The 60948-nt window shown below is 41.6% G+C and overlaps 1 protein-coding gene across 1 annotated transcript; it reads right to left on the bottom strand.

Annotated features, from left to right (window-relative positions):
- Positions 1 to 240: 240 nt before the first annotated feature.
- On the bottom strand, positions 241 to 24647 carry LOC132430292 (xaa-Pro aminopeptidase 3-like). The gene is given in 9 exon segments (XM_060019692.1): positions 241 to 254; positions 536 to 634; positions 967 to 1083; positions 2556 to 2688; positions 11082 to 11229; positions 22746 to 23558; positions 23914 to 24015; positions 24017 to 24224; positions 24227 to 24647. Coding segments are annotated over 9 exon segments (2055 nt in total).
- Positions 24648 to 60948: the final 36301 nt, after the last annotated feature.

Raw genomic sequence — 60948 nt, 5'->3', positions numbered from 1 at the left:
CTCCGGACGCGCAGGCTCAGCGGCCATGGCTCACGGGCCCAGCCGCTCCACGGCATGTGGGATCTTCTCAGACCGGGGCACGAACCCTTGTCCCCTGCATCGGCAGGCGGACTCTCAACCACTGCGCCACCAGGGAAGCCCCCCCCCCCCCCACGCCCCCCTGCTGTTTTTAATTGGTGTGCATTTCTCAGGCTAGGGCTAGAGAGAGAGGACTCTTACTCATTTAAAGAGGCTTGACGGTTACACCAGAAAACCTAGGATAATTTGAAGGAGGAGGTACGATAGAGTGAAAGACACTGACTTTGCATGTTAGGGAATCAGAATGTCATGGACTCACTATGTATTTGCGGGACAATTTTTGTCCCCTTTTAGGACCGCAGTTTCTCTCTCTGCTTCTGACCATCCCCCCAGCACCACACATACACACCCATGGCTGGATGGTCTTTCTTCATCAAGAATGGATCATTAGGTGACCAGACTCAGGCCGCAGGTCAGGAAAGGCAAAGTTTTGCAGGAGCACAAAACTGAGACTTACCTGATTTTCCATCCAAATTTCTTCGGAGAAAGGAGTCTTGATATTTCTCTTCCTTGCAGTTCTTTGGGTTGTATTTCAGTTCCACAGCAAAATAGATGCCTGCAGAAAACAGTGAACATTGTATTTTCTTATACATTTTCAGTGGACCCATGTAGAGACTGAACTGCTAACATCCATCAGCAAACCCGGGCAATGAAGCTGTCAAGCACTGGTCTGCCAAGTTCTCTGGACTCTAACATGTGTCCCCACAATGCTGCCTTCCTCAATTTCACATTTTAAAAATGGAGACGTCTGTGACTTATACAGGCACGTCTTGATAATCCCTCCTGAAAAGCTCCTGTTAGGCCTAAGGTGTTTCTGCAATCAGTGGCCTTTTAGAATTGAGGAAGGAGTCTAGGAAATCCTTTCTTGGTTTAGTATATTTCTCTTACCTGGAAGCTCAAAAGCTCCCCTCCGCTGGCACATCTGCGCTCTCCTTGCAACTCTTGGCACCTCAGAAGTAACCCCGCGGGAAGGGGTTGCCTCTCTGATGACAGACAGGCAGGAGACTGCAGGTTATAAAGGGCGAAGCCTTATTATAGGCTCATTCATTGTACTTTATGAGAAACAGCTGCATTTCCTTGTCAAGGCCCTTGTGGAAGGCTTTTCTCTCCTTTCCACTGCAGTCTAATCACTAACCAAGACTAATCAGCTGATTTGGGTCAGAACAAGCCAGTGTCTCTGCCATTCCACTTTAAGCATGACGGTATCCCGTTAGTGATAGGAAATTTGCTGAAACAATGCAAACGGCTTGATCAGTGATTCCATTAGTGATTACAATCGGAGTAATTTTCTCCCCTTTTTGTTTTCCAGAGGCTGTTTTTTCTTCTTCAAGCTTTCAGATGGTGAAGGTCAGAAGGTTGGCAACAGAATCACTGTTCCCTAGTTGAGGGCTTCTCAAATTTTCAGGGCAATACAAATCACCTGGACCGTGTTACAACGCAGATTCTGATTCAGCAGATCTGGAGGTTGGGGTGAGGGGAGGAGAAGCTGACGATACCAAAGCTGCTGGTCTGTGGACCACGCTGAGTAACAAGGCCCTAGTTAATTTTTATCTCTAGCTCCTGTTTCACGCTGATGAAGGATGCTTTTTCTACTCCTCAGACACTGTCAGAAATAAAGAATGAATAAGTAATGATTTCAAAGCCCAAGGGAAATTGTGAGGTCACAGATTCCATCTCCTGAATTAACAATTGTTTGGAAAGCCATGACTTTGAATTCTAATTTCTTGCAAAGCAAAATATTGAGAATAGACCCGTAGCGTGCACAAACACAGAAAACAGAATCGAAGCGATCTGATTTTTCCCATGAGATGGCAAAGCAACTGTTTATTTGAGGTTATTGTTTTTTTATTGGCAAGCATTATGCTCTGTACTTCATTTACATAGGAATCTGGTGGGCACTGCCTAAGAGTTTGTGAACTAATTTCTCTGGCTCTAAATCATATGTGTACTTCATCTTTATCCTCACTACCAGGAGCCCAGTCTAATTATTGCTTATGCAAAGGGATGACTTTTCTTCAGGTGTGAAGGAATTTCAGGTGTGTCTTAAATGTTCTCAGGAGAGCTGCTTTTAGGAATTGCTGTCCTGAGTTTTTAGACCTTCAGTTTGGCTTATTGCGTATTGCTTTGGCTCTGTTATAATTTCCACAGTTTCTGTCTTCTTGGTTAAACTGTAAGTTTGTTATAATTGGAGGCCATACCTTCTATTTTATAGGGCTGGGAAATTGGAAGGGAACTTTAAATTCATTGAGTCCCTGAATTTCTACAAGCCAGCCTCTGCTTGAAACACATTTGATGATGGGGATCTTGCTACTTTATGTCTATCCTTAGAACATTGCTGACCGTTAGGATGCCTTTCCTGATATTGGGTCAAGTCATCTCACAGTGGCTTTTGCCCACTAGCCCAGTTTTACTCATTGTGGATAATTTCTTTGTCTTGAATAGAATATGAACACAATACATATTGCTGGGCAACTGACTTGTTAAGGCCTGGGACTTGGGGGCTCTCTGTGCCTTCAGCAGTTCTTCCTGCATAAGAGTAGCCTCCAACTCCTGACTTGAGGAGTAAACTTGGGGCGAGGTCCAGAGCTGCACCGCCAGAGATCGGATGGGCTGTGGTAAAGCAGGGCAGTCACTGCTTATAAGGACTTTAGCCCACTTCATTACAGGGGCTTAAGGTTTCCTGCATTTCTTTCTTAAATGCAGCCTGACTTAAGCCTGAAATGAAACGCAGGATGAGGCTTCATGATTACTCATGAATTTTTACACAATCAGATCATTCAACAGGAATCTTAGAAATGGCTCTGATTTCCAAAATATTTATCTTTTCTGTAGTTCTCACCTAAAACAAAGTTTTTAAACTGGCCAAGATGGACTCCAGTCTTCTCTCCCATTCCCCCCTTTCAGCACCATTCTACCCTTTTAATTTTATGCTCCATGGGTGACCTGACCCCCAAGTTTCCCCTTTGCAGTATTGTTCTAGGCCTTGGGCCATTGATTACTTTTTTCTGGCCCTTTTCCCTCATGGAACCTTACCTGTCCTCTGTCTGGGTCTCTCAGCAGCTGGTTTTCTCCAGTGCAACCCTGGCCGTTTAACAGGTTTTGGTCCCCTTAACAAATCCTTGATAATGTGTAAGATAGCTCTTGCTTTCTCTGCCTGCCTTGGTATCATAATTTCTTAATTCAGTCAAAGACATGTCTCCAAAAGGCCCTTAGGTGGTGGCTTTTTAGTGGGGAGGGTCAGGAATCATGATAAGATCACGGATGAGAAATTGGTTTGGTCTGTGGACTCCCTAACACAACTTCACATCATCCATCACCTCACTATGTGGGACTAGCTCTGTTTTCTATAAACAATAATAACAATAGCTCTTATTGCATGGGATGACTAATTATAGTTACTTACTATGTTCCAGGCACTGTGCCTACAGTTTAACAGATTTCTCATTTAATGTTCATAACAACCTTGTGATGTAGGAAGAATTATTTTCATTCTATTGATGAGCAAACTGAAGTTCAGAGGGGTTAGGCAATTTGCCTAGCATCACACAGCTACTGCATGGCAGAGATAGGGTTCAAACCGAGGTCTGTCTGACTGAGGCCCATGCTCTTAACCAAGCAGCTTCCTTTTTTCTGATCAACCAATGGAGAAGAAGCCTAAGATCAGTGAGTTTCCTCAGACAAGCCCTGCTGTGCTCACCTCTACTGTAGCCTTTCTACTTCACCTAAGTGCGAAAAAACTACCACTTTGCTCATCTCTATCTTCTCGGCTCTCACCCCTCACTTTCCTATGCTGAGAAAAGCTTCTTCTGGCTCCTGCGTGCACAAGAGTAATAAGTATTTGATATTTAATTACAAGGATTTATTATGGAACGAAAGGAGGGATACTAACACATCCCATCTGGGGCCAATTAAAAAGAACTGTGTTCCTGAGTATATGTGGTTTTTCTTTTTTCAGACGAGGAACAGTTCCAGTCAAGCTTTGGCACATGAAGCTTGGCATGGTTTAATAAGAGTCGGGTGACTGAGACATCTAATGCTATTTCTGAGAAAGCAAGATGGTGCATCCCCTTTAATGAGTGGGAAATGAAGTTGCCTACAGGGTCAGCCGTGGGCAGTTGAATTTATACCTGTGCCTGGGTTTGTTACATTTGTTAAAGAAGGGCATCCACGTGAAAGTCGCATTTTGGAACAAAGAGAATAAAAAGATGCCAAAATGCTGCTTTCAGGATAAGTGCATCAGTTTGCAAAAACTCCCAGGGTTTCCGAGAGTGGCCACCCACAGAGGAAGCACCATCTGTTGTCATGCTGTCACAACAGGGGAGAGCAATGCTTGGGCACAGGGCAAAACAGAACGTTCCTCAGAACTGGACAGAAGACTCGTAGTTAGACTGAAGCCAGGAGGCAGCAGACCTCCCCAGGCCCAGCACAACACTGCGCTGAGTAAGGTCATAGACCCTAGGTGTATCCATACTTGTTCTGTGACACCTTAGCGATTGTGAAACAGACTTAACATATAAATCAGAAAAATATGCATCTCTAGAGGAATGGTTGCATGTTTTCAGGACATGAGGAGAAGAAATTTTTTAAGAATAATAAAAAGACATCTACATCCTTGGAAATATATTTAGCTGAGGTCCTGATCTCCATGAAAAACACTTTCCAGTCATTCATTCATTCATTCGTTCACTCATCAAATGTTTACCAAGTGTCTCCTACATGCCAGGGCCTGTGCTACGTGCTTCAGATACAGAAAGGAACAGGAGACTGTCTTGACAATCAGGAAGCTCAGAGACCAGTAGGAGAGACTCATAGAATGAAATAACTGTGGTTCAGTGTGCTTACAGGAACCCTGGGAGGGTCACTGAACTACCCTACAGGCGACCACAGACACCTCCTGGGGGAGGCATCACCTGAGCTGCACAGTCAGGAGTTATCCTCCAGAAATCTATATTTGAATAATATTCCTTTGCCATTCTAACATGAGAAGGGATGAAAAGGCTAAGTAGATGTTGTGTTGGGGGAAGAAGATGAAGGGGTGTTAAGTAAAGGATAGCAATTTCAACATTCAAATTGGAATGTTGGAGGGAGAGTGCAGGCCTTTGCAGGCTCTAGCTTCGGATGACTAAGGTTGGGATCTCAACCACTTCCTAGGTGTGGGGACCTGAGCAAATTGCTTAGCATCCTAGGGTCCAGTTGCTCATAGGGTTTCCAGGTTTCAATGAGAGAACATGTGTAAAGCATTTGCTCAGGTCTGGCTTATTTAAATGTTAATAAATGTCAATTCATTATTAATTCTGTTATTACCATCAGCGGTGTTCTTTCACTGATTACCCTTCTAAGATCCCGGAATCTCCTATTCCTGATATTGCCTCCAGGGAAAAATACAGGGACAGGAAAACATAAAACAAAGAGAAAAAAGTTAGGGTGTGAGGGTGATTATCATCCTCTTGTTCAGAGTTCGTAAAATAAAAAATCCTCCAAAGAACAGGAACATTATGCTCTTTTCTCCATCCTATCACAAATCTTGCTTTCAGCCCACTGACCTTAGATAGGCAAAAGTGTTAGTGACACACAGTTATAAAATATAATTAAGACAACATCTAGTGCTGCTGGTACTAGATAACCTAAAATCCTCCTGATGGAAAACTCCTTTTAAAAGTGCTACTTGCAGTAAATAAAGTCCCCAGGGGCAAAAAAAAAAAAAGGGGGGGGGGCGCTGTGAAAACCAAAGGAGAAAGATTATGGACTGATGCTGTGGCTACCTATAGGGATGGGAGATAGGGCTGTGGTGGGCCTGCCTGAGCTGAAGAGGTAGAACTTATCCCCCTTCCTAAAGATGGAACTGTTGGAGAGTTATACCATCACTAACGGGAGACTAGAAAAAAATCTACCTTCAGTACAGCAAGATGACAAGGAAGAGAGGCCTATCTCACATGGGGTTAGAACTTGAATTTATCAATGTGTGTGATCCTAGAATAGCCTGCCACACCTGCCCAGCTTAGAAATCATTATAAAAAGTGCCCTCAACCCAATGATATCCCAGGCAGGGATAACTTCAGAGCCCTTGGCAGAAGCAGCCATTCTGACAAGTAGATTTTAAGACAAAATGCATTATGAGAGCTAAAGAAGTTCATTTCATAATCAAACAAAAACAGTTCACCCCTTGCCCCTTGTAGGTACTTAATAATACGGCCTCAAATATATTTAATGCACAAATCAATTGACTTATAAAGAAACATTTGAAAATCTGTATGTAGTAGGTTTTTAAAAACATCTTTTAGTGATTGATAGATGAAAGAGTCAAAAATTAGTGAAGAGATTGAAGGTTTGAATAACCCAATTAATTAGCTTAATCTAGTCTACACATGTATGACTCAATAACTGCTTGCTAGCCCACAAAGGAAATCTCATCAAATACTAAAGACTTAGTAATATATAGGATATATTCTCTGACCATTCTCCAATAAAATATAAACTTGAAAACAATACCTGGAACTACTCTATACAGTTGAAGATTAGAAATAGAGAAGGAAAAGCATTTCTACAGACTATGGTAGATGCAACAGTCAGATTAGTGTAAATTATGCTGCAATAGTGCACAGACCTAGAATATCTCAAGATCTTAAAGCAATGGAGGTTTATTTCCCATATATGGTGCACTTCTAGTGTAAGCCAGTTGGGAGCTCCATTCCCGGTTTTCCTCCCTCTGAGACCCAAGCTGATGCAGCTTCTGCAACTTGGCAACTAGTTGCAGTGGTGGAGGGAAGAGTATGTGCCTTTAAAGTTTTCTGCCCCCAAATTACACACATCACTTCCACTCATCTTATGTTGACCAAAGCATATCTATTGCTATGGCTGACTTTGGGATGGGGACCTGACCAAAAGAGGAGAACTGGATGTGTCAGTGACCAGCACTAATGATTATCACAAAGAGGAAATAAGCATGAAAATGAGGAAACATTTACACCTAAAAAATAATGAAAATGCAACGTATGAAAACTTGTGGGAGGTAGCTAAAGCAGTACTTAGCGTAAAATTTATAGCCTTAAATGATAATATTAGAAAAAGAAGACTAACAATGAAGGAGTTAACCATCCATTCAAGAAAATAAGTTATACCAAAAATAACAGAAAAAAGAAAATAATAAAGATGAAATGCGTTAATGAAAGTCACAGAAAACAAAACACAATATAGAGAATTGAAAAAAATAAAACTGCTGTCTTATTGTGTGCCTCCAAAGCAAACTTGGAGATGAAGATGAGTGTGTCCTTGATCTACTACAGAAATGCAATTAGAGAAGCATATGAGGGGGTAGTGAAGGCCAGCTGGGGAAAAGAAGCTAAGCAAGGTACCATCTTAGGCCAGCTCCCACAGAAAAGAGCTTCAGCCTGATCCCACAGTGTGCTTCTGAAGTATGTATTATACTTCAGAGCTGTTCCTCTTGGTTGTAGGAGGAGGGGTTCCTTATCCCCACAGCTGTCAGTTATTGACTAAGGGTTAATCGAAGTGGATGTGAATTCCCAGCCATTTTTGTCGTTCTGCATAGGTGGGCAAAGTGGCTCCAGTAGCCTGAGGACAGTCCTCTGAAAAAGAGTTTTAAGCTAGCCATCGGAAGTAAAACCACTCTGAATCTGGAAGAGAAGTGACAGGACCCTAGCGAATCTGGGTGGAGCACAGTGTCCACTCCAACTGATGCTTTGAAATAAAACTAATTTATCAAAACTTTAAAAAAAGAAAGACAGGGCTTCCCTGGTGGCGCAGCGGTTGAGAGTCCGCCTGCCAATGCAGGAGACATGGGTTTGTGCCCCGGTCAGGGAAGATCCCACATGCTGCGGAGCGGCCGGGCCCGTGAGCCATGGCCGCTGAGCCTGCGCGTCCAGAGCCTCTACTCCACAAGAGGAGAGGCCACAACAGTGAGAGGTCCGCATAAGGCAAAAAAAAAAAAAAAAAGACAGCATTCACAAACAATATTAGAAACGAAAAAGGAGTCATAACTACAGACATCATAAAGATAAAAAGAAGATATTAGGCCCATAAATTTGAAAAGACAGAAATGATCACTGTCTTAAAAAAATATGACATCAACACTCTCTCAAGAAGAAACGGAAACAAGAGTATGAACTTCACCACTAGAGAAACGGAATCAGTTGTTAAAAGTTAACCCCCTAACCCTCCATAGGACCAGATGAGTTTGGTTAATCACTCAAGGAACAGCTAACTGCATGCTGATGACAATTTTATCAAAGAATAGAAGGGAAGGGAACATTTTTCAACTCAGATTAAGAGAGTATAAGAAAGGAAGATTATAAACCAGCCATATTTATAAATACATGTGCCTAAGTAAGCAAAATACTAGAATATTAATGGACATATTAAAATAAAGTTGGATTTATCATAGGAATGGAAAGATGAGTTGACATTAAAAAGATGAAAGGAGAAAAACATGTGATTGTCTCAACAGAGTTTGATAAAATTCAATACCTATTCATGATTAAAAATGGTCAGCCAACTATTAGCAAAATAGGAATAGAAGGAAACTTGCTCAATTAATGAGGGCATCTACTAAAAACCTACAGCAAATATTTTTAAGGATGACATGTTAAAATCTTTTTCTTTAAAATCAGGGATAAGACAAAGACTCTTTCTGTCAATAGAAAAAAGAAAAGGCAACAGAATGGAGAAACATACCATGTTCATTGATGGAAGGACAGTATCAAGAAGATACCAATTCTCCCAAATTAACTTGCAAATTACAGCAAAAACCTCAACAGAGTTTTTCCTGAAACTTAATCAAGTGTTCCTAAAATTGAAAGAAAAGGGCAAAGTTCAGTATCAAAAAAGAATAGACAAATGTGTGGGGAGGGTGTTGGAATTCTTCTGCCAGATATAAACTTACTATAAAGCTGTAGTAATTAAGATTGTGTGGTGTCATGACAGGAATAGTCAGAACGAAGCCCAGAAGCCAACCGACACAAGATATGTAAACTTGACATATGAGGAATGTGACATTACTGATGTGGAAAGGATGGTGGTACTGGGAATAAGTGATACTAGGAAAATTGGTTATCCATTTGGAAGAAAATATATTTGATTCCTACCACACATCTTCATCCAAAATAAATTCCTGATAGGGGACTTCCATGGTGGCATGGTGGTTAAGAATCCACCTGCCAATGCAGGGGACATGGGTTTGAGCCCTGGTCTGGGAAGATCCCACATGCCACGGAGCAACTAAGCCCGTGCGCCACAACTACTGAGTCAGTGTGCCACAACTACTGAAGCCTGTGCACCTAGAGGCCGTGCTCTGCAACAAGAGAAGCCACCACAATGAGGAGCCCACACACCGCAACCAAGAGTAGCCTCCACTCACCGCAACTAGCGAAAACCTGCCGCAGCAACGAAGACCCAATGCAGCCAAAAATAAATAAAATTTAAAAATCCCAATAAATTATAAACCTAAATATGACAATTGAATATTGGAACTTTGCAGAAGAAAATACAGGATAAATATTTTTATGATTTGGGGGATTTTTTAATTCTTAAACAATGTTTTGACTTTTTGATCCCTAAAACAAGAGAAAGAATAGATGATAAGATTGATAAATATAACTCCATTAAAATAAAAATAGAACTTCTGGCAATCACTGTTTGTGAGGATTAAATATATTAATAAGAAAAGTAGTTAAGTTTTACCGTGTACCTGAACACGTAGTAAGCACTGCAAATTATTTGTAGTATTACTTGTTTTATAGGGTATTTCCCCTCACAATAATTAGAATAAAGCTAGTTTTACCATGTATTTTTCTTTCTCTTTAAGACACACATCTTCTGGATATGCAGCAAATGATGTAACTAAAGGAAGAGAATATTACCCGAAAAACTATATGAGAACGTGTATTTCATTCTTAGGCAAGCTTGGCGATTGTTACTATTTTTTGTTTGTTTTTTTGTTTGTTTTCTGCGGTACGCGGGCCTCTCACCGTCGCGGCCCCTCCCGCTGCGGAACACAGGCTCCAGACGCGCAGGCTCAGCGGCCATGGCTCACGGGACCAGCCGCTCCGCGGCATGAACCCGTGTCCCCTGCATCGGCAGGCGGACTCGCAACCACTGCGCCACCAGGGAAGCCCTTGCCGATTGTTTTAATCTCTTCCATGGGAACCAGTCTTTATTTGCGTGAACTCTGTAACTTGTGGTCTTTTCTTGGTAATGTTAATGTCCAGCGAATTCCTCCCAGTAACTTGTTTTGTGTGCCCAGATTACAGCTACTGGGAATGTAAGTATTGGCAGCCCCCTAGCCGGCCTTACTACTGGGGCCCAAACTGGTTAGTGTGGAATCCAGGAGCCTTCTGTGTATTCACTTTTGACCCTGAGTCATCATTTTACTTTTCCATCTGGGCGCTTCCACATTTATCTCTTGCAGGCTGCTGAAATCAACAAGTGAACTTGCATTCCTGCTTCTACGTTAGCCTGCACCAAAATATTGCTATAATCAGAAGAGAAACATTTGTAGAAGCTCTAGGAGTCTTAGATATTAATCATTTGACAGATAAAAATCAGGAGATCCTGGGCTTATGTTGATTACAGAGGTGAAGTGGTCTTCTTTTAAAAAAAAAGTCATTCCTCAAAATGATATTATTTCTGGCCCCTTGGCCGAGTCCAAGTTTCAAAAGGCAATCTTTCTAAATCCAAGTTCTTTCGCACTACAAATAAACTAGTATTACCACGCACCCCGTAAGCAGCAGCAAGAGCTGTTTTTGCTTCAACCCATAGCACAGTTCAGAAGGTCAGACGTGACCACAGTATCTCCTGTTATTTCAGGGCTCACATGTGTTTGCCTTGGCACCATTTCCCTGGCATTTGGTTTCTGTTATTTTTCCATGGGTTTGGCTTGCAGGAATCAAAGAAGCATATTTTTGACAATAAGCGAAGTCCGGACAGATGAAGTATTCTGAACTGGTGGTGACTGGACCCAGTGGGAGGCAATACATGCCTCCACCACTTACATCCAGTAGCGTGGCCCTGACCCTGCATATGGTGAATGCAAGTGATGGAGAAGGTGGAGGGCTGCCCCGCTCTGCAGGGCTGGCCAGAGCCTCATCCTTGCTCCCCAGCCAGACTCCAGTGATGCTCAGCTGTCTCCATTCAGGGTACCTATTGAGGCCAAAGCTAAACACTCAGCAGAGTGGAGGGCCTCCCTCGATGAACCGTTGTCCATTTTAGCCTCAGTGACAGCTGACTGTTGTCAGCGGGAAGATACTCAGATTGGCCCATTGCTGTGGCTTGGTTTAGCTGCTGCTGGGAGCTCTCTGCAGAATGTGTGTCTGGGAAATAGGCAATCGCGCTGTATAAAACACAGTTAAGATCACCGCCGTGGGGTTAAACTAACAGCGGAACCCTCCGGGCCAGATTTTATCCGCCTGTAGGTGCCATGGAGTAGAAGAGGAAGTAGGCGGGGTGGGAAGGGTTGGAGCGTAGTACAGTGGTTCCCAAGCTTGTCTGCACAGGGGGGTCACCTGGGGAGTTTCAAAAACTATCCATACCTGTGTTCCACCTCAAGAGGTTGTGATTCAATTGGTCTGCAGAGGCATCTGGACTCTGGCAATTTTAAAAGGGCCTCAGGTGGCGAAGATCTCAAATTTTGAAGTTGCACAGCCCTGGTTTGTGTCCCAACGCCAACATTTAAGGGCGATGTGACTTTGACCAAGCCATAAAACCTTCTGAATCTCAGCTTTCTCATTTTCAGTATGGGGGGTGATCTTTTCTCCCTTATGTGGTTGTCATGGAGAGTGAGTATAAACATGTTATGTTTTTAATCCTAAAAATGTTGCATCAGTAGAGTCATCGAGCTGTGCCGTTTCCTAGGCCATATGGTGGAGTTGTCAATAGTTTGGGCTTTGAGTCATACTGGCCTGGGTTTGAATCCTGGCTCCACTGTTTGACCTTGGGCAAATGTCTTTTTTTGTTTTTTAATTTATCTTTTGGCTGCACCGCAGGGTATGTGGGATCTTAGTTCCCAGACCAGGGATTGAACCCGTGCCCTGTGGGTTGACAGTGTGGAGTCTTAACCACTGGACTGCCGGGGAATTCCTGGGTGAATGTTTTTATCCCTAAATCTTCACTCCCCTTGTTGATAAAATGGGGATTTGTTCTTACCTTATAGAGTTGATATGAGGATTAATGACAGATACACTTAGCATTTACGTAGGACAATATGAAATTACTATTTTGTAGCTTTAAAGAGGTAGAATACCAGCATTTTCATGTGTTTAACCTAATATTGAGTTTTCAGAAACGTTAGTATTAGTAACTAGTAGTATTACTATTAATCAATATGACCTGGAGGGAATTACTTTACTTCAGAGTGTCTCAGTTTCCCCATCCGTAAAATGGACACATTAAGATTTTGCCTTCTTCATAGAATTGCTATAAGTTTTCAGTGAGATGACGTTTGTGAAATCACTTTGAAGGTTATAAAATATGAGGAAATCATGATAACAAAAACATTCTTAGAAACTGGGCATCTCATGTATATAATGACAAATATTTATTCTGGGAAAGTTACAGGGGTATGTCTGCACAATAAGAAACTTGGGAAGGGAATTGAGTCACATAGAGAAACTTGTCCTTTGGGATTCAGACAGAAAATTACTTTTTAAATCCTACTCCAAGGTCACTACCACTCCAGCATCATGGAGAACAGAGAACAGTGAATCCCATGGCTCCCACCACAGGCAAACTTGTGTTATTGTTGAGGAGATGTGTCGCACTATCTGGGTAGGAATAACTAATACTTACATGATACCTACCACAAGCCAGTCTCTGCTAAAGTTCCTTACACGTGTGCTCTCATTTCATTCTTGGCGAGATCCCAATTTTTCACAGGGGAGGAAATGGAGGCACAGAGAGATTAAATAACATGTCCAAAGTCACACAGACATAATAATAAAAGACATTCGAGAAATGGTGATTGTGAGAAACATTTGTGGCGATGAATACGTTCAAAATCATAACAGATTATAACAAATAGCAAAATATTTTATCTACAGCTCTTTTGTGCTTTTCTACCCCTCACTTTTAATATAGACCTTTTAACGAGGGCCTAAACATTCCTTGCAGAAAATGTCTCATGGCTTATGCTGAGGACAGTTTGCCCATGGTTTTTGGTTCTTGACCTCATTTTCATCCCTGACACTTTGGGTGGCCTTGGGTGGGAAAAATAACTTCCCCATGTCTGTAGTTTCTCCACCTATAACATGGGTCTAATAATGCCTCCCTTGAAAGCATGTTGTGGAGACTAATTATCATAATGTCGTTTTTTTGTGTGCAGACTGGAAACCCAAAGGGCCACCCAGACTTCAGCCCTGTGGTAAAATCTTGGCTTCTCTTGGACAGAGACAAGAGTATTGCTTCTTGGTGGGCTCCCAAACCCTCCTGCTGTCTTCTCTTTGTGAAGGGCAGTGCCCAGTCTTCTTAACACACGGCATTACTTGCAGTAAGTTGCCATCCGTACCCTGTGGTCAACGGGTAAGTGTTACCGCTTATTACAAAGTTATGTGAGAGACACTTCCCACTAGTGTGGGTCACAAAGGCCGTGACAATGTCACTTGATGTGATCGGGACCCAGTGGGGAGAATCCTGTTCCACAGAGCGAACACGCAGGACTGACTTTCTTTCAGGGCAGAAACACTGGCTCCTGTGGTGCACAGTCTAGGAGCATAGGTGTCACTTGTGAGCTTGTCAGAAACGCAGAATCTCAGGCCTGACTCCAAGACTACTGCCTCGGATTCTGCATTCTAACAAAATTCACAGGTGTTTGGAAGGCTCATTAAAGCTTGAGAAGCATATCTCCTCTTGGAACTGTAACAGCGATGACGCGCTTTGTGGTGGAGCTGGGAATCCATGCAGTCAAGGTTTATCGGGCTCCAAAGCCTGTGTTCTATCCTCTCCTCTGCTCTGCTTCCTCTCAAGGGATGCAGATAGGGTTTGATTTCTTGCTGAAATGCCTTTGGACCTTCCAGGAAAACATCTGACCATGGCTACTACAGTGCAGTACATACTCCTCAGTTCGGGAAACTCCTGGATGAAAGCAGCTTTTACCACAGTGTTTATAATTTTGTTACATTTGTGATTGGCTGTCTTTTTTTTTTTTTTAAAAAAGAAAAAAGCTCAAGATATTTCCTTGCCTGAGAAAAAAAGTGAGAAATCAAGGTGGGGTGGAGGAGAGAGGTGGGAAGTAGAGAAAGAAAAGAGAGAAGAAAAAAAGAGGAGAAAGGAAAGAAAAAGTATGCATTTGAGGAAACCCAATGTTTCAGGCTACAGTTATCCATCCTGGCTGTGGGAGTGAATACATTGTTTGTTAAACTTTAAGGGCTGATGTTTTAATTAGAAAATTAAAAAAAAAATGAGGATCTTTATTTAAATAACTGATCAGTATCAGTGAAAGAGTATGCCAAAACAATTTATTCCTTTTTTTTCCACTCCCCTTTGAACTTATTTTTAGACTATTAAAATGATCAAACCAGCATGAAGTACCTAATAAATCTTCATATAATTATGACTTGATTTTGATTGCCATTCTCATGAAGCTGTACATAACTGTGACATTTATTCCTTTTTTAAGATAACTTATGCTATAGCCAGAATGATCTTTGAAAAGTGCAGATTTGAACTGATGAATTACTTTATCTAGATATTTGATCATCAATGACTGTTATTATAAAAAGACAAACAACCAGGAATTATATCCTTTCCACTGGAAGTACACAGCACCACCCAAGAAATATTCTTACCAAAAGACAGGAGCTGAATTTCATCAAGATTCTGTATCTAATTACCAAGGTACAGGTAATACAGAGGTCATATAACTGTCACCTGGTCCTTTTGGAATGCTTACTCTTGGGTCAGTCTGTCTTGGAATCCAGCTGCCATGCATCGAGAAGCTCCAGTCACATGGAAAATCTACTCATAGTCACTTTGGTTGACAGCCCCAGCTGAGCTCCCAGCTGGTAGCTGTCATTAGCTGTCAACATGTGAACATCCAGACATCTTGGACATCCAGTTGACACATGACTACAACTGCATGAGAGACCCCCAATGTGGACTACTCAACTGATCCCTGTTAACCCAGAGAACCAAGAGAATTCACAATAACTGCTTTGAGGCACTAAGTTTTGGAATGATTTGTTAAGTAGTATTAGGGACTGAATGTCCCCCCCTGCCCAAATTCATATGTTGAAGCCCTAACCTCCAATGTGATGGTATTAGGAGGTGGGGCCTTTGAGCTATAATTAGGTTGAGATGAGGTCATGAAGGTGTGGTCCCCATGAAGGAACTGGTGTTCTCATAAGAAGGAGAAGAGAAACAACAAGGTCCTACTGTACAGCACAAGGAACTATATTCAATATCCTGTGATAAGCCATAATGGAAAAAAATATTAAAAAAATATATATATATATAATCTGAATCACTTTGCTGTATAGCAGAAATTAACACAACATTGTAAATCAACTATGTTTCAATTAATAAAAAAAAAGAAGAGGAAGAGAGAGTAGAGCTCCTTCTCTCTCTCTGCCATGTGAAGACACAACAAGAAGGTGGCTGCACAAGCCAGAAGGTAGGTTCTCACCAGGAACCGAATTTGCTGATACCTTGATCTTGGCCTTCCCAGCCTCCAGAATTTTGAGAAATAAATGTCTGCTTTAACATCTAGCCTATGGTACTTTGTTATAGCAGCCCAAGCTGATTAAGGCAAATACCAATAAGATCAGTAAGCAGTGCTCCATTGGCTGTGGAAGATGAGACAAAGTGAAGAAACTAAGATCATCCAAGGTTTTGGTCTTAAGAGAGTGTGTGCTAGTTCTGTGAAAATGCCAGTGGTAGTTTGATGGGGATTGCATTGAATCTGTAGATAGCTTTGGGTAGTAGAGTCATTTTCACAATGTTGATTCCTCCAATCCAAGAACATGGCATATCTCTCCATCTATTTGTATCATCTTTAATTTCTTTCATCAGTGTTTTATAATTTTCTGCATACAGGTTTTTTGTCTCCTTAGGTAGGTTTATTCCTAGGTATTTTATTCTTTTTGTTGCAACGGTAAATAGGAGTGTTTTCTTAATTTCACTTTCAGATTTTTCATCATTAGTGTATAGGAATGCAAGAGATTTCTGTGCATTAATTTTGTATCCTGCTACATTACCAAATTCATTGATTAGCTCTAGTAGTTTCTGGTAGCATCTTTAGGATTCTCTATGTATAGTATCATGTCATCTACAAACAGTGACAGCTTTACTTCTTTTCTGATTTGGATTCTGTTTATTTCTTTTTCTTCTCTGATTGCTGTGGCTAAAACTTCCAAAACTATGTTGAATAAGAGTGGTGAGAGTGGGCAACCTTGTCTTGTTCCTGATCTTAGTGGAAATGGTTTCCGTTTTTCACCACTGAGGACGATGTTTGTTGTAGGTTTGTCATATATGGCCTTTATTATGTTGAGGTAAGTTCCCTGTATGCCTACTTTCTGGAGGGTTTTTATCATAAAAGGGTGTTGAATTTTGTCAAAAGCTTTCTCTGCATCTATTGAGATGATCATATTGTTTTTCTCCTTCAATTTGTTAATATGGTGTATCACATTGATTGATTTGCATTTATTGAAGAATCCTTGCAAAAAATTTCACAATTTGTATGGAAACACAAAAGACCCCGAATAGCTGAAGCAATCTTGAGAAAGAAAAATGGAGCTGGAGGAATCAGGCTCCTGGACTTCAGACTATACTACAAAGCTACAGTAATCAAGACAGTATGGTACTGGCACAAAAACAGAAATACAGATCAATGGAATAGGATAGAAAGCCCAGAGATAAACCCACGCACATACAGTCACCTTATCTTTGATAAAGGAGGCAAAAATATACAATGGAGAAAAGACAGCCTGTTCAAAAAGTGGTGCTGGAAAAATTGGACAGCTACATGTAAAAGAACAAAATTAGAACTCTCCCTAACACCATACACAAAAATAAACTCAAAATGGATTAAAGAGCTAAATGTAAGGCCAGACACTATCAAACTCTTAGAGGAAAACATAGGCAGAACTCTCTATGACATAAATCACAGCAAGATCCTTTTTGACCCACCTCCTAGAGAAACGGAAATAAAACCAAAAATAAACAAATGGGACCTAATGAAACTTAAAAGCTTTTGCACAGCAAAGGAAACCATAAACAAGACGAAAAGACAACCCTCAGAATGGGAGAAAATATTTGCAAACGAAGCAACTGACAAAGGATTAATCTCCAAAATTTACAAGCAGCCCATGCAGCTCAATATCAAAAAAACAAATAACCCATTCCAAAAATGGGCAGAAGACCTAAATAGACATTTCTGCAAAGAAGATATACAGATTGCCAACAAACACATAAAAGAATGCTCAACATCATTAATCATTAGAGAAATGCAAATCAAAACTACAATGCAATATCACCTCACACCAGTCAGAATGGCCATCATCAAAAAGTCTAGAAACAATAAATGCTGGAGAGGGTGTGGAGAAAAGGGAACCCTCATACACTGTTAGTGGAAATGTAAATTGATACAGCCACTGTGGAGAACAGCATGGAGGTTCCTTAAAAAATGAAAAATAGAACTACCATACGACCCAGCAATCCCACTACTGGGCATATACCCTGAGAAAACCATAATTAAAAAAGAGTCATGTACCAAAATGTTCATTGCAGCTCTATTTACAATGGCCAGGACATGGAAGCAATCTAAGTGTCCATTGACAGATGAATGGATAAAGAAGACGTGGCACATATATATGATGGAATATTACTCAGACATGAAAAGAAACGAAATTGAGTTATTTGTAGTGAGGTGGATGGACCTAGAGTCTGTCATACAGAGTGAAGTAAGTCTGAAAGAGAAAAACAAATACCGTATGCTAACACATATATATGGAATCTAAAAAAAAAAAAATGATCATGAAGGACCTAGAGGCAAGACGGGAATAAAGACACAGACCTACTAGAGAATGGACTTGAGGACACGGGGAGGGGGAAGGGTAAGCTGGGATGAAGTGAGAGAGTGGCATGGACATATATATACTACCAAATGTAAAATAGCTAGTGGGAAGCAGCCGCATAGCACAGGGAGATCAGCTCGGTGCTTTGTGACCGCCTGGAGGGGTGGGATAGGTAAGGTGGGAGGGAGGGAGACGCAAGCGGGAAGATATATGGGAACATATGTATATATATAACGGATTCATTTTGTTATACAGCAGAAACTAACACACCATTGTAAAGCAATTATACTCCAATAAAAATGTTAAAAAAAGATTTAAAAAAAAAAGAGTGTGTGGCCCATGGTTCTGCCCACAAAACTGGGAAGACTAGGAGGAGGGGCAGGAGGAAATAAATGTTTTTCATGATTATCCTAATATTATATATTAATTTTATAATTAATAGATAATAAAAATCACTTGAATACTACCACATAGACATAACCACTCCCTTTATTTATTGTAGTCCCCTTTAGCATTGTTTGTTCTTTGTTTCTTACAGAATTGCCAGAACAATTTTCCCCCAACTATCCTAAAACATACCAATCTGGCAACCTTTTTGGAGAGGATTTATTCAACTCAAGATCTTGGACAGAAAAAATCTAACATGATCCTCTACCGGTAACTCTGGCTTCCTTCTGTAAAATTTCAAATAAAAATAAATGAAATAAATGTTGCTGTTGGGAATTATTTGTTTTGGAAAAACAGCTTACTGTTTCCACCAGGGCTAAGTCTTCAGGGAAATCCTGGACATTCATCCCTGTGACAGAATTCCTGGCCTGTGACTCAAGGGGCAGATGAGGTTATGTTTTCAGTGCTTACAAGAAACTAAATTCACTGGGTAATTACTTGTCTACACAGTCCAAATGGAAAGAGTTAAATGCACTTGGAGACACTCAGGGAAGTGGTATGAATCTCTGGTGTGTTATGGTCTATTTATTCCTTCATTTATTATTTTATTCTTCAGGAAGTATTTATTTTATTTATTTTTTTACATTGTTTTATAGTTTACTTTTAAAATGACAGTAACAAATGGCGTTCCCTTGTTAGGGAATGACATATCTACTTTCAGTCAATAGGGACTTAAAAAGTAACAGCATTTTGTCCAAATTGAACTTACATAATTGCACAAAAGTCATACAAAGCATTAAGAAATGCTCACAAAGACTGCAGTTCTCTCAGCTTCTCATGAAGCACACCCCAAGAGACCTTGGTTTCAGTGGGGACCCCTGATCTGCATAATACTGATGCTAACCCCAAGTTCCCCAGTGACACAAAGGCAGAGGTGAGAGGAGCCAGGAAGACACATGTGCTTTGGGACAGTGGAATTCTGCCCTACAATTAGGGTTTAATGATGTATTCACCTTCTCATATTAGGATTAGTAAACAATTCAGCTGGAAGTATATTTGTCCAGGCTTAAAACTTAACCCTATCAGCTTAAGTTTTGGGATACAGATCCCACTTCAGGAAACTAAAATAAAAAAAAACAAACAAAACTAAACAAAAAACACACCATAAAAACCTCTTCCAAGCAAGAGGTTGCTTGGAAACCTCTTGGGCCACCATCCTGGGCCCTCACTTAGTTTCTAACATACACACACAAAGAAGTTACCTTATCATTGATCATATGCCAGTTGAGGGATGGTAGACAGAGTCTCACTCAAATCCCAACTCCTGTTTTATGGACAGCGGTTACTGGAAACCTGTGTTACAAAGGACTCTGAGGTCACAGCTGGAACTGGTGGGACAGCCACTATGCTGTACTTATGTGACATGGACACAGGACAGGGAGAGGCACTCATACATCGTATTTGCAATCTTTCTATTATTAAGAAAGCTAAGGAGGATGTTGGTTATGAATGTTTTGAAAAACATAACAAAGCCCAATTTTTCTATTTTAATGAGTTGCAATGTCTTTATCTGGGGATTTAACTTATTTTATGGATCTTAAACCCAATTAAGATATAATGTCTATAGTAGGAGTTTTCCTTTTCTGACCTTACAAAAATTAATTAAAAAGATAACAATATTTTGAAAGAAGACACACAAAGAGAACTTTAAGTCACCATGAGAAGTACCTTCCTAACTTGGGTATGACTATGAGAAGAGGAGAGTTATTATTCTATTTCTACTGCTGTGTTTCAAATAAAAAGCCCAGTCCCAGTTTAATTATAGAGAAAAATAACAATTCCTGAAGTAAAACCATAAAACTATGTGGCAGAGGCCATCTAGATATACTTCTTTCCTTTAGATTATTGTTAATATTATTGTTAATATTTCAGCTGTATCTCTTCAATTCAGGGAGAAAAATTCCAATGTAACATTTGAAGCATTTTTTTAAAAATTAAAGTTTTCATTAGAAGAGCTTGGTGTATATATGAAGTATTTATTATACTGAAACATGGAGGGAAATGTGCAGCATGTCTGTGGTAAGGCTAAGAATGAACAAGATTCCAGCACTGTGCACAATTATCTGCTCAACCAATCCTGAATAGATCAGACAGTCCCTAAACCACTGCTCTGAGACGCTCTCTGTGTCATTTCTTTTTTTTTTTTTTTTTTTCCGGTACGCGGGCCTCTCATTGTTGCGGCCTCTCCCATTGCGGAGCACAGGCTCCGGACGCGCAGGTTCAGCGGCCGTGGCTCAAGGGCCCAGCCACTCCGAGGCATGTGGGATCTTCCCGGACCGGGGCACGAACCCGTGTCCCCTGCATCGGCAGGCGGACTCTCAACCACTGCGCCACCAGGGAAGCCCGCTGTGTCAGTTCTTGAAGGTCCTGATCGTCTGATGCAAATGTTAGCTGCTGTGGTTAATCGGGGACTCAAAGGACAATATGCCTGGGTCAGGGACTATAAATCACTAGAAAAATTCCACAACGGTCATTCTACGTGTGACTTGCAACACCTGTAGAACTCGCCAGGAATCCAGCCAGAAGTCTGCTTCATGTCCAAGTAGGCTGATATTCATAAGAGCCACCTAAGCTTTTAGCTAGAAAGTTGAAGACTACAGAAAATGATTTATAGGAAGAAAAGGAAATTCCTTATTCCAGGATTGTAAGTGAACAAAGGAAACCCAATTCCAGAAACAGGTTGTTGAGGCCACAGAGGCCGAGGGAGTGAGAAGCCAGAGTTGTGGGTTTCTTTTCAGTCCCCTCTTAGAAAGTAACAAGCACAGGACGGAAAAGTTGGAGGTGGGTGAGGAGAGCAGGCGCAGGGGTGATGACTCCAGCTGCGCAGCCATGCATTCCCACAGCTGCTGAGCAAGCCAAGCATTGGTGCGTGAGCACTGTCAGGACACAATTTGTATCACTTTGGTTGCTAACATTATCTTTGTCTCCCGATGAAGTCACTGCCTGTCTGCTTTGGGCTCTGTACCTTGGGTTTCTCCGACAAGACGGGCAAACCTCTAGCACTGCAAGGAGTGTTAATCTCCTAGCCCGTTCTTCCCTAAAGCAAATATTTTCTTAAACATTTTCGAATTTAGGGCTTCCCCTTATGACAGAAGCTCCCAAATAACCTATTTGCAGCAGTCTCGCCCTGTTCACTTTGCAAAGTGAGTTTTATATAATTGCATCCAGTGCTGTGTTGAGGGAAACATGAGTCTTTACCATTGTCCTTCCAGTGCTAACGTCCAAGGAAGGAAAGGATCACAGGGTGTTTACAGGTACTGGGTGGGTTGCATATTTTGTTTTTATCGGCACTAAAGGAAATCACAGAATAATAACCGGGGTGTCTGTCTGAATACGAGCTGCCATTCCTCTGACTTTAATAGGGTAAGTAGAGGACCTGCCCTTGGCCAGGGAAGCAGCTTCAAGGGTGTGCTCTGAGGGTCAATGCATTAAGAATCTATAAAGAAAGCATGGATGTCTGGGAAAGGAATCATTTTTAGATTGAGAACAGATGGATGGAGGTCTGGATCTATAGCAGACACAGATATACTTTTCTTTCTTTCATTTCCTTTCTTATCAAGAATCTAAACACCTTCCAGGTCCCAGGCAACCAAATACTAAGAAAGGCTCAAAAATGTTTTGTTCAATAGCTAGTGTTGCTGGAATCTGGACTGTGGCTGAATGGTGTGACTGTAGGACACCAATGCCCTGAAGGCTCACGTGGCTCCAGTAGGTATGTGGGCTCCTGGATAGGTAGGCAGGTGTCATAGAAGGTACGTACTGGCCACCCACAATCACTGATGCGTGGTTTTCAGTGCAGGCAAAGACCTTGGTGATTGGCTCAAAATATATAAGCATTACCCAAAAATCTTATGATATTAGGTGGATCTCAGGAAAAGTGCAGAAGGAGAAGGACCTGGAGAGAATTTATCCATGTGTTAAGTGGAATGCATGGACATATGTAACCAAGATCTTTCTTTACATCTTAAAACTAAACTTGTCTGAGTCATTAATTCTACAGAATTAATGTTACTAAAGTTGTAGTAATACACAATCCAGAAATTCATTTTCCCAGATTTCTAGCTACATAAAACAAAAAAGACCACATACACAATTTCATACACTCATATAGTGCTGCACTCCCCAGTGGAACAGGTATATAAATGTCCACACAGAGACCCCCAGAAAGCACACGTGCACAGAGGCCAACGTCCACCCCTCCTGAACCGGATATGCATGTGGGTCGCAATGAAGGTCAAGGCCCTACTGCATATCTGTTCAATGTCATTCATCTCTTTGGGACAATCTGCAGAAAGGATGAGAGGTGAGTCCTCAGTTACCACTACATCATCCTCAATCCATACACCAAGACCACGGAACTTCTCAGGGTCATCTTTGTCATCCTCCGGAATATAAATACCTGCCTCCACTGTGATTACCATACCAGGCTGCAGAGGGAGGGAGCAGGGCATGTCTGGGCTGCTGTGGACCTCCATCCCGAGGCAATGGCCAACATGATGCAAGCAGTATTTTCGAGCAGCCTTGAAGGCATTATTTTCCTTAATGTTCTTCATGATCCCCAACTCTTTAAGCTTCTGTCCTATCAGTGTTAGCGTCATGCTGTAGACGTTATCCAAGCTTGTTCCAGGGGAGCAGAGAGTCAGAAAATCTCTCTGGACTTCTGCAACAGCTTCATAGAGTTCTGCCTGAGGTGCCGTGAACCTGCCATTGACAGGCCAGGTACGAGTGATGTCACTCACATAGCAAGAAGACTCACAACCTCCATCCAGCAGCACCATTTCCCCATCCTCGATGCGTTGATTGTTCTTCACATAGTGCAGAGTGTTTGACCCATTACCTCCAGCAACCACAGGTGGGTAGGCTAAGACGTCTGCACCACGGGCCCGGCATTCAAATTCAAACTTAGCATAAAGGAAGCCTTCCTCTACAGGGGCTTTACTGGCAAACATGATCTCTATGAAAGCCTGAGATGTCAGCTTCCCAGTAATCTGCATTTGTTCAATTTCTGCAGGAGATTTTTTTGGGGGGGCATTCATATATATATATATTTGACATCTTTATTGGAGTATAATTGCTTTACAATGGCGTGTTAGTTTCTGCTGTATAACAAAGTGAATCAGCTATACATAAACATATGTCCCCATATCTCCTCCCTCTTGTGTCTCCCTCCCTCCCACCCTCCCTATCCCACCCCTCTAGGTGGTCACAAAGCACCGAGCTGATCTCCCTGTGCTATGTGCCTGCTTCCCACTAGCTATCTATTTTACGTTTGGTAGTGTATATATGTCCATGCCACTCTCTCACTTCGTCCCAGCTTACCTCTCCCCCTCGCCGTGTCCTCAAGTCCATGCTCTACGTCTCTGCAGGAGGTTTGATCAGCCTGAGACGCTGTACCAGCTGCTGCACAGCCTGAACCTTGTTCTTGCTCCTGGCTTTGACCTCTGCCAACTGCTTCATGTAGTCACAGTGGAGCTGTGTGAGCCGGCCTCATCCAGTCATACCACAGTGTACGTGTCTCAGCTTTCAGTTTCGGTCCAACATGTTGAAATTCTTCCAGCGTATAGGCTTCGTCCCCTCCAGTTAGAGCTGTTTCTCCATTGGTACCAGATCGGGGGCCATCCCAAAGTTCTTGGCTGGGATCTCTCTGAGGCACAAACAGCATGGCCTTGTGTGCTGGTAACTGATGGCGGGGAGGCTTTGAAGGACCAGAATGCTATCAGACTCTTGGAATTCACACAGGTACAGGAAATCGTTGTCTTGGTGGAAAGTATAGGGGATATCATTGCTCATATAGTATGTAGGGTTGGACAGCAGTACCACTGTGTGGTCTGTACCACTCTGCCCTTGTGCTTCCTTGTAGATCAGAGCTATTAGTTTGTGTCTACGAAGTGCATATTCCACCTGGAATAGTCCTGGCGTCACCTCCCCTGGTCTGAGGAGGTGTGGGTGTGTAAAGGGCCTGGGCTGGCCTAAGTATCAGTTTGGAATCCTCCTCTCTCGGATGGGCTGCAGGGAGTACCTTCGCTGTGAACATGACATGCATCTGGAGAGGCTGCGGACGCTTGCTACTGCGGGAACAAGCTTAGTTGCTGAGAGTAGTCAAGGCATTACTGCCATGCTTGCGCTTCAGGAAGGAAACACGGAAAACTCAGGAAATATTTATTGAGCACCTACCATATACCAGGTCCTGAGGTAAGTGCCAGGGATCCAATGGTAAGCAAAATGGTCATTAATTCCCCAATTTGTTCAGTGAGGGGGGCAAATCATTAAGCAAATAGTTTCACAAATACATATATAAAAGCCATGATGAAAAGTCCATCAGTGAGTAGCTATTAAATGCTTACTGTATACTCATCCTTGTGCTTGGTGCTGTGGGAACTACCAAGAGGGCTTAGATGACATTCATCCTCAACATTGTTACCATCCAACTGGAGAAGCTTGTGCTCTCTGAAGTGATGAAAGACCACAGGTACCCATCTGTGTAGTGCAGATGTGGTATGATGGGAGATCAGCAAAAGAAGAAGTCAATGTTGGAGCACATTGTTTTTAATTTGGAAAAGTAATAAATAATAGGGATATATGTATAGCTGATTCACTTCGTTATAGAGCAGAAACTAACACACCATTGTAAAGCAATTATACTCTTATAAAGATGTTACAAAATATATATAACATGTAAAACACATTCAAATCGTACATTAATAGTGTCTCTTTCCTACCACCAACCTGTTGGCTCAACAGGTACTAACAGTTTCTCGTGCATTCTTCTAGGAATTTTTCATGCATTCTTGAGACTATATATACTCCATAAATATTATCCTTGTTTTAAATTCCAATTTTAATACATAATTTCTATTGCTTATGTTAACTCCAGAAGAACTTATAAACTACAAAGCTAAGATCTATGCATATTTAGAAAATGCAAATGATATAAAAATTTATTCAGTGAAAGTCAAAGCCTCTTCTCAGAAGTAACTGTTGTTTATTGTGTTTCTTTCTTGAAAAAACTGTATCCACATGCCATCATAGAAATAGAAAAAAAGAAAAGACTTGGTTCATCAACTCATGCATTCAAGAAATAAGACTTTCTTAGTTTCTGCTCACTAATTGAACTTTTTCTGGGCCATCACTTAGCATAGGGAGTAGAAACAAAATCTCAGCCAATGTGGGGACCTGCCACTTTCTTCAACATTGTACTTAAATTCTGAGTGAGCTTACAAAGTACCAAGGCACTGGGACCTACATCATCTGGTGCCTTTTGGCTGGTTTTCCACGCACGTTGACTATCGTTGAGACATTCTTTTTCCTATCTGCCTTGCCCTTTTGGGTCAGTGCTATTTTCCACCTTTTGCACACTTCTCTGGGCCACAGGCAAGGCTGGAAGGGGTCCTCCTGCCTGCACACGTCTTGTTGTCATTCTGTCGTGGGATATTCCTGTCTCCTTCCAAAGTGTCTAGAGTTTGGATGCCTCCTTGAGACCCTACACAGGAAAGATGAGACAGACCCTTCCACTGACACTTCCTATATCATTAACCCTTTCTTGTATCTCATCCCTCTACCTCACCCTCACCTGGGATATCTTTTTCATGACTTGTGGCTGGGGGCTGGGAGATCTCTCTTCAAATACAGTTATCCTTTCTGGCTAAACTCTAAATCTTCTCTTATTGGCTTAAATTTTTAGATACTAAAGCCAAGAAGAGACCTAAAGACGAGTTCTACTTTTCTGCACTATCTCATCCCTTCTAGAAGACAATGATTATGGAGATTACCATTACTTAGGTGGTGAGGCCTGGGGATAATGAAGCATAAAATAAAAAGAGAAACTGTTAATATTAAAAGATCTTATCCTAACACATAGCCTAAATCTCAGCTTGCTAACTTGCCTTGAAATCCATTTCTGGAGTTTGTGTTGTCAAGTGCACCCAGTCAAGGCACAGTGGCTGTGAAATAGATGGAAAGTGAGGTTGGAGCCTGGGTCCTAGTCTCCACCTTGCTCACAACCAACCCTATGACCTTAGGCAAGTGTCTCCCTCTATCAGACTGCAGTTTGATCAATTGAAAGATGAATAGGTTAGAGTATGACATTGAATTGGATAGGAAATATCCTTTTGCTAATATTAATGGTAAGTATTATTCTGTAAGGTATTTGTAGAATGAGTGTGTGTGTGTGTGTGTGTGGTGAGTCACAGCGTAAAGTGTATTTCTCAGGGGAGCTGTGATCAGAAAGTTTGGAAGTCACTGGACTAGAGGACACTATCCTATAGGTGTGTAAGTAATTGGCCAACAATTGTGAAAATAAAAGATGCTGAGATTTTTATAGCTGTGGCCTGCTGGTGCCATAGGCTATGAGGATCGAGCTGCTTCTTCCCACTTATGCCAAAGCAACCCACTTAACCCTCAGTTATTTCTTCTTCTCTAGCCTAATTTAATTTTGTATATTTTAATTCTCTTCTTTTTTCCTCTCTTCTGTTTCCCTCTTCCCTCTCTTCCTTCTTTCTTTCCTCCTCTATTTCTCCTCTGTTCTCCCCCTTTCCTTCCACCGTGTTGCCTTGTGGGTACAGATTTCATTGACATGCTTTCCCTCACGTCAGCACTAAAGACATCTAAGATATAGTTAAGACTTTACAATAAATGCTGCAGACCTTTTCTACTCAGTGTGGGCCATTGGCCAGCTACCTCAGCATCACCTGGGAGCCTGTTAGAAGGCAGTAGCTCAGGTCCTGCCTCAGACTTCCTGCAGTTGAATCTGCATTTTCACAAAACACTGTGAGTCTTATGAACATTCAAGTATGAGAAACACTGCTATAGCACTGACCACCTTCTTAAACTAAACGAACATCAGAAAAATCTGTCATCAAATCCTTAAACCCACTTATCCACAGATGCTTCCCATCATCATGGTCACGGAAGGTGTTCCACTCCTTGGAAAATAGATGGGTTTAGGGGTGGGGCAGGTGTGGAGAAATGGGGGTTTGGATGTCTACATAGGGGAGGTGGTGGCTTTCCCTGGGCCTCTGGACAACGGATGTTTACTTATGGAGGCAAACGTCTGGCTGTCTTGATAAATATCAAGTCTTCTCTTGTTTGTCAAGGCATGATGGGTGATGTGGTTTGTGATTTCACGACCTGTTGTATGTTAGACACCAGCTTGAGCACATGGTAGTTGGTTTCATTTGGCTCGGAAAGGGGTATCATTCTACTTGTTTTCCTTCCCTGGGAAACGTGGAACAACTTGGAGGTCATCCACTGAGGATGCATCTGTTACAAGGAGGGAGGCAAGTCCTTGATTTCTTGGGACAGTCCCAGGTTGACACCCACTTCCCAGAAAAAAATTATTAATAGTGGCCACTTTTATGTTCAAATGTGTCTCCCATAAATTGTGGTCACACCAGTTATAATAGATTCCAGAAGGAAGCAGACCTCTCTAAGGGACAGGGTAAAAATGAATCTAACAAATGGGAGAGAGAAACACCCCTGATTCTATTGGTTGCCAAGGCTCAATGCCAGAAAAAAGAGTTCCCTTCAGTCAATGGCACTGATAGTAGATATTTGAGGGCATTTTGGTTAGCTGGAGTGTTTTGAGCAATTCCCAGATTAATGCTACTTCTAAGATTTTGCTTTATCATCTTGGTCTAACTTCTGGCTTCTCCAGGTTGGGTTGTCTTTCTGGCTCGGTTGCCTCCACCTAGGACGAGACCATGTTTTTGGCTCCCTTGAACTTCTGTTGCCACCACAGGGAAGAACGCATTTCTGTGAATCTTAGATGGCTTCTTTGGTCTTTGCGTCTCCTGATTCACACTTACAATAGATGAGAGAGGGCTCCAAAGAGCTGAAATGCTTTACACTCTAGATTGGGAATCAAAAGCTAATTTATAAGTGCTAGCAAGGAGGCACAACATGTTTAGACCAATTTATGGCACTGAAATTCTGAAACCGAAACTAGATTTGACACCAGATGGTTATGAGCGGTAAGATGGAGAGCCCTCAAGACACAATCTTCCCAGGACTTCCCAGCATATTCATTTTTGATTCTTCCTGATGCATTTGAAGGGCCATAAAGCAGATCGCATGATCCAGTGCTCTAGGCTCTGAAGCTCCTCCTTGCACTTGGCTCCTGCCTAGTTAAGGTGGGGCTCAGAAAATACTTTTTCCCTTCCTGTCCCACCCAGAAGCCACTAGGCGAACATTCTGGTGGTGCTAATGGAACTTCAGAGCTGAGTTTTGTTTCTCAATCCTGGGACAGGCCCTGGCAGATCTGAGATGAGGAAGCACAAACAGGTGGGCTCTGAGGGATGTCTACTCTTGGCTGGAACACATTGTGATGCTGTCTCGGGGAGCTGGTATTTATTTTTCCAGTCATGCTTAGTGCTGGGAGGTGTCAGATTTCATTAAAGCCTTCATGACTCATGACCCCAGGAGAGCTTGGATTTCATTTCCCCCCCTCCTCAACCCCATTTGCCTTGCTCTTCAAAATGAAAATAGCAGAATCTCTTAGAGTGGGCACTTGTTGAAAGGGACGTCTCTTGATCAATTAGAGGGAAGCCCTTTACAAACTCAAAAGCACCACCTTGTTGGGAGGTGGGATTGTCATTCTGAGGAATTTGTTTGTGGAGGTTGATTTTCCACAAATGTTTTTGAATAACCAAACTAAACTTATCTTTCAAAACAGTCCCATTGGAGGCTTGTCTCCTTTCTCAACGTTTGCTGCAAGTGCAAGGGCTCAGAGAGTATTTGGAATTACCTTTAGAGCCAGTTTTGGAGACACACGAGAGATTTGGTTCCCATTAAGTTTTACCTCATTTTTGACCTAAACACCCCTGTCTGGCTTGGTCTCCACGCTCATTCATCAGACTTGGTACAAGACGTCAGTTGGCTTTTCCAGAAATCAAAACTTCCCTCCATAGGTTGGAGTCTTGCCATTATTGAGGAGATTTAATAGAGTATTACTAAGACTTTTCAGGCAAGTTCCAAAGGGGAGTTTTAGAAATCCACTGAATTTTAAGCTATGTCTCTGGGACAAGGGTCCAGCTTTAAGAGATGACCAGTGTGGAAGTCAATACTTATTTGGAAAACACACACACACACACACACACACACACACACACTCACAGACCAATAAATATATTACAGAGATCTTAATCATGTCACCTCTTACCATTACCCTAGTGTATTAACATACAATTTTTTGTTATTTAACTTGTTTGGTTTTGTTTGGGCAAGAGTAGCCAGAAAGTAATCAGTAATTTGTTCATTAACTCATTTATTATTTATTCATTGATTCAGTCAGTCAGTCAAAATCTGCTTGGCATTTGACTTTCAATAGCACAAAAAGACATGGTCACTGACCTGATTGCAATAGGAGAGATAGTTGAACATTAATTAAAGAATCACCCCAATAAATGTAAATAAAATAAGACCCACTGTGATAAGTGCTGTGGAGGAGAGGAACATACATGGCGCTAAAGATAGTCTAAAGGAGAACGTGCCTGGACAGGAAGGATCTGAAGGAGGAGGGGCAGGGATTTGGTGAAGGGGAGGGGAGTGTAGGCGCTTTCCAGGTAGAGGACAGCTTATGTAAACCTCCTACAGCAGGAGAGATGATGGAGCATTGGAAGAACCGAAAGAAGTACAGTGTGGTGTCTGCTCAGAGCATGGCAGGACATGAGGATGGAGACACCAGCAGTGGAGAGACCACATGGGACCTTATAGGTATGGGGACCCCAGGATTTCTTGTCTAGACCAAAACACCTGTGAACGTAAGATGAAGGGCTATTGATAATGACCCGAATAGGCATAAATTCCAACCATTCTGAGCAAACCAGGACATATGCTCCTCTTACTTAAAGACCATGCTAGGGATTTTGGTCTTCATCTCAAAAGCAGTGTTAAACTGAGTATAAGTTTGGGGATGAGAATGAGGGCAGGATCGCATTTCGAAAAGATCTTCCAGGTTACACGGTCAGGACAGCACTGGTGGTCATTTCCTTAATTACCAAGAGCCCTAGTTTGATTTGGATAAATCTTTATGCTCCAACCTCCCTTCTCTGCTCTCATCCCAGTGCCCAGCACACATCTGTGCAGCAGCTGCACAGCTGGGATTCCAGAGGCTCCGCCTAATTTGTAGAATGATGGGGACGGTGCCTGGCAATGGAGTGCTTCCATTAGAGCTGCTCATGTTCACGTTGTAAGCTTGATGCCTTCCACATGCTCCTGTTTTATTCTGACCCTCCTGGGGTCAGGCCAGTAATTAACTCTTTGGAGGAATTTGGTCCAACCTAGTGTCTTTCATGGCTAAAAGTTTCAGAAAAATGGGGCCTGTGCATGTAAATCAATGGGAACAATGTCTTGAACCCACAAGGGGCTTTATTCACATGCCGACGTCTCTTCTTGAATTTCTTCTCTGTTTTTTTTTTTTCCTGCACTAGACTTTATCTTTTCTTTTCTTCTTTTTTTTTTTTTAGAGTATAATTGCTTTACAATGGTGTGTTAGTTTCTGATTTATAACAAAGTGAATCAGTTATACATATACATATGTTCCCATGTCTCTTCCCTCTTGCATCTCCCTCCCTCCCACCCTCCCTATCCCACCCCTCCAGGCGGTCACAAAGCACCGAGCTGATCTCCCTGTGCTATGCGGCTGCTTCTCACTAGCTATCCACTTTACGTTTGGTAGTGTATATATGTCCATGCCTCTCTCTCGCTTTATCACAGCTTACCCTTCCCCCTCCTACTAGAGAATGGTCTTCTCTGTCTTTTGTAGAATGGCAGAATTAAAGGGGGATTTAAGAGATATGAATTCCTTCCTAGGCCCACTAGGGAGTGGTTGTCCCAGCTCTGACTGAGCTCTTCTGGGGACCTGGAGCGTGTCCCCTCCTAGGATGCTGTCCTGGCTTTGCTCACTCCCCTCTCTCTCTCCATTTCCACCCTTCCAGCCTGAGCCACCATCTTCTCTCACCTGGACCACTGCAGTGGCCTCTACTGGTCTCCCTGCTTCTGCTGCAGCCTCTCTCCTATCTATTCTCCACACCGTGGCCAGAGGGCTCTTTTAAAAACAAAAATCAGTCAGGTTGGTCCCTGTTTAAGCCTCTTAACAGCTTCTCATTGCCTTCTGATTTAAATCTACTCTTCTTATTCTCCCCACAAAGCTCTGCTTTCTACCTATGTCTCCAAACTTCTCTCTCATTGTTATCCCCCTCACACACTGTGTTCCAGCCCCAATGCCTTCTTTCGTTTTTTCAGACACACAAACTCGTTTCTTTGCCCCAGAGCTGTTGCCTGGAACACTCTTTCCATGACTATGAAACTGGCGCCTCATTCCTTAGGCCTCCACGAAACAGCACCTACATGGAAAGGTTTGTCCTGACTGTTTGCTTGTGGCGCATTCCTCTTGCTCACCTTTGTCCTTTTATTGTTTATGACATACAAACTTGTAATTTTTTGTTAGTTTCATTGTTTGTTTTGCTTCAGCCTGTCTCTGAGGGCAGGGACCATGACTGTCTTGCTCACAGCTGTATCCTCAGTACCCAGCACAGCGCTAGAATGTAGTAGGTGTGCTCAATAAATATTTGTGGAATAAATGAACAAATGACAGTGGATTACTTTTTGTTTAACAGCTCCATGTGCTATGAAGTAACTCCTTTCTTTTTAAAAAATGAAGTAGGGCTTCCCTGGTGGCGCAGTGGTTGAGAGTCTGCCTGCCAATGCAGGGGATACGGGTTCGAGCCCTGGTCTGGGAAGATCCCACATGCCGTGGAGCAACTGGGCCCGTGAGCCACAACTACTGAGCCTGAGCGTCTGGAGCCTGCGCTCCACAACAAGAGAGGCCACAATAGTGAGAGGCCCACGCACCGCGATGAAGAGTGGCCCCCGGGCTTCCCTGGTGGCGCAGTGGTTGAGAGTCCGCCTACCGATGCAGGGGACACGGGTTCGTGCCCCTGTCCGGGAAGATCCCACATGCCGTGGAGCGGCTGGGTCCGTGAGCCATGGCCGCTGAGCCTGCGCGTCTGGAGCCTGTGCTCCGCAACGGGAGAGGAAAATGAGTGGCCCCCGCTTGCCACAACTAGAGAAAGCCCTCGCACAGAAACGAAGACCCAACACAGCCAAAAATAAATAAATAAATAAATTTATAAAAAACGAAGTAATTTCTTATTAGAACCTTATATTCATGGTTATCTTTGATTACAGTTCTCTTTAGAATTCCCTTTTCATAATGAAGCCCCTTCCTGCCCCCATATTTGAAGACCATTACCTTGTCCATTCTAAGGTTTCTTTTCTCTCTTCAGAAAATCCCAAGATCTGAAGTTACCATACGATCCAGCAATCCCACTCCTGGGCATATATCTGGAAAAAGACAAAAGGTCTAATTCAAAAAGATACAGGCACCCCAATGTTCACAGCACCACTATTCACAATAGCCAAGACATGGAAGTAACCTAAGTGTTCATCAAAAGATGAATGGATAAAGAAGATGTGGTACATATATACAATGCCATATTACTCAGCCATAAAAAAGAATGAAATAATGCCATTTGCAGCAACATGGATGGACCTAGAGATTATCATACTAAGTGAAGTAAGTCATACAAAGACAATTATATGATATCACTTATATGTGGAATCTAAAAAAGAGTACAAATGAACTTATTTACAAAACAGAAATAGACTCACAGACATAGAAAACAAACCTATGGTTACCAAAGGGGAAGGTGGGGAGGGATAAATTGAGGATAAGGGATTAACAGATGCACACTACCATAAAAAAAATAAATCCCTAGTTCTTTCAACTCTTATCCTATAATGTGCTATCTTCTGTGATGCACCTTATTGTTCTTTCAGCCTATCAAATTCTTTTTGGATTCAGAACCTGTCATCTACCATAGTGGCTATGCTTCCCACCTCCTGGGCCATTCACACACTTGATAAATATGCTAGCTCAGAAAGTATGTTGACTGTCCTTAGGGAGAGTCCTTTCTTCAGGCATTAATAACTTAATGAGCCCATGGAAATAATTAGAGACCTTTCCATTAAATAGAAAGCCAAGAGTTAAATGCTTCAACTAAGAAACAAAATCTGTCTATAGCTGTCTAGGTAACATTTCCGATTGGACGCATTGGCTACTTCACACACTGAACATATTTGAAAGGAAAGTTATAAATTATGATACACAATAGTAGGTGGTCATTTAAATGGTGGTTTTGCAGACTATGTCTCAACATAGAATAATGATTCTGCTATGTGATATATGGTAAATGGCAAGAACACAATGCAAAATTATGTTATGAGCAAATTTTCTTCTCTATCTTGAAATATGTGGCCTTCTCATTTATAATGAAAAACATACATTTATACAAAGGCTTTACTTACATTCCTGTCATAAAATTCAGTGCGTTATATTAAAGAACCTGGCTTTCTCACAGAAATAGGGATTAGGAGATGTTCTGTACATACAACTGGGAGAATCAAACCCTTCTATCTTATCACTCAGAGGGCTTAAAAATATGTTTGTGTCTAGTTTTCTAAGTCTGTGGTTTCTTTCTTTTGAATGGTTCTGACACTGTTTTTCTATGCAGCTTATTTTTAGGAAAAAGATGTGAAACAGGTAAAGTTTTTTTTTTTAATTCCCCTTTTCCTTTGACCTTTTCTCTGGCCTCCAGTAATGACGTCACACTGTCCCTACCAGAGCCACTGATTTCATTTGTAGACCTCCTCTTCCTTCTCCTGACCTGTACCAAAGCTTACCTGTCCTGAGTGCCCTTTCCTCATAGCATCTATCTCTGTCTCATTATGCATATTTCCTCAACGCCAAAAGATTATTCATCATTATAAAAACCTATAAGGTTCAGAAAAATATAAAGAAGGAAAACATCACTCGTTTCTCAATCACCCAGAAAGCGTCCCTCTATTAAAAAATACACACACACACACACACACACACACACACACACACACACACATCAGAAATCATTTGGTTTAAGGAGTTTATGGTTGGTAATGACTTAGTCTCTCTTTCCCCTGTGGTAACTCTTTCTCATTCCAAATCAATAGTGGTCTTTAAATTCCTGATATTGGTGGTCACTCTACTCACTGTAATAGGGCGGCCAGAGCATTTTCTTAGGAAGAAAGGCTGTTAGCCTTCTTCAGATGAAACTAGAAAGGCAGCCACTTACTCCATCTTCTTGGAAGTACATCCCTTCTCCTCAAGACCCCATGTGGGGAAGATGCAACTTAATACTCTTCCCCTATTTGTTCATTCAATTACGCATCTCAGTCTTCACTTCCCACTCCGAGGCAGCTCTCCAACTCCCAACGATGTTTATTCGGGACAGGCCACCCAGCTAGTCTAAGTCTTCTCTGGATTCCTACTATACTTTATTGTCTCTTTTGATTGCCTTTTTCCAGGCTTACATTTTCTTTGAGTTGTTTCTTGTAAAGAAGACCGGCTTTTCATCCAGACATGACTCCAAGGGCCAAATCTGTGCCTTACCCAGGAAAATCTCATTTAATCCAAACTCTTGAGGCCATAGGGCTGGTGCCTTTTACTGTAAATGTACACTCAAAACAAACTGAAATTCCCCACCGCCACCCCCAGAATGTACCAAGATAACATTCTTCTTTCATGCCTTCATAATAAAGACTAAAAAATATCACGAAATTTTCCATATTTTTAAAGTACTTGCAGTTTCAGCATTCTGGAAAAGGTTCTTATTGCCTAAGTTTGACAGTTGAAGCAAGAATATAGGATCCAAGTTTGCATCATTTCTCTTATTCTTTATCCCCAAGACTTGACCTTTAGTCATCAACAGCACTTAACATGTCCAAGTCGATGATGAAAATGACGATGAAAGATGATGTCAGTAGAGCAACAGCATCTCAAAGTCATGCAGGACCTACTCCTGTCCAGGAGGGTTAGGAAGGCAGCAGCCCCAGATCAGGGAGGTAGATGCAATGAGCTTCCAAGGAAGAGTGTAAGTCGCATGCAACCTTTCATGCATGTGGGGTGGGGTGCTGCATTGTGGTGCTGCGTCCCAGAGACTCAACTCTTGACTAAGGGCAGAAACTCATTTCACTGTAGCTTTTTTTTCCCCAACATCTATTCATTCATTCTCTTTTGAACTCCTCTGGGCATATGATTGAGAAGCTACTGTTGAACATGGAATGGGTGATAATATAGAATAGAGATTCAGTTTGGCATACAGAAAGCGTTCAGTAAATGGTGGCTGGATAAATTAGTACACACATTTGAACCCTTTCTTTGCCTCTAATTTCTTGAATGACATTGGAAAGCTATTTAACCTCTTTAAGCCCAAGTTTTCTGATCTGTAAAATGGGAATGTTAGTACCGTTATTATAGGATTGCTGTGAGGATTAAATGAACAAATGCATGTAAAAATCACAGAAAACAGTGATTTTTATAAAGTAAAATAGTAACAAAAGTAGAAGTAATCCTTGTAATAATTGTTATTATTGTTTTTGGTATGTAATACCAATAAGATAAGATGCCTTCTAGTTATATTTTGGTATATTGAAGTTTTTATTGTATTTCTCCTCTATTGTCACAATCTAGGTTGCCCAGTGCATGTCTGAGTACACTGAACGGTATCAATCAATATTTGTTGCTGGACCCTTCCAAAGACAAAATTAAAATCTCTTCCTTTCATTCTTTGTCTAGCCCTTCAAACCATACAGCCTCTCTCATTATTCACTGGATTATCGCAGGGAATGTGATTAATGGTGGCAAACTGTTTCATATATGGTGAACAACAGATAACTCCTATAATGCTGAAATTGTCATTTATGTCATGGGTATATTTCTCAGAAGGAAATGCTTAATGATTGCAAGAGGTTGATCTGCCCCAGCTGGAAGCAGTGACCTCCAGTGGTGTGATGAAATCTGGACAACAAAGGAAACAGGTTCTTTGAGGGAAAATGATCAAGCTCTCTAGAAACATCTTAATCTACAAAGTCCTGTATCCATTTTGTACTTATTGGTCTTACAATGGGCTACTCGTCCTGATATTCTTGCTCTTCTGTTGTCGCCATCCCCCCACCTTGATTCTGGGCTTGGCCAAGTGACTTGCTTTGGCCGATGGGACATTAATAAATGTGATGCAAGCAGAGGCTTGATAAACACTTGCACGTGGGAACATGTCCTCTAGAAACACTTCCTCTTAGCATCCAGGCTCCAGGCTGCAAACAAGCTCCGGATCGACCACACTGAGTGATGAGAGGCCAATGGAAAGATGCTGAAGTATGAGAGCCAAATTAGACATTCCTGCCTCAGTTGAGCTCACAGCTGAAGGCAGCACTTGAATGACTGCTACACTCTACCCTCTAAGGAGCAGATAAACCTCCCAGCTGAGCCCAGTCAACCCACAGACTTGTGGAATAAAATCATACATTGTTATTTTAAGCCATCAAATTTGGGGTAGCTTTCTTTGTAACAACAGATAGTGGCTACTCAGTCTCTTCCCTCCCTTCCTCCAGAACCCATGGGCAGACCAAATGGAAGCTTCCCTCATATATGTCCAAAAAATACCTTGGTGTTCACAGTAGTCAGCCCATGTCTAGCCTGGGAAGAGATTAGTCATTTCCTCAGATACCTTCATTTTACAAATGCAAATCCTGAGGCTCAGAGAGAAGAAGTAACTTGTCCAAAATCACTTGTCTAGGTCTCCTGATCTAGCAGCCAATGTTCCTTCCATGAAGAGCCTTCAGAATATCTTTGGTTTCAATGGGAATTTCAAACCAAAATCATGTCATAATGTCCAATTTGTATATAACAGTTTTTATCTACTCACACAACAATCTCTGTTGGCTGGACATGATTCTTTTCGAATTTGAAAAAGAATAATCTAATTACATCATGAGAATCATGTTGTCCGTGGAAACAAATAGCTAATTTAACACAGGGAATAAAGTGCTGGCAAAAATACAAATGCATATCTCAAGAAGAAAGAGAAATGTTAATAATTCACATTGATTCTTGTTAAAATTACACTAGGCCTTTAAGAGTACATGTTATGCCTTACCTACTTCTGCAAACACACTCATTCAGCACCACTCTGTTGGGCATTTCCCTTGTGCCAGGCACTATGGTGGACGCTGAATATACAGTGAATGAGATAGTCTTAGACCTTGAGAGCATTTGAGACGAAAGTGACTTTTTCGAGCTCACAGAGCTAGTTAGTGTTAGACCTGGGGCTGTACCTGAGGGCTGGGTACCATAGTGCCTGCCAACCAAACGCACGATGGCTGTCTGGAGATGTCTCTCTGGAGTTGTCACTCATGCTTAATTTTAGTAAGTATGGCCTTAACAGGGGACATTCTCCTCAGGCCTCTATCTTCTTTTCAGATTATGGTAGTGATTTCTGAGGGCTATGTCATCGTTTACTCTAAGACTTCCTTTTATGTGTCAAGAAATCTTTCTTGGAGATTAGACTCAGCTCTTCTCTCTCTCATTCACTAAGGCAGGGGTATGATCTGTGCTGTAGTGTTACAGTTGCATTCCTAAGAAGCCTTTTTAGTACAAAAAATAATCTTAAAAATCATTTTTTCAAAGAGAAAGTGTGGGATTTGGGGCTGGAGCATTCAGACTCACAACAATAGGGTAATTTTGCCCACAGGCATTTCAATAATACCGGTGTTTTTATAGCTTTAAGTCTATAGTTATAAAGCTAGATATTCCTAGGTAAATCCAGCCTTCCTTACATCTAGCTTTTGATCAAGAGGAATGGCCTTTGCTTTTCAATCCTCATCAAGACCATCATCGGCACAAAGTTTCTTAGCCATTTTTATCACATTTTTCACCCATTGTTGGATAAACATATCCCAAAGTCACTCCAACAAAGCAGCTGACAGCAAGGTTTTTTTTCCTCTTTGTCTGTTATAATGTTAGGTCTAGCGTTACAACCATGTGCATAATGGAAATCATGTGTCCCATTATTTATTTGACAAATATTTTTTGATGCCTACATAGTCAGGCACTGGGCCAGACACAGGGGATATAGTGGTAAGCAAGCTGGACAAGTCCCTGTTGTCATGGAGCTTGCATTCCAATAGAGGAGATGGTCCATAAACAGAAAATACACAATATAATGTCACATGGTGTAAGTGGTAGGGAGAAAAATAAAATAAAGCAGAGAGGGACCAGAGACGGGATCAGGCTGAATCTTGGGAACCATTGAATGGACTTTGGGTTTTCTTCTGAGTGTGATGGAAGCCGTTAGAAGTATTTGAGCAAGGGAATGACCTGGTAGGATTGATATTTTAGAAGACATCTCTGGCTGCTTGAGAACAGATGACAGAAGGTTCAAAGAGATAGCTGGGGAGAGTTAAGAGGCTGTTACAGCCTGGGTTCCTCCACAAAGCTGAGCCCGAAGCAAAGGCCTGTGTGTAGGTAGTTTGTTTTGGGAAGTGATCCAAGGAACAGAAGTGGAGGACTAGGGAGTATTAGACAAGAAAGAAGGCAAAGTCAATCCAGTGGTGTGGAAGAGGCTGATAAACTCTGTAGACACCTGGGCCTATATCCCACTGAGGACCTCTAAGGCCAGGTGGGGATACACTTCTGAACTATTTAGCTCCTGCCTCCATTGGTCCAGGGTCATTCTTGCGGGTGTTAACTCCCTTGCAGTGGCAGGTTTGGGCATAAGGCAGGATGACTGAGTGGTTCCCACGAGCATCCCACATTCCAAGCAGCAGGAACAGAGCAAGAGTCTGTGGAACAGTTGGTACGGTGAGGGCAGGCTGTATTCAAGAGGCATTTGATACAGAAGCTAGTGCAACGAGAGGTGATGGGGTCTCAGGATGGCAGTGATGAGGTTGTGAGGTATGGACAGAGCCATGGGTTTTATCCAAATTACTTAGTGAAAACTTGCATTGGAATAGAAGTATCTGTATTTTCGCAGTGAAACAGACCACCTTGCATCTGTGATGTTATCTCCACGTTCTAGGCATGCTCTCATTCCCACTCACACAACTACCCATTTTGTAGGTGTCAAAGTTTACTATTTAAAGCAAGGAAATTGATGAAGATTTAATAACCTGCAAACAAGTCTCTTTCACCTTATATGTCTTCTGTGTTTAAAATATTTGATAGATTGTAGAGGCGAATGAAGGCAATGTCATGGGAATACACTCAAACTCGCCATATATTTGGACAGGAAAGTGCATTTTGGTTTAGACAAATGTATGAAAGGGTAGAAGACTTACAGACAATTTCAAAAATGTCTGTTAAAAGTTAAAAAACAAACGATTATCCCTCCATTGGTCATGGTTGTTCAAGTTTCTTATATCATACTAACCCAAGGCCAGGAATACAAATTTCATGGCATGAAACTCAACATTTGGAAAAATAATATGCATTAGGGCATTTCTCAGGAAAAGAAAAACATCTGTAACTTGTTAAAAAAAAATCCCCTTTTGGATGAAGGTGCCTAGGAGAGTGATTCTGGAGAAGAGCAGTCCCCGTATTGAAGGGGTGGAGTTGAAACACATTATGGCATCAGAGGTTGCTGTGTGCCCTCTGGGAAGGGTTTCAGGATACTCTCAGGGAAACATTGTCTCCCTTGCCTACAACGTGGCTCTTCTGCATTTTCATCATTGTCTACAGTCACTGTAAGCTTTCTGTGTCACCTTACTTGGGCAAAGTGACAGTACTATTACTACTGCATCTGCTGCTACTACTCATTCTCATGTAATGAGCCCTCTTCTGTGCAAGCACTATGTCAAGCTCTATGCACACATATGCATTGATAAAAAACACATGTGTTCTTAGTAGATGATGTGAGAATTCTTTGTGGAGAGGGACATCTTTTGCAGAAAAGTTTCTTCAACCCACCTAGCTGTGGAAGGAAACCTCTAGGAACTGGGGGAGGATAGTGTCAGGATATTTCCAGGTTTAAAAATAAGGAGGGCTCTTGTGTTTGCAAGTAAGATAAAAGGGACATGATAAAGGATCCAAGAACTGCCGAATGTACAGGGCGAGGGGCAAGGAGGCACCCCGTGGCTAGAGCCAGGAGGAGTGACTTGCGGATAAAACCTGTCTAATGGGAACACTTTCAAGTGAAACATTTGTGCTCCTTGTGCTGTGAGCCCTCCTGATGACATATCTTTATTAAAATTATGAGTCACGATTTTCAGTGAATGTTTGGTTTCAAGGTGGACTTGGAGATGACACACTTGGGCTTCACAGACATGGAGGAGAAAAGCTAACAACTGGTTTACGCTCAAGAATCAATAGAGTGAGCAGGTACAAACAGGGATTTGAATCCTAGCTCTAAAACAATGTTTTAATTTTTCTCCACTTGCCCTTCCTGGTCTATCCTCAGCCAGCTCCATGCCCCGTGAGGCTGATCTCTATGTTCTAAGTCACCTGGGCTCCCCTGACCTCTAACTTGCAGTTGGGTTTGATCAATGAGATGGTAGGTGCTGACAGAGGATTGGAAAATGGGAGAAAAGATCAGGATGTTCATCCCCTCTCTCCTTTCCTGTCATGCTGTGGTTTTGGCAGTGGCTGGGTTTCTGTCTCTGTGGCCATCTCTCTTCTGTGTACATCTCTCACCTGGTTTCAGCTACTCTTCTCTTCTCATATCCCTTCATGCCTAGAGGTGATAATGACCTTTTGTTGGGTAGTCCCTGGATCCATCACTTATACTTGTTCCCTTAATTCTGCCCACACTTTTGTAAACATTCTATTTCCCCTTTGAACATCTGTACCTCTTTGATTACAGAGAGCGACCCTGTGCAAGTTACTTAACTATTTTGTGCCTCTGTTTTCACATTTGCAAAGTGGGGTTGGTATTTGTGTGTATCACATGGGATTGATTGTATATGTTAATTTGTCTAAGTCCCTAACAAAGTACTTTGCATGTAATAATATAGTAATTATATTCTTTATTATGGTAACAATAAGTAAATAACGTTTCTCATTTAATCCTTAAAATAACTCTATAATGTAGGTATTATTTTCCTTAGTTTACATGTAGAGAAACTAAGACCTAGTGAAGTTTAGAGAACATAGCTGTGTCTCAAAAACCAGGTCAGATTCAGAAGCTATTTTTCACCTCATTGCATAAAATGAGGTTTCCTGCCTAGTTAAAGAAGAGAGAATAAATGGTAAGATTAATAGCTTGGAAAAAATATACTGAAATACCCTGGTGATGATGGACTATTCAGCAGATTTGTTTTTAAAGAAAGCAATCTCCTAGAAGTGACTTTGGATAGTAGAAAGAACATTTATCAATGTCATGTCAATCATGTCTTAAAATATGGCTTTCCCACCCCACCCCCCCAAAAGAGCTTGTCACTTATAGTTTTATTTCTTTAAGCCAATTGTTTCTTTTTCCTTTGGTTTATGGACCTTTCCTTTTAAGTATGCTTTTATGTCTTTGAGCCTTGATTCTGGTAAAGGACTATTTCCATCTTCCTTATTGCTCACTGAAAAGATCTGAAGTCCTGTGACTAATGAACACTTCTCACTCTCATTTTCCAAGGTAGGGCTTTTGTACCAATGGAAAAGTGAAACTGGAAGGGCTCAGTTTCACATTAAACCTTCATTGAGAAACCTGACTGTTGTGTGAGGGGAGACAAGGAGACAATGAATGTAATCAAACTGGATTTGTCTAAGCCAGTGATATAGCATCTCCTGAAACTTCTTTTGAAGGAAATAAATTCCTTTTGGCTTCTACAGCTTGGGGGAGGTATTATCTTGCAGACCGAAAACAAAATGATGGGCCCCAGACAAAGATAACCTGGTAAAATGTGTGTGCCAAGTTCTAGTCAACAGTATCCTCTGCAGCCACTGGACCAGAAAGAGGACGTGCAGGGTGGCTGTGTCAGAAAGGAGATTGGCCAGAGGTATCAAGAATGATGGTTCTAGACATCAGCAAGATAGCCAAGCAAGATATCCTTCGTTCATATCCCCCCTCAACAACAACAATTTGGCATCCATCCACAAACAAAAGTGCCTTTATGGGGGCTGTGGGATCCAGCACCATATGCCAAGGGACTCAGGAAAAGTATCACCCACCTGTGCATTAGGTAATAGTCATACAGACCTCAGTCTCAATTGTAGACCCTATAGTGGCCTGTGAACCAGTTCCAGTCCCTCCTGGCCATTGTCTGCGAGACCTGGAGAATCAGGGCTGTCTTAGACAATCCCTCATGGGTGAGACAGTCTTTGTGGACGCTCAGGAGTCCAGCAGAAAATTTCCAGCACACCACTGGAGCAAAACGAGCAAGCAAGCAAGCAAGAAAGCAAACAAACGTGTCTGGATGCTTTGGAGAGGGTAAGAGGGCCAGTTTGACTTTACTTGTCAACCTTCCCCCAAGGCAGCACAGCTCAGTGCCAAGAGAGCCCTTCTCAGCTGTGATTTCTCCCGGGATAGGTGGGGGGGAAAGAATTTGAGTGAGCACCCAGCTCCCCAATTGTGCAAGACTCTGCCAAAGAGGCCCACTTCTTTCCCATCCCACCCAGAAGAATTAATATTGTTAAAATGTCCATACTACCCCAAATCAACTATAGATTCAGTGCAATCCCTGTCTATGGTATTCATCATAGAATCAGAAAAAACAATCTTAAAATTCATATGGGACCACAACAGACCTCGAATGGCCAAAGCAATCTTGAGAAAGAAGAACAAAGCTGGAGGCATCACACTTACTGATTTCAAACTATATTGCAAAGCTATAGGAATCAAAACAGTATGGAACTGACATAAAAACAGACACATAGATCAATGGAACAGAATTGAGAGCCTAGTAATAAACCCCTGAAGATACAGTGAACTAATATTTGACAAGGGAGCAAAGAATACTCAATGGGGAAGGGATAGTCTCTTTAATAAATGGTGTTGGGAAAGTAGAGGAATGAAATTGGATCTCTATTTTACACCACTCAAAAAAATTAACTTGAAATGGACTAAAGACCTAAATGTAAGACCTGAAACTATAAAACTCCTAGAAGGAAACATAGGGAGAAAGCTCCTTGACATTGGTCTTGGCAACAATGTTTTAGATATGACACCAAAAGCACAAGCAACAAAAGCAAAAATAAATGAGACTATATCAAAATAAAAAAAACTTCTACACAGCAAGAGAAATGATAGACAAAATGAAAATGCAATCAATTGAATGGGAGAAAATATTTGCAAACCATCGATCTGATAAGAGGTTAATATTCAAAATACATAAGAAACTCATACAACTCAATAGCAAAAAACCCAAACAATCTGATTAAGAAATTGAAAGAGGAACTAAATAGACTAAATCTTTTCCAAAGAAGACATCCAAATTGCCAACAGTACATAAAGAAGTGCTCAACATCACTAATAATCAGGGAAATGCAAATCAAAACCACAATGAGATATCACCTCACATCTGCTAGAATGGCTCTAATTTAAATAGAGATAATAAGTGCTAGAGAGGATGAAGAGACAAGGGAACACTTGTGCACCGTTGGTGGGAATGTAAATTGGTACAACCACTATGGAAACAAGATGGAGGTTTCTCAAAAAATTATAATAGAAGTACCATATGATCTAGCAATCCCACTTCTGGGTATATATTCAAGAAAATGAAACCAGGATCTTGAACATATATCTATACTCCCATGCTCATTGCAGCATTATTTACAGTAGCCAAGATATGGGAACAATCTAAGTGTCCATTAATGGATGAAAAGATAAAAATGAGGTTATATAATAATATTCCATTGTATGTATGTGTGTGTGCACATATGAGAAAGAAGGAAATCTTGCCATTTGAACAATATGGATGGACCTTGAGGGCATTATGCTAATGCTAATGCCTTGAGGGCATTTTGTGGTGAAATAAATCTGACAGAGAAAGACATACTGTGTGATATCACTATATATGAAATCTAAAAAAGCCAAACTCATAGAAACAGTGGAATGGTGGTTGCCAGGGGCTGAAGGGTTGGGAAAATGGGGAGACATTGGTCAAAGTTCTAACAAACTTGCATTTAGAAGATGAATAATTTCTGGGGATCTAAAGTACATCATGGTGTCTGTAGTGAACAGTGCTATATTACATATCTGAAAGTTGCTAAGAAAGTAGATCTTAAACGTTCTCACCTCAAATAAGAAGTAGTAATTACGTGAGGTGTTAGTTAATCCTACTGTGGTAATAATTTTGCAATACGTGCATGTCAGAATGATGTTGTACACCACAAATTTACACAATGTTAAACATCAATTATATCTCAATAAAGGTTAAAAAAAAAAGATTCTGTCCTAAAAGGGTATTGAGGGTAGAAAATTAGAAATTAATTAAATGTGAATTGGGAAAAGGTATACACACACCCATACACACACACACACACACACACACACACACACACACACACATATATATAAAATCTCCCACGGAGAAAAATTATCCACTTGAATCCTAACAGGTGAAAGATTAGATAGCATGAGAGAAAAGCCAAGCATAGTACATTTGACTTGACAAGGCTTTGGACAGAGGTCATTATTCACTTGTCTCTTTGTATAAATTCATACCTAATTCACCAACCTCCTTCCTTTCAATATCCCCACTAAACTTTGCTGGTATGGGGCGGTGCCTGCATTAGCACATGCCAGGGGCATTTTGATAAGAAACAATCTTCACATCTCAGTGACAAGTACAGTAAAGTTTATTTCATGTTCGCTTCATGGTCCAAGGAAGATCAGTAGAACAGATTTGCAAGATCTATTTCCTTTTGTCTTAAAAACTGTTTAACCGGTCCTTTTCCCCCTCCCCTAAACTATAGGAGCTGTATAACCAGGAAGAGTCATTGCCAGTGTGGTTGTTGGCTCCATCATCACCAACACCACCGCCACCAACAGGGGAACAAGAGCAACTACCGTTCACTGAGTGCTACTGTATATCAGTACCACGGCAAACATCGCACATAGTTTATCTCATTGATCCTTTACAAGGAATGAAGGAATGATCATTAGAAGGAATGTATTATTTACTCCCATTTAATAGGTTAGGAAACCGAGGCTTAGAATCACATAGTAAAGTGGAGCTGGAACTCAGACCCATATCTATTTAAGTCCTAAGTTTTATATTCTTTACCACTTCTTATGTGTACTTTACCATAGCATGTAGTGTCATGCTATGTCTTAAATATAGAGAAGAAAATTGAAAAAGGTAAAAGGAGACCGTCAATTCAATTCACTTTGCCTTTAGAAGTGGAGAAAGCACTGGAAGGTTTAGTTAATTCTTAGGAACTGAATTCATTGTCACCCTGGTCCCTAACTCCTGCAGTCTGAGTTTGCTAGCACATAGGCTATCTCTCTTCCTCAGCTACCCAGCAGTGAAACTCAAGCCTTTCCTGGATTTGCATGGAAGCCTCACTCACACAAAGCCATGTATGTATTTACTAGATTTTACTGAAACTTGAGACATGGTTGAGACATAGAAGAACAGTTTATGTTGTCAAAAAGCAAAGAACTTCAAACTGAACATCAGGTACCCCTGTCCCCTGACACCCCTCCCCCAGGCCCTGGGACCTTGCACTGGGTGCTTCTCCCTAGCTTCAGGCCACCTCCTCTCCTGGCCCCTTTCACCTTCTGTCCTGGATTGCTCCCCAAACTGCACATTTTTCTTATTCTGTTAGGCAGAGCCATTCTGTTTTCTCCAGCTTCAAATTCACCTTCATGTTCACCTTTGTGAATCCAAACCATCAAAGTACTCAATAGAGCAAAAGTGCTTTTTCCATATAACAAGTTCTACCTTGCCTCGAAGACAGATGGTAAAATTTCCTGTCCTACCCTCTCTAGAGCCACCACCCTGGGGAGACTGGGCTCATTCCTGCCAGCACCTGGCAGAGGCTTGGATCAAGGCTAGCAGTAACCCTGGCATCCCACCCCTCTCCTGACAGCCTGAATCAAGCAGATCCCCTGGAGACTAATTTGACTGGGTCTGGATCTCTGCCTCCTGCTACTTCTGGGCTGGGCTGAGGTTTCTGGAACCCAGGGGACTGCTTTGGGTTTCTGGGCTCCTTAAAGGGCATTTATCACCCTATGAAAACTGCTTATTGAAGGAAACGGTAGGACAGCTTCCCCTTTAAGAGTCTAGCCACGGGAAGTTTGATCCACCTGGGGAGTTTGGATGCGGAAGCCTGTAGACTTTGAGATGGTGGGTCCAGCCTGGTTGGCAAGGCAGTAACAAGGCCAGAGGGAAGATGTAGCCCCTCAAACTCTGAGGACAAGTTTCTGGTGCTCAGGAGAGCCCAAGGAGGGCTCTGTAAAAAATAATGACAGCAGTTAAGCCATTCAGAGGTCCAGTTTTGAGTTGAAATTCCAGATTTTGCTTTTTTTTTTTTTCACTCTTGAGGTTTGGCTCACCGCTTTTCCCCCCTCTCCTGGGGTCCTGTTGACACATGAGTGTTGTTAAGGCTTCCTGGGGGTTGGGTGAAGGGTGACCATGTCAAAAAGGAAGGCTAATTGGTTGGAACTCCCCCTCCACGCAATCCAGCTGGCCTGAATCTCCTTGGTTTTTAGTTCTTCATAAAGGGTCTTGGCTTTGGTAGCCAAAGACCAAAGGAATTCAGATTAGGTCTTTTCTTGCTGTCAGTGCTGTTTTGCCCTAGTTTGTGAGGTAGACAGGAGCAGGGTGCCATTGGGACATTTTGCTCCCTACCTGGACCTGGAGCCCAGTTAAGTCCTCCTACAGAGTAATTCTAGGTGGTGACATCCCTAAAGCAGGAATGGCAAAGTCTGGGCGCATGTGAGGCTCTTCCCACTCTCACACTTGTGACAGAAATTACTAATGGACCATGGCATTTTTTTTTTTTTCCCCAGCTGGGCAGAATTTCATGAGACCTCTTAACACAGCTGTCGCAGCAGCTACTATTAGTAATCGAGGTCAGCATAGTTGTCCTAACCCTAAATTGCTCTGAGGCCCAGAGGCATTGCCTTCTTGGTAGGGGATTGGCCAAAGGCAAGGTTAATTGGATAAATTATAGGTTTGCTTCTGAATCTACCCTAGGCCTTCAGGGCTTCTCCTACATTCCTTTTTCTCTCCCTCATTTACCTCCACACCTCGTCTCCTTCGAAATACCCCCTAGCTTCCCAGTGAAGGTTCTCTGATTTCCAAGGTACCAGCTGTCAGTGAGGAAAGGACCCATCTCATCCAACTGAGACTCCCTCAGCCAGAAATTTATACCACTTACGGGGAATCTTTTGGGTTAGGCCCGCAGTTAAAATGAAAAATATGTTATCTAGAAGAAATTGAGCTGTCTAGAGTTTCTGGAATGTTGAGTGGGTGACAGCAGAGTGGTTAAGACTCAGGGTGCTGGGGCAGATAGAGCAGGACTCAAATTGCAGCTGGACCACTTGCTGGGTGACCTTTGAGAAGTTATTTGAACCTCTTAACATCCACTTTCTCTGCAGTAAAATAATAAGTCCTTATCTTCTGTTGTATTGTGAGGATAAAATGAGTTCACGCCTGTAAGGTACTTGGCATAGTTTGGCAAATTCTGGGCACACATGGGAGTCACATCCCAACATGTGGCAGATGTTATTAACAGACCAAGGTACTCAATAAATCTGTGCTGATTTTAGCCTCTACTTGTTATCCACTTGACAAAAAAGGTGACATTAGTTCTCCAAGGTCACACAGCTAATAAGGAACAGAACTGGGCTTTGATGCTTTCTAGTTTACCTTAGAACAGCTATCCTGCTCTTCAGTTTCCTGGAGGGAGAAGTAGCTTCCTCACTTATAAAATGGACATAATATAATTTATCTCGTGTGTTATTGTAAGGATTAAATGAGCCAGTGCTTGTAGCACCTATCGTAACAGATCAAGGCTTGTGCTATCAAATATTTGTTATCATCATTGTTACGTTTTTCTGAATCTGCTCTCTCCTCCCCAGCACCTGGCACTGTAGTTGGCACATCCCAGGTGTTCTGTATGTGTGCATAGCTCTGTTGCGGCAACATATGGTATCGTTGCTCTAGTAAGGGTGGAGGAACAGAGGACTGTTGGGACCGAGAACTCTGGCTGACCTTCTGGTAACCTCATAAACAATTCCAGGAAACCTCTTTCTAGCTACCTTGGGAAAAACTTGGACAAGTAGCTCAGCCAAGCAAGGATCAGAAGCTTTTCCTCATCCCTGCAGGATCTCAGCCATTTGTGGCTATCCTGTAGGGGCTGGTCTTCTAAAGGGTCAGTGAGATAAGACCTGTTCTTCTTACGTACATGAGGGAATAGCTCCTAGGCCTCCTGTGTATGAAAAAGGCAGATGATTGAATCCTGTAGGAAAGATTTCATTAACTATTGTGTCTCTACTATTAACACCCAATGCCTGGAATAGAACTCTTCTGTTGAGATTGTTAGGAGAGGTGTGTTTTCTTACTGAGAGTTCCAAGAAAAGTAGAATACCCTGAGCTTTGGTCTGAACAGTACTCAGACAAACGTTAATACGATTTATTATCCAGATGATTATACTTCCCCATCCGTGGGAGGGAAATCACTGTGATTTGGGTAGTTTTCCTTAAGCTCTTAGTGTTCATTTCCTTCTTAAAAACATGTTAGCTCCAGTGATGGCAACTTGATATCTCTATTGGCCAAAGGAAAGCAGTATGCCTTGCTTCCGGTCTGCACATATCTGTTATGCTTCACGGTTCACCTATTTTTTATTTTTTTTTAAGAAGTTAAGCTTTTAATTCCCAAGTAATGGCAGATTTACAGAAAACTTGTAAAGATAGTGCAGTTTCCATATACCTTCATCCAACTTTCCCTAACATCTTACTTAATCATGGTACATTTGTCAAAACTAAGAAATTAGCATTTGTACCCTGCTATTAACTAAGCTATGGACTTGAAAAATAATTTTCTTTTTTACCGGTTTTTCCACAATTGTGCTCTTTTGCTGCATGATCCAATCCAGGATTTCACATTGTTTTAAATTATCATGTTTCTTTAGTCTCCTCTGATCTATGACAGTTTGGGTTTTCCTTTGTTTTTTCAATGACATTAACAGTTTTTTGCAGACCAGATTTCTATTTTGGTTCATCTGATGCACCTATTTAAGTAAACTTTAAAATCTTACTGTATCTTATTTTAGATTTACAAAAATTGCAAAGATAGGACAGAGAGTTTTTATCTACCACACCCAGTTTTTCTTATTAGTAACATGTTACATTATTATGGTTTGTCACAATTAATGAACCAATATTAATACAATGTTATTAACTCTGTAGTTTATTCAGATTTCCTTAGTTTTTATCTATTGTCCTTATTCTGTTCCAGGATCCCATCCAGGAAACATTACATTTAGTTGTTATGTCTCCTTAGGCTCCTCTGATCTGTGGCAGTTTCTTTGACTTTCTTTGTTCTTGCTGATCCTGATAGTTTTGAAGGGTACTGGTTAGGTATTTTGTAGAATGTCCCTTAGCTGGGATTTGTCTGACATTTTTTTCATAATTAGACTGTCCCCCACCCCCACCCCCCAAAGGAAAACTATAGAGGTAAAGTGCCATTCTTATCTCATCTATAAAAGGTACGTACTGTCAGCATAATTGATCACTGTTGGTGTTGACCTTGATGCCTTGGCTCAGGTGGTATTTGTCGGGTTTCTTCACTGTAAAGTTACTCCTCTCCTCCCTCTCCCACCCCACCTTTCCATGCTTTTTATAAGAAAGTCACTGTGCACAGACCACATTTAAAGAATGGGGAGTTATGCTCCACTTCCTTGAGGGCTGAGTAATACATACATTATTTGGAATTCTACTCCATGTAGGATTCGTCTTATCTCTTCAGTTTTTTGTTTATTTACACAGTATGGACTCATTGATATTTATTTTATACCTTTGGTTATGATCCAGTATTATGTTACTCATTTTGCTCGAATTCTTCCAACTTTGGTCATTGGAAGCTCTATCACTTGGCTCCTGTATAGTTCCATCATTTTCTTTTATTTAGTTTCTGGAGTACTCTTTACTTTCCAGCATTACTAGATGCTTCAGGCCCATCTTATATAATTCCTGTCCCAGTTCTAAAATCAGTCATTTCTCCAAGAAGCCCTGGTTCCTTTTATTGGAAAATGGTACTAGAAACCAAGATCTGGGTGCTAGGTAAGCTCATTGTTACTGGGGTGTTGTTGCTTTGAGGCCTTCTTGTCTGCCCGAGCAAGGAAATCTATGTGTATAGTAAGCATTTTACTCTTAATATTTCCACATATAACTATATCTATTATGAAGCCAAATATGAATTCATATTTGTCTCCAATTCTAATCCAACCTTGTCTCTTTGCTTATAAACTCTCCAACAGTAAGAAACCTGGATTCTACCATTTGTTATTTATTTATTTGATTGTAAATTCCAGTATATATGTACAGTGGTTAGAGATCTGTTAACCTATATCCCAGTGGGAAACAACTTTATCAGCTAGAGTAAAGTACTATGTGCAGTTTCTTTTTCCCTTAGTCTTATACTCTCCACTCATTTCCAAAGTTATTTAGGTCAGCACCTTTCCCCCATCCCCTTCATTGATTTTCTTTCATGCATTTGCAGTTCAGTTGGATTTTTTTGTCACATTCTGCATTCCACCTGGGGTTTCCCTGATAATTCCTTCTAAATAATTTATTTCTAATTTGCACATATTAAAAAGTTTACTTTTTATGCTGAAAAACTATGAACTTTAATACAAAGTGTTTCCCATTTATTTTTTCTACTTGCCATTATGGTAAAATGTTAAGGAATTTAAAAAATTACTTTCACACAAATATAGGGTGTATCAGAGAGTCTGGGCCAAGATGGAGGAGTAGAGAGACCCTGAGCTCACCTCCCCTCACAAGCACATCAAAATCACAACTATCTTCAGAACTACCATTGATGAAAAAGACTGGAAACTACCAGAAAAGATCTTCTACAAATAAAGACATAAAGAGGGAACCACAATGAGATGGGTAAGAGGGGCAGACTCATGATATAATCAAATGCCATAATCCCAAGATGGGTGACCCCAAAACTGGAAAATAATTATATTGCAGAGGTTTTCCTACAAGAATGAGAGTTCTGAGCCCCATGTCAGGCTACCTGGCCTGGGGGTCCAGCACCGGGAGAATGAGCCCCCAGAGCATTTAGATCTGAAGGCCGGGAGGCTTAATCATAGGAACCCCACAGGACTGGGGGAAATAGAGACTTCACTCCTAAAGGGCGCACACAAAAATCTCACACACTGAGACTCAGGGCAAAGGGAATAATTTGATAGGAGCCTGGGCCAGACCTACCTGCTGGTCTTGGAGGGTCTCCTGGAGAGGTGGGGGGCAGCTCCAGTACACTCTAGAGACATAGACACTGGTAGTAGACATATTGGGAACATTCAGCTATGTGAACACTGCTGTTGGTGGCTGCCATATTGGCTCATTAGTGCCAAAACCTGGTCCCACCTAACAAACTGTAGGCACTAGTGCTGGGATGCCTCAGGCCAAAAACTAACTTGGTGGAGACCCAGCCCCGCCCATCAGCAGACAGGCTGCCTAAAGACCTCCTGAACCCACAGTTACCTCTGGACCCTCTCCTAGACCAGCCCTCCTACACTGTTGGTGGGATGTAAATTGATGCAGCCACTATGGAGAATAGTATGGAGGTTCCCTAAAAAACTAAAAATTGAGTTACCATATGATTCAGCAATTCTACTCCTTAGCATATATCTGGAAAAGACAAAAACTCTAATTTGAAAAGATACATGCACCCCAATGTTCACTGCAGCACTATTTACAATAGCCAAGATATGGAAACAACCTAAATATCCATCAACAGATGAATGGATAAAGAAGATGTGGTACATATATACAATGGAATATCACTCAGCCATAAAACAGAATGAAATATTGCCATTTGCAGCAACATGGGTGAACCTAGAGATTATCATACTAAGTGAAGTAAGTCAGAAAGGCAAATATCATATGATATCACTTATATGTGGAAGCTAAAAAAATGATACAAATAAACTTATTTACAAAACAGAAGCAGACTCACAAACATAGAAGACAAACTTATGATTACCAAAGGTGAAAGGGGGCAGGAGAGAAAAGTTAGCAGTTTGGGATTAACAGACACACACTACTATATATAAAATAGATAAACAAGGACATACTATATGGCACAGGGAACTATATTCAATGTCTATTAATAACCTATAATGGAAAAAGAAAAGAATCTGAAAAAGAATATATATATATATATGTATAACTGAATCACTTTGCTGAAACTAATACAACATTGTAAATCAACTATACTTCACTTAAAAAAAGAAGATGTATCAGAGATTGCATTTAACTCATTACTAAAGGAAAATGTAAGATGCTTAAACTACTCCAAAGAATCTAAGTATCCCATATTAGATTAAGTGTGCTAAACTATATATAAAACTGGTTATCTATATATCCAGTAGGTCCATAAGTCCTAAATCCTGAGATTATCTGTTCTATGGAAAAGAAATTATTTTCATCACAACCATACAAAAATATACAAGCTAACTTCTGCCCCAACAGAGCTGTAAAATACCTCAGGCAATAGATTGTTAAGAAGAGCACTGCACTGAGAGAACATCCAGGAACTGTTTTTTCAAGTTTTAGATAGCTTTTCAGATACTGAGTTGGTGAAAAAATGAATCTGAGGTGTCTAACAAAACCATCGAAATGGAAATGGGACAAAAATTAGGAATGAGATAAATTTAAGAGAGAAAAGTAAGGATAGAGTGAATCCAGGGGTAAAGCTATACTTAGAAATTTATACCTGAAAAATGTATATAACTCCTAAGGAAGGATGGCAAATTCTACTACAAGGTTTCTGGCTCTCAAACAAAGAGGGAGCTAGGGAACTCCGAAGATTTTTATGTTTATAGATGGTTCTGAAATACAGACTTTGGGTCTGATTTTTCATTAGGACAATAAAAGAGAAACTGTTGTTTCAATTGTTGGCAGAAATGTCTGTAGCTTCAGAAGCAGAAACTTATGGAACTAAAGAAGACCTCAGAACCTAAGTGTTCTTAGGCTTTTCTGTCAAACTCCATTCTCTCTTGGGTCCTTCTAGCCAGAGCCCTTTATTAGTTAGACCAAGGCCATGGGTCCAAATCTGCTGTAAGCCAGACAGAGCAGAGATAACTCTCTGATGTTGCCCACTACAATGTGTCTGGCTAGGTTAACTTTCTATAGATATCACTTGAAGACGTGATAAGGTTGTGTTAATGGTGATAAAATATTAAATCCCCACCAAACTGCCTATTGCTATAGCTGGTGTTCCCAATCTCCTGAGAGTCCTATCTAAGGGGTGGGAGACTAAGAATTGACAAGAAAGCTCTTTAGGCAAGGAACAGGGCTCAGAACAGAACAGAATAAAAGGTCAACCATGGAAGAATCAGAAGCCTGTTCTTTGCCTGGTGTTGCTTCTAGATTGTTTTGACATTTTCTTGTTTAATCTCCCTATTGTCTCTACATTTTAGCTATAGGTCCTTTTGAAACGTCCAGCCTTTGTTCCTTTGTCTGCATTTAGGATGTACAGATGGGACATACTGAGTCTCTAAAGGTGGCATCCAAATTAGGAGAGAACTCTTAGAGGGAAGAAAAAGAATATCAGAGGGCAAACATGGAGGTTAGCTGTGTGGCTGCACCTTCCCCAGAGCTGCACTTCCCAGGAGCACATCTCTGCTCTGGTTTTAGAAGGAAAACTTTATAATCGGTTCTTTTAAGGGTGATTCCCTTACTGTGTCCTTATGTAGAGCTGGAGTTGAGATCCTTTTTGCCTGAATCATCATCTCTCAGTCTAGAAGCGCTGTGGGATTTCTTCCCTGTACAGGAGGAACAGAAAATGGCTTTTCTCTTTGAAAGGGTGTTGGAAATACAATCCCTTCACTGGTCTCGAATTCAGGCAGATCATTTCCAAGATAAGTATTTTTTATTGAACTGTTTTCGTCTTCCCAGTGAGGTCACCACTCTGTTTCCCAGGGAGGTCTCCCACAGGGGAACATCACACCATCCCGCTCAGCCCTGAAGATCCTATCTGACTGTCCTGGCACGTGTCCCGAGCCTGAGACATGGTGAGAGCACATACTGCTCTTCCTCTTCTCACCCACAGAGATGTGAGTCTCAGCACTTTGGGTAACAGTTTTGTGGTTTACAGATGGTGAGAAGTACTCATGGAATCGAAGGAGCAATCGTTTTAGCTGAGGGTGATGTTTAAACCCCAAATGTTGGGTTTAAGGCTGCAAAAACTCAGAGGAATTTTCCATTTTCATCGGTATTTCTATATGATAAATTACTGTAACAATTAGTTCCTGGAACATTCTGAAGGCCAAGGTAACCATGCCTTTCATAGGAGAAAATTCTAAACATCATGAAAATCTAGTCACATATATGCCCAGGTACATTTTTTTTCATTGTTTACACTACCACCACCACAAAAAACAATAAAACAAAACCTTACAGCTGCCTAAAAATGTCTCCATATTTCCTGGGATTTTACTTACAAAAGATATTTCTGAGTTAAGAAGCCTTCTCTCTAACATTATAGATTATCCTCTATATGAGATAGCGAACATTCACACTTTGGTGTTGTTTAGTTATACAACTTTTTTCCCCCTAACATCCTTTGGATCAGCCCCTAAGGAAATGAGTTTTATTGGAATGAGTGGGAGTCAGGGTGGGAAGAACTTTAAGTGAGGACACTGGACCATATCTAAGAATCTCTTCAGCCTTAAGACTTTGCCCTTGAGATATTCTTTCCTTAAAATAAAGTGTATGTTCTGTATTTAAGCCAATCTGGAGTATAATATGTGGCTATATTAATTCACACCTGAGGATAGTCACCTAATAGAAACAGGGTCTCCAGTTCAGTTTAGGGAGCAACAAGACAGCAGTTAAAGGAGGGAGAGGTAGCCACTGTTATTTTCAAGAAAAGGGATGAGGAAGTCCTGGATAGACAAGAGGAATAAGATCTTCATTTTCAGCAAGGAAGTCTTGGTCTGATGGAGTCTAGCCAGCAACAGTGTCAGGCAAGGGACAGTGTGGTCACTGCTATTGGAAGGGCCAGAGATGACTTTGAGAGCCCAGTGGAAGGACATCTAACTCAGACTCATTCCAGGAAAAGATTCTTGGCGGAGACAACACTGGAACTGAGCTCTGTGAGCTTAAATAATGAGCCAGGTAAGGAAGCAGGAGTGGCAAGCAGCACTGAGGTCCTTCTGGGTACTTGGAGTGGCACGATTGAAAACTGAGAGTGAGAGTTCTAGGCCAAATTGGCCAAATTTAAAATTTAAAAATGGGAAAGCAGTGTACGGTTAGGCCATTCAAGATGGCTGTTCTTTTGGTCTCTGTACATCCCCTGCTCGACCAGTCCCAGCATCACTCACATGACTATCTAATCCTCTTAATTATAGGGCTTCATTAGTCCCTGGTAACTGATGAGCCCACCTGACATCAATTCCCCCTATAAATGGTAGCCTCCCTCTCCCCTGAGTAGTGTTGGGCCAAATTCATATTATGCTTATGCCTGGTGTGGCACAACTTCTTAAAAAAAGAAAAAAAAAGAAATCCTTATTTAAAAAAAAAGATTCTACCAGTTTATTGTTTTATTTCCCTCTGTTAAAGAAAGCCTTGTGTGCTTGCTAAGGAATGTGTATTTTCTCCTACAAGCAATGGGGAGCTATTGCAGGCATTTGAGCAAGGGGGCAGTTGTGCTCAGACTTGTGTCTCAAAAAAGTTGTTCTGGCAGGAAGTGGAAGGAAGATAGCAAGGGGCAAGAAAGGAGACAGGGAGATCAAATAGGAAGCTATTGATGTTTTCTAAATAAGAAGTAATGGCTTGGGCTTCCCTGGTGGCTCAGTGGTTGAGAGTCCACCTGCTGATGCAGGGGACGTGGGTTCGTGCCCCGGTCCGGGAAGATCCCACATGCCACGGAGCGGCTGGGCCCGTGAGCCATGGCCGCCGAGCCAGCGCGTCCAGAGCACAGGCTGTGGAACGGGAGACGCCACAACAGTGAGAAGCCTGTGTAACGCAAAAAAAAAAGTAATGGCTTCAACTAAAGGGAGTGGGATGAGGAAATGGTGAGGATGGGATGGATCTTTTTATAATATTGTCAAAGGATATAGGAAGACACCAGTTGCTTCTATCTTTAACACTATGGTCCCTTAGAGCAGAGTCATAATTTAAAAGGCCTTTGTTTCTGGTAACAGATCTTCCTTTTTGTCAAATAAGACACCTTTTCTGGAGAAACTGGTGTTAAGCTAAAGTCTACATGATGCTGACACACACACACACACACACACACACACACACACACACACACACACACACAAACCCTCCTTACTCTTGTTTGGAAAAATAAACAGCTCTCCTTGGACCCACTCAACTTGCCAGAGAGCTAAGCAGTTTCCACTCCCACTTAGAGTCATGGTCTGAGACAGAGGGCCGTCAAAGGCCAGCCCCGAACTAGAACCAGCTGGGAGAGGATTCTTGCCAGAGACCATCATCCGAACTTCTTGCTTTTCAGTGATCAGAGAGAGGTTGAATGTTCAGAGAAAGTATATCTAATGCCTTAGTCACAACTCAATCAAATGAAATGACAATTCAAGGAGTGTCTGCCTTGTGAGGGATGAAAGGAGCAGCTTCCAAGAGCTCCATACCAGCCTCGCACGGAGGGGAGGCCCTGAGGAAGGGATGCGGTCCTTGCTCAAAAGGGTTTGGACAGAAAGCAAAGAAAAAAGACTGAGTTGAAGTTTCCTCCTTTAGTATCACACAGTAGGCTTGGAGAATAGATGGAGATCTCTAGGATTTGCACGAACTGGGAGGCTAAAGAAAAAATATGAATTTATAGTAGAGAGAAGAGCATTTTTTAAAATAAATTTACTTATTTTAGGCTGTGTTGGGCCTTCGTTGCTGGGTGCAGGCTTTCTCTAGTTGTGGTGAGCAGGGGCTACTCTTTGTTGTGGTGCGCAGTATTCTCATTGTGGTGGCTTCTCTTGTTGTGGAGCACGGGCTCTAGAGCACATGGGCTTGTTGCTCTGCGGCATGTGGGATCTTCCCGGACCACGGCTCTAACCCATGTCACCTGCTTTGGTAGACGGATTCTTAACCACTGCACCACTAGGGAAGCCTGAGAAGTGCGTTTTTGTTAGCTAGGACTTAAACTTGATATTCAACAAGTATCAGTAATTCGCTTAGTATGCTGCGCGTTTTTTATAAGCATAAGATGTCACAGCAGAGTAAATGACTCTGGTGGGGAAGCCCAGACATTTACATGGAAAAAAGCTGACAGTAATGCAAGGAATAAAGGCTAATAGCAAACAGAATCTGTCGGTGCTGGTGAAGGGAGCAGGTGCTTAAGAAAGACAGTCTAGCAGTGAAAGCCAATTTTCGACTTGTTCTTATCTCCAAATGATACCACCGAATCACAGAGCTTCACTGACATGACTGGAAGAAGGCTTTGTACATCATAGAGGTTTACAGTTTGGTTTCCTTACCAGGCCACATTGCCTACACAATGTATGATCAACACATTATTTGTTTTTTAAATAAATATTGAAATTATATTGTCAATTGCACATTTTTGTTGTATTGTGGCTTTGCATGTATACGAACATCTGTTAAACAAAACATTTCAAGTTGGTGACATAGTTTTATAATCCTGTTTGTTGGGCTGCATCCTGCAGGCCTGCAAACCTTGTAGTTGCCCAGCCTTGAGAACAAAGAAAGAGCCTGGAGGCAGCGACAAAGGCATCAATGGTTTCCTCCACAGGGAATCTTACCAGTCTGAAGCAAAACGTCCTGGAGTGACACCCCACTGTGCGCAGCAGATGGATGAGCAGGACAGAGCAGGAATCTTCACTACTCAGGGGAGACGGAGGCTACCATTTATAGGGGGAATTGATGTCAGGTGGGCTCATCAGTTACCAAGGACTAAGGAAGCCCTATAATTAAGAGGATTAGATAGTCCTGTGAGTGATGCTGGGACTGGTCGAGCAGGGGATGTACAGAGACCAAGAGAACAGCCATCTTGAACGGCCTAACCGTACACTGCTTTTTCCATTTTTAAATTTTAACTTAATTTTTGTACTAAACTAGGCAGCTGCAGATAGTGAACGTGGATCTGTCATCTCTTGACAGTCGAGACCTCCAGATCGCAATGCAGGAAATGTTAGGGCTGATTAATTACCAAATAATAGTAATTACTCTCTATTGAAGACCTATTATGAACCAGTTACTTTACCCATATTCTTTAAAATTAAAACAAAATGTAAAGAAAATGCACTTATAGAAGAAACTACAGAGAAATCAGATGAGGAAGAAAATAAAGTTACTGTAACACTGCAGAAAATCCCATCACTGGAGACCCCTGTTGGAAGGCAACCGTATGATCTCAGAATCATGATACCACAACATTGGACGAGGCACCCACACAGCTTTGCCCTGCTCCATGGGGCGGAGGGGGCACGGGAGAAAGATGAGGAAGATGTTGTTTAAGGGGATGAAGCTGAGAGAGGTGTCTGCAGTACCGGGCACTGATCACCGCCAAGGGAGTGTAATTCTGAGGTACCAGCAAGGACAAGGGCCTCCCAGAAGTGGGGAGGAAGGCAGGGTGGCTTTTGTCTCAAGCTGGCTGCTCTTTAGAAAGTGCCCCCAGTCTTTCCTTTCAAATGTTCACTTTTCCTGGTGAGATGCCCCGGGCTCTTACTCACACCTAATAATGAGGACCTGGACTGAGAGCCTGCTATCCCCTCCTGCCCGGGAGGCAGAGGCAGGGCCAGCTGTGCTTTTGCTCAGAGACCCACACCACAGAGCTTGTCTCTCCTTCCCCTCTGATTTTGTTCCTCTGCTGACGGTTTATTGTATTTTCATTACGTGATTCTCTTTCCCAGTCCTACCAAAGTCAGGGAAAATATTTCTCCTGGTGAAGACATCTTCTTTTACTGAAGTGCTTCCAGGAGAGGTATAGTTTAAAGGCTACAAGACACTGGGTTTAAAGCAGGACCTTCGTGAGCCCTACATTTGCTGACTTTGGGAGGCCACGTCACACAATATATCAAACACACCAGCTGCATCCATACCCCCCATAAAGCATACTTTTTAAAGAATTTTTGTCAAGATTTTTATACTTGTGTTTTAGAAATTATTGGGCACTACGTTACTCATTTATGAGTAAATGAGTTCCTGATAATTACTGGGCATGCGTAGGGGGATCTGTGAAGTGAGAAAATTGAACTTGTAAGTTGTATTTGATGGAATGAAATCATTATGAATACTAAATTTAACAGTGAATGAAGCTGGCATGTTGGCACATTTTGTAGACATTTAATTAAACGTTTATTAATTTTTACATTTACTGTTTTCATTTTGTAGATTTGGAGCCTTCTATCTGGGTCTCATACATTTTTCTAGGTCTCTGAAATGCTCTTACCTCCAGGATCTCATTGCAATGGGGAAGGCTCTGATATAATAGTGGTTCTCAAACATTTTGGCTTCAGAACACTTTTGCACTCTTAAAAATGATTGAGGGTCCCAGAGAGCTTTTATATTTTTTATTTTAAAATGTGGGTTATATCTACTAATATTTACCATACTAGAAATTACAACTGAGAAATTTAAAAATCATTTATCTACTAATTTATTTAAATGTAACAATCATGAACTAATTACAGTGTTATATAATTAACATTTTTTATGATAAACAACCACATTTTCCAAAACAAGTTACTGAGAAGAGCGGCATTTTTGCAAATCTTTTTAATATGGGACTTAATAGATTCTCATAATCCCATAATTCTGTATTCACTGTGTTGCCATATATGGTTTTGCCTGCAATATAAGAAAAAAATTTAGCCTCATGCTGATATGTAGTTGGAAAAGGGAAATGTACGCAGTATCAAAAATGGCTTTTTTTTTTTTTTTTTTGCGGTACGCGGGCCTCTCACTGTTGTGGCCTCTCCCGTTGTGGAGCACAGGCTCCGGACGCGCAGGCTCAGCGGCCATGGCTCACGGACCCAGCCGCTCCGCGGCATGTGGGATCTTCCCGAACCGGGGCACGAACCCGTGTCCCCTGCATCGGCAGGCGGACTCTCAACCACTGCGCCACCAGGGAAGCCCAAAAATGGCTTTTTGACACTGCAAGACTTTACTGTCAGGTTCTTTAAAAGTTGTAATCTGAAATCTGAAAACATATCAGTGAAATTTTCATACTATGTTACCTTAAAATCCATTGGATATTTTACACTTTGAATCAATGTTTTACCTGTGCATGATTTTGTAACATGATGCTTTGGACATTTAAGAAATATTGGTTCCCTGAATTATGCAGATCAGGGAATTATTGAATGTGAATTATTTGTCAGACATTGACAAATTTTTTAGATAACATCAAAATACCACATTCATTAATGTCACCACAGATCTCATCAGA

Source organism: Delphinus delphis, chromosome 8 (genome assembly GCF_949987515.2).
Source record: "Delphinus delphis chromosome 8, mDelDel1.2, whole genome shotgun sequence".
Lineage (NCBI taxonomy): Eukaryota > Metazoa > Chordata > Mammalia > Artiodactyla > Delphinidae > Delphinus > Delphinus delphis.
Note: the sequence above shows the minus strand (reverse complement) of the source record. Positions and strands in the feature narration are given on the sequence as shown.